This window comes from Xyrauchen texanus, chromosome 2, assembly GCF_025860055.1.
Source record: "Xyrauchen texanus isolate HMW12.3.18 chromosome 2, RBS_HiC_50CHRs, whole genome shotgun sequence".
In the NCBI taxonomy this organism is placed as follows: domain Eukaryota; kingdom Metazoa; phylum Chordata; class Actinopteri; order Cypriniformes; family Catostomidae; genus Xyrauchen; species Xyrauchen texanus.
The window spans coordinates 13877449-13938396 of record NC_068277.1 but is presented as its reverse complement, the minus strand read 5'-3'; the positions used below and the strand labels follow the sequence as shown (position 1 = coordinate 13938396).

Genomic DNA, 60948 nt, shown 5'->3' with positions numbered 1-60948 from the left:
ACTTTCACCCCACGCTTCCTGTTGCATTTGCCATTGTGGACACTCTTTTCCAAATAGCTGCTGTCCAATGTTGCCCAGTTTAACATTTTCTTTTTGTTTTTCTGTTTCAAAAGTGGTGTCTTTGCAATTCTCCCATAAGGTCTGCACCCCTGAGTCTTCTTTATACTCTTGTACATGGAACTGGTGTTGAGTGGGTAGAATTCAATGAAGCTGTCAGCTGAGGACATGTCTCATCTCAAACAAGAGATTCTGATGTACTTATCCTCTTGTTTAGTTGTACATCTGGCCTTCCACATCTCTTTCTGTCCTTGTTAGAGCCAGTTGTTCTTTGTCTTTGAAGACTGTAGTGTACACTTTTGTATGAAATCTTCAGTTTTTGGCAATTTCAAGCATCGTATAGACTTCATTCCTCAAAACAATGATTGACTGATGAATTTCTAGAGAAAGTATTTTTGTATTTGCAATTTTTGACCTAATAATGACCATAAGACATGCCAGTCAAGGTGGCAACTCAACAAAGACAACAATAAGCTTCATTTAACGAACCAAATACCTTTCAACTGTGTTTGATATAATGACAATGATTTTCTAGTACCAAATTAGCAATTTAGCATGATAACTCAAGGATAAGATGTTGGAGTGATGGCTGCTGTTAGTTGGGCCTAGATTTGATCAAAAATGACTTTTTTCAAATAGTGATAGTGGTGTTTTTTACACAAGTAATGTCGTGACTGTACTTTGTGATCAGTTGAATGCAACTTTGGTGAACTAAAGTACCAATTTCCTTCCAAAACAGTCAAATCTGTACATTATTCCAAACATTTTGCTGCCAGTGTAGCTAACTACATTTCCAATCAAATCAAATCCCTTTACAGTCACTCAACACAATAACAGAACACAATATTTAATATACACATTTAATATACAATATACAGTATACACAAAATAAGAAGACTGCATACAAACAAAAATACAATAATATACAGTATACACCAAATTAGAAGACTGTATACAATAATGGAAGTAAATGTGTAGTGTTGTGTTGTGTTGACATTCAGCTGTCGGTTGATAGTCAGTTGCCAGTGTGTTATAAAGTGAAGTATAAAATGAGGGTCCAGTATGTGGCTAATAAAGTGCTGTGCTGATATATGTATCATGAGCGAGTTCAAAAGTCTTATTGCTTGGGGGAAGAAGCTGTCATGAAGTCGGCTGGTGTGAGTCCTGATGCTGCGATACCGCCTACCTGATGGTAGCAGTGCGAGCAGACCATGGCTCGGGTGACTGGAGTCTCTGATGATACTCTGAGCTTTTTTCACTCACCACCTGGTATAGATGTCCTGGAGGGAGGGAAGCTCACCTCCGGTGTTGTTTCTGGCAGTTCGCACAACCCTTTGCAGGGATTTGCGGTTGAGGGCAGAGCTGTTGCCATACCAGACAGTGATGCAGCCAGTCAGGATGCTCTCTACAGTGCTGGTGTAGAACCCTGTGAGGATGTGGTGGTTCATTCCAAACTTCCTCAGCCATATCAGGAAGAAGAGGCACTGGGGAGTCTTCTTAACAATGGCCTCAGTGTGGACGGACCATGTGAGTTCCTCTGTGATGTGGACACCGTGGAACTTGAAGCTGCTGACTCCCTCCACCGGTGCTCCATTGATGGTGATGGGGCTGTGTTCACTGTCTTTTCTCCTGAAGTCCACCACAAACACCTTGGTCTTACTGATGTTGAGGGAGAGGTTGTGCTCCTGACAACAGCATGTCAGAGTGTGCACCTCCTCTCTGTAGGCTTTTTCATCATTGCCAGTGATCAGACCTACCACCATCGTATCATCAGAAAACGTAATGATGTCATTGGAGCTGTGTGTTGCCAACAGACATGTGTGTACAGGGAATACATTAGTGGGCTCAGAACACAGCCCCGTGGGGCTCCAGTGTTGAGGGTCAGTGATGAGGAGATGTTGCTGTCCATTCTAACCACATGGCATCTGCTTGGCAGTAAGTCCAGGATCCAGCTGCACATTGAGCTCTTTATGTCCAGAGCCTGGAGTTTCACATCGAGCTTGGAGGGCATTATGGTGTTGAATGCTGAGCTGTTGTCTACAAACAGCATTCTGACATATGTGTTCCTTTTTTCCAGGTGGGAGAGAGCAGTGTGTAGTGTAGATGCAATGGCATCATCAGTGGAGTGGTTGTTGTGGTATGCAAACTGCAGTGAGTCCAGTGAGGCAGGCAGCACAGAGCAGAAGTAACCTCCACCTAAGGATGCTTTTTATTTAATTTTTATTATAAGATAAAAGTAAGAAAGTTAAATATGATATAAATATAATTTTTTGCAGGTAGTTGTTTTTGTTTCCAAATTCTTTAAGCAAAGAAACTGGTCTATTTGCATTTATTACTGACTTTAAAGCATGCAATCATAGATGTGTTGCTGATAAATAATGGAATTATCCTGCTGAGGGTCAAGAGAATCCCTTGTAGTCATGACCTGGCTTTAATTTTACTACATCACTCACTTTACACTTTGGAAAGCAGCAGGGATGTTCACATCATACAGATAAGATAAGAGCATTGGGAATGCCGCCCCAAACCTCCCTAAAACACATATACATGGAAAGACTCCTTCACTTCTTCATCCATTAGAGAAACTTTTCCACCTGTTTTTCTTCTGAACATTTGTATTTTAAAGACAAAGGATGTGTACTATGTATATGCATTTATATATGTACCAAGTGAAGACTGATATGGAAATAGTGCAAAATAGTTGCCTTTCCCTTGTTGATTTGTGCCAGGCGTGTCTCGTTTCTTGTCTTGTTAACATTAAGATCAAAAAGAAATAGTTTACTGAATCTGGTGTGGAAGAACTTGACTGGCATGCACAAAGCCTAGACCTACTTCACTGAACATCTTTGGGATGAATTGGAACACTGAAAGCGACCCAGGCCCCATTCTTTCAGACACAAATTCATCATGGGTAAGGCACTGATGTTGGGCGATGGGGCCTGGCTTGCAGTCAAAGTTCCAATTCAGCCCAAAGTTTTTCATTGGGATTCCTGTCTGGGTTTTGTGTAGGCCAGTCAAGTTCATTCACAACAGAATTGTGTCTTTTTGGACCTCACTCTGGGCACGTGGCAATTGTCATGCTGGAAAAAAGAAAAAAGGGCCTCACTAAACTGCTGCAATTTGTATTTTTATTTATTTATTTTTTTCACATTTTAGTGGCTGCTTTTATTAATTATTCGGTCCAAGTTATCCATTTCAAAAACGTAATTATTTTTAAATAATATTTTAGTTTTGTAATTAAATAAATTCATATGTTGGCACAATTATATTTTTGTCTACAAAACTAATTTCATACTTTATAATTTCATTTTAAAAGCATACGCCTTCAGATCAAAAGTTTAAGGCCATTTCAGGCAAGTAACCCCAAACTTTTGAACGGTAGTGTATTTTATTGATACGGTTTATTCTCTCCATAGACATAATTCATTTTATACTGTATGAACTATCGATTCTATCCCTTAACCCTAACACTACCCCTAATCCTAGCCCTCGTAAAAAACTTTCTGCATTTTTACATTTTCAATAAAACATTGTTTAGTATGTTTTCTAAGCCATTTACATTATGGGGACACTAGAAATATCCTCATAAACCACATTTATTGCATAATACTCTTGTAATTACCAGTTTGTAACCAAAAAAAAAGTCCTTGTAAACCACTTAAACCTGCCCACACACACACACGCGTTTCACTTGCTAGAACACGTGTGTATATTTCTGTCTAACAGCAATAATTCTTTAGTCCTAGGCTTGCCAAGGACATGCGAGTCTTGAAGCGATGTTGACCACTGGTTGTTAACAGTGACAATCTATAAATGAGTTACTACCGTGGTCTATTTGGCCTGAATGTCCTGCAGTTATAAAATCTTTACAGCGTTTGACCTTATCAGACTAGCAATAGTTATATCTAATGTTAATGAACGTTGCCTAACTTTTGTAATGTAATTTATTTCAAAACATCAATGTTTCCATTAAGTCAAAACAACAGCATAATCCTTTATTGATTTGTACACAGATGCCTCGAACCACATTCATCCACGCAGACGAGCAGAGCCGAACCACGACCAAAACAATGTCCTTCCGCAAGACGCATGTAGTTTTATTTTTTACTGCTAGAGGGCCAAATGTTACATGGTGTAGCTTTAAAAAAATGAGTGGCCTGGCTGAAATCTCAGTCTTTCACAAGTAAAAACAAGCCATTTAAGTAATTTTATAGTTATTATACCAGCCATTACAACTTCGGTGCTACAAACAACACCGGCCAACAAAATACATTTTGCTGAATTCTGAAAGGATAGTCAATATTTTACGTTTTCCCTCTGAAAGAGCAGTTTCAGAGTCTCTTTCCAAGCTCTAAATCCAGAGGTGGGGCACTGATTGTTATTGCATGTAAATGGCTCAGTTTTAAAGCCATTCCCTCTTCCTTTTGCCCTGGTTTTTTGTGCTTTTCCCCTTTAAATTGAATTTTAAACCAATTCACTCTGATTTGGTTTGGAACGTTAAGCTAGATAAGGGCACTTCTAGTCTCCTCTCCCTGTTTCAAGCACCTCCTGCTCACCCTTTAATCTGTAATCAATTTGTTTGCAGTGTGTACTAGGATCTCTGTGTGCACGTGTGAGTTTTACAGAAGTAATTATGCCACTGAGGTCGCCAAGTTCCAGATTAATGCACACTAGAAAGAAACAAACTAGGCTCATGGGCCAAATATGTAGGCAGAAAAAACGAGAGTGGAGCCATAATTTCCATTTGACTCAACATCCACTTTGTCTTCCAACTCCTAGTTGGCCCCTTCCTCCTTATCCCCCCTTTATTTATTTATTATATTTATTCTCACTTTTTCTCCCTTCTCACTTCCATTTGTACACCCACGCATTCATATCACATGAATCCTTTTTGCCATACAGAGAAGGTACAGTACAGAGTGTACCGCAGCATTAGTCCATACCATTCAACAGTTGCACATGCTTTCTGAGAGACGTCTGTGCATTCTGAAAGAGTGAATGACTCACGACCAGCAGTAACCTCCACTCTCTTTTGTCCTCAGAGCAGAGATTTCTCCTTCAGACAGACTCCAATTGAGTTTAATAGCTTTGACAGTTTTGTGATTACACAACTGATGGCTGCTAGTTTGCTATTTATTTGTTTTTGGACATATTGTACCATGGCATTACTGTGCTTTTTTCTGAACACATATCATGTGTTTTTGGACATCTACAATGGTATTCTTTTAAGTACAATGGTGGGCAAATTAGGTACTACGGTGTTACAATATGGTACCATCTAATCATTGTACCATAGTACTGCCATTGTACTTTTTCTTGTAAGGAAAAGCTATTGTTTAATTGATATCTATCTGTCTGTCTAACTTGCTTTTAATATTCATGGAAATCAGTACTGTATCGAAGATTGCATATCAACCCATATTGTGATTATTTTGCACTGTGCTAAAATATAAACTGGTATAATACTGTGTGGTATCAAACTGAGAAAGACTAATGAGGTTTCTCATGCAAACAACAGTTGTAGCACATATGACTTAGTTCAATGAATGTGTTCATGATACTGGGGAGAAACTAAGAAAGAGAAAGAGAAAGAGAGGGAGAGAGGGACAGTACTTGTCAACCATAATTGGATTCTGGATGTCCAAACTTCACATCTCTTCCAGTCTCTGATTAACACTTGACTGTTGTCTAAATTCATACCATCCAGAAAGAGATTGATTGACTCTTTGTCTGCACATACAGCTGCCCCAGAAATGTGTTTGAACACTTAAATCACTTAAAATAAATGACATTTGGTTTGGTATTTTGTGAGCTAATGCAAAGACAGTCAAACATCTTACCACTGTATATTTGACTAAGTGGTGTGTTAGGAGTAGATTATATATGTCTCAGTTTGTTTGGCCAAACTATAATGCAATATTTTCATGTGCTTATTGTTCTTATGTTTTGCTTTTGATGTTTATATATACATATATTGTATCACATCCCTGATTGATTTTATGAAAGGATAATGCTTCTAAAGATGTCTTAGTTTAAGTCTTAAAGGGATAGTTCGAAATTAATTTACTCACCATCCCAGATGTGTATGACTTGTTTCTTCTGCTGAACACAAATTAAGATTTTTAGAAGAATATCTCAGGTCTGTAGGTTCTCTTTAAGTAAATGGTGAGCAGAACTCCAAAAGCTCAAAAAAGGAGATAAAGTTAACATAAAAGTAATCCATAAGACTCCAGTGGTTTAATCAATGTCTTCTGAAGCGACCCATTTGGTTTTGTGTGAGATTAGACCAAAATGTATATCCATTTTCACTTAAAATCTTGTCATTGCTGTGTCCAGGCACAATCGTGATTTCAAGCTTTATTACACTTCCTAGCATTTGAGCGCTAGATTACTTTATATGAAGTGTAATCCAGCTTGAAATCATGATCACCAAGGAGACTGCTGTCAAGATGTACAGTGTTTAGGAGTTTTATTTTGGTATGTTCTCATCCAAAACCAACTGTATTGCTTCAGAAGGCCAGAAGTCTATTAGATTACTTTTATGCTGTCTTTGTGATTTTTGAGTTTTGGTCACCATTCACTTGCATGGACCTACAGAGCTAAGACACTCTACAACAATCTTTGTTTGTGTTCAGGAGAAGAAAGAAAGTCATGCACATCTGTGATGCATGAGGGTGAGTAAATTTGTGAATTCTCATTTTTGGAAGAACGAAGCGTTTGTTTAACCACTTTTCTGTTCACTTTACAAAGATCATTCTATGGTTTGCAGCATTGTAAACCAACAATTTTTTTGAACAAAAATAAACAAAAGAGCTGACCATACTGTGTCAGTTACTCGATATTAGCTTAATGTTTATAGAACTGTTAAAGGAATAGGTCACCCAAAAAACAAAAATTCTTTCATTATGCTGTATATTCACCCTTAGGTCATTTCAAATCTGCAACACATTTTCACTCCCAAGGCATCGAATGCTGATACCCGTGTAAACTTAACATCTTTTATTTTTCATTAAAAGTACGTCACCACGTACGTCCATGCCCCCCTGCTGTAAACAAGAACACGCGAGTTCCCAGGTCAAGAGAGCATTGTAGAGTCACACACCCAATCATCTAAAATAGGCAAAAGCATGTCCCTCTGATATATTGTTAGTGAGCATTGTCATATTACGTGCTCTCCTCCTCCCATTTAACAGGCCTGGCATGAGACCGATCGGCTCACCAGACCAGTGAACCGCCGCAACAGGAAAACAGTCACCACACATGCCCCACTGTAAACAACAAGCACATATAGCACAAGCACAAGCACAAGTTTACAGCATGGTAAAGCTACACACTCAACTAGAATAGGCATGAGCATGCCCCTTTAATTTATAATCAGTGAGTGATGCAATAGTAATGTCTCCTTCCTTTCTTTCTCTCAGTAACAGGAATGGCGTGAGATCAATCAGCTGATCGAACCAGCGAAAACTCTGCATCAGGAAACTGGCACATGTCTGCGTGTCTTCCCACCACCGGTAAGTTGTTTTTATATTGTTCGATAACTTGAGAAAAGTCCTCAATTAGGGTGGGGTCAATTAGTCTTTAGCAAGGACAGGAGTAATAGATTTCAATAGGACAGCAAATACAAATGTAAACAAGCACACATGCCATTCGACACTCCAATAACACAGCAAATATAAAACAGCAAAAATGTGAGCATGCATCAACCATCCCAAAATACACAGATAAACCCCAGTCTCTCATCTTATAGTCTACTATACAGTACATTCTCATTAGCATGTGGATGCCAGAAGCAGACTTCGGTGACTGTTTCCAACTCATCCAACAAGTGAATAGGCTTTTAATGAGAAACCTTTGGTGTCAATAGACTGACCTGAAGAGCATATACATTTTTTTTAATCATGAAATGATATGTTGGGGTATAATTTTTTCATTGTGACATTATATGTTGGGGTGTGATTATTCAAGGTGGTTCAAGTTTATTTGTTCAATCAGCAACATTTATTTTGCAGTGGTTAATGTTTAATCTGTTGTTTTCCGTACACATTCTGCTCTGCTGGAGTGACCTGTTTTGTTCTAGATATATTCAAAATCCAAGTCCAATCACTTCGTATGATAAACAGACCCAAATTCGATTTTTTATTCAATGATCACGGTCAACTGGTGTCCGCCATAACACTTCCCACACTCAATCTAACACACTTTAAAGTATAGATCAAACTAGATAAAGCAATATCAAAAGCCATTAGCTCTTGCATGTCTTGTGACTGACTGCGACAAGCTCAAGTTCAGATATCTTTTGGATGAGATCTGAGTGACAAGTATTTTAGAAATCCTTTTAGAAAATGTATTCTGCAATTAAAACCCTCAGTTTAACTCTGTTCCTCACACATTTGTACGTCTTTTATATTGTTGAGAATTGGTTAGGTTTAGGCAGAGGGGTGGGTTTGGGGTTGAGTGCTCAAAAAATATCTTTATGATAGTGTAATGTAAATTAAATTAAATTATTGTGACTAAATGTACCTGTTTGTCATATGTTTTGTCTTGTTGACCATAGGTTACATTTTTACAACGTGGTGGGGTAATAGTATATAAAATATCAATATGATTGTATAATGTAACTGCACTTGTATTTGTAATATTATAATAATATTTCTATATTATTTTTATATATGTATGTATATATATAATTAAACATATTGCTGGTAAACACACGTGAAAGTATCTAAAGATTATATGTATCTATTGAATGAGATGTGAGTGACCAGTATTTTAGAGATACCTGGATGTTACTGCCTTCGCAGAGGGGGAAGATTTTCTGTGATTAAAACCCTCAGTTTCACTCTGTTCCACACACACAAAGCTATCGTATGGTTTGGAATATTCTTATAGTGCTTTGTAGACTTTTCTTTAACAAATTATTGTGACTGTACTTTTATCTGCATGTTAAGTTTTTTATATTGTTTATAATTAGTTAGGTTTAGGCGTAGGGGTGCGGTTGGTTGCTCAAAAATATCTATACAGTCGTGTAATGTAAATCAAATGATTGTGACTAAATTTACCTCTCTGTTTTATAGTGTAGATAATTGGTTATGTTTTGGAGTAAGGTTGGTTTAGGGAATGTAAAATATCGATATGATTGTATAATGTATCTACACTATTAAATTTACAAGTATAATTAAACATATTGTTGTTAAACACATGCAATAATTTCAGAAGATTAACAATGATTGAATTATAATTAAATAACAACATAGAGATTTAGTTAATTCGATGCCATTTGGCCAAGCAGACTAAGGCACACCTAGCTAGCATACACTCAGTGCACATGGCTCTTCGGAGCAGCAGCAGTACGCAAGTCTTGGCGGTAGATCTGCTTGTCTGGGGGGTTGTGTTTGTGTTTTGTGTTATGCGTTTATGCAGCTTCCCTGGCTTGTTGGGGGATTGTATTTAAGTGTAATTGTCCAGCAGTATGTCATACATGCTTTATGCATCGTTTCTTGTGTTTTCTAAATGTGCAGCAGCAGCAGAATGTCCAATTCTTAACTTAGTATGTCTGTGTATTTTCTAGCAGTAGCAAGTATTCATACTTGATCTGCAGCAGTAGGAGCAGTGTAGTAGATATAGTCCCCCAAGACAAATATCCTATCAATATGTCATACCCACATTTACATGCTAAATCTTTCAGAGTTGTCATTACTGAACAATTTTTATGGTGTTTCTGTTTCCTTTTTTCCATACAACTGGGTTCAGAACAACATGACGGTGAGTAAATAAAAAGTGAATTTTCATTTTTAGGGCAAATATTCCTTTATGTATATAAGCAATACCATACTCGTGATATTGCTCAAATTTAGTATAGACCTTTATAATGGTGAATTCTTTAGACTCTTTCCCCTTTTTCCATGATTTTCCATATTTTCTTTTTTCCATCAAAATAATTTCCATCTGTGCCGAGCCCCAGCAAGACTGCCTCTCAATTGCCACACTCCAGTACACATAGAGAGAGAGAGAGCACTCAACGGCAACATATCAATCTGAAAACACACACACCTGCACAAAGAACGAGAGCGAGAGAGACCCGTCTCATTGATGGATCCGTCCCATCCACCCACACAAACTCTAACAGCACTTGGTCAAATACCACAAAGAGAAAAGAGAGACAGAGGAAAAGATGCAGCATTCCCCCCTCCTGTTTGCAAATTTTTGGACGGATGCAACTCCCCCACACCATCTTCCCCAGAGCTTATGAAAGACGAGGAATGTTTATGCGTCTGACTGTGCTCTCCATTCTTTCAGCAGTCGTTCTTTGCTTTTAAAACGATTAACCCTGCCAGCTAATGTCATGATGGATTTCATAAGCGAACGCACTCACAGCTGCCAGGCCAGACATCAAGCACCCTCTGACAAAAGTTCCTGTAGCCACAGAAAGAAACATAAGAACATAAACACGATCCTTGAAATCCTGCCCATAAAAATTCTTTGCAATGGAAATGTGGAAATGTGGAAATAAGATGCTCTATTGTAGATATAAACATTTAAAGATGTTAATATAACCCTGAAGATATTCTAGCATTCAGTATTTACATTGCACTTTATATTTCTGCTCTCAGATTGTTGACTTTGAGCCTCACATTTCTGCTTCACATCAGTTTTATATCTGTTTGATGTGTCTTAAGTGGACATGGTTATGTAAAATGAAAGAGATTCGACTTTTTTTTATATAGACAGATGTCTGCTGCCTTGTCTCGCATAGCCAGACTTTTGAAAAGCAACAAATCAGAGCTTGATCATTTCTGCAAGCAACATGCATCAGACAGTAAGTGAACAAGGCAGTATAGGCCACTTTGCCAAAATAGACAAACACAGAGTAAGCTCTCACGCTGAATTTCACTGTACACTCTTAAAAAAGGTTCTTGGAAGAACTCTTTTATAAAAAGCCATTTTTCACTATAGGCAATCATGTTAATGTAATATGTATTTTGGTATTTATTTATGGTGTTCTTTTTAAAACTCCATCTACAAAGCAAATGTTCTTACAGGGTATGAAAATTTGATTTGACATCATTTTTGCCACAAATCTATCTGTCACTTGGTAAAAGCTAGCCAAATGAATTATGCTAACATGGACAAGTTGTATGACATGCCCTCATTGTCAAAAAACTATGGTAATACTGCACGTACATTTCAACGTTTGATTTAAAGTTTTGGTTACTGTTGGTTACTTTTGTACAGTAAAATACTTTGGTATCATATGTACCAAAACCTTTCTTTAAAGTACATAGATACATAAATGTTTCAGAAGAACTCAAGACTTAAATTCCTTTGCTGATCTATGCCACTGGCATCACCAACGGTATTTCAAAAATAATGAATAAAGGTTACCTTAATTACCCCTGTCTTCCATTAACAAACTATCAAACAGATAGTCCCGTCCCAAATTATAGCGATTGCTTGAGCGAGTGCTGCTAAGTCAGCTGCTTGGAATGCTAATAGGAACAGAGCAATGTTTTGATACTGTCATAAAGCCACAGTGTTTGCACTTGTAAGGGATATCAACCTACTAATGGCTTACTTATAGTTGTCTCTGCATATTAAGCTGGGATATGACAAAGTATTTTAACATCAAGAAAATTATACACTTCATCTTTAAAAAGTCTCTATGGCATTAGTTCTAATAGAACCTTTGTTTCTAAGAGTGAAGATGGAAGAGTTAAGAGAGAGTGGTAGATGATTGAGAGAAGCGATGGATGTCCGAGAGAGCGGTGCTAATTCCTCTCTCTACTTTCTATATTCTCTACTTTCTGTCTTTGTCTCTTGTTTTCTCTCTTTCATCCCAGTCCAGGCGGTTTTCTTGCCTGTGAGCACTTCATTATGCTGCGAGGTGTTGTTTTGTTGTCGGCAGATATTGATCTGACTGTGACAGAGGAACTTTTTAAAGGGTCGCTTTGACTGCAGAGTCTGTGAGTGACAATTTCATTATGTTTTGTTGCCGTTGGCTTCGAATGCACCAAATGCAGACTTCAACCTCTTACTTTTACAACTATTACAGTAACCTCCAAAGTCTGGCTATGAGTGGGCGTAAAGCAAATACAGAGAGCTTCACATTTGCCAAGTGGATGTTTTTGCCAAACCACCAAACTTTGAAATGTCTCTATGCAAATTACATTAATTGTCTGAACAAGAAATGACAAACTAAGTATTTCAAAATAAACGTTGTCATCTAACAGAGTTTCACATTACTGGATGATTTTAGCCTTCACAGCATGGAAACAAAAACATGGAGCAAGTGCATCTTCTGACATGTCGATAGAACAAAATGAACCCCAGCTTGTCAGATTCTATTGTTCTTACAGTATGTATATTGTTTTGCCACATTTATATTTTTCACAAAAACTTCTTACAATGCTTTTATATTACACTGTTGCAAAGAATTTTTTCCAAACCAACTTACAGTTCATTCAAGTGACACGTTTTTTTACAATACTGCCCAGTTCTACATCGCAGACATAAAATGACTTTTAATTATCAAACCTTGGCCAAATGTTTGCAATGAAATTCAAGTATACTTGACTGTATAGTGCTAACTATTTTATATAGTCTTTAAAACAATATGCAACAATGACATATGTTTGCCACATGACCCCACTATGTTTAATTTACACATTTAATTAAGCAAGTAGTGTCCAGTTATCATATCGGACATAAATACAATTCTTTTGCCTTTTTAATCCAATTTTGGCAGTCCGATCAATTAATGTGTTAGGAGAAAGAGATGTTAAAAATTGTAACTGAAATAACTTCTGGTGCATTTGGCATATTGGAAATGGAAGGTCAAGTCAAGTGATTTGAATTATGAAACAGTGCCCCATAAAGTGTGCTCTGGCTCTGGTCATTCGAATATTCCATACAGAAAGTTTGCATACTGTGCACAACATACATACTGCCTAAATAGTACAAGTAGTATAATATTCCACACATAACCCATGAATTAACTTTAGTAATCTTTGGCCTATGAACTGAATTATGTATTTTGAGCAGCTTTTTTCAAACTGAAAATCAAGCAAATTGGATATATATATATATAAAAACAAAACAAAGCAAAACTGAACCCGTGAGTCCGGGAGATTTTGAAGTATACACAGTGTACTTAAGTATAGTATTGATGTCTTCTTTTTTTTCTTGCTATTTTTGAATGGTGTTGGATTAATGGAAGGCATAAAGATACATTAAGTGCAATAAACAACAAACAATTTTTTGAAATTTTAATTTTACACAAAACAACAGAGGAACCCAATTAATGTGTAGATAAGTTAAGATATACCAGATATGATAAAATTATATACAGAATAACTGTCCTACTTTGTCCAGGTCATCAAGTCTATTTTCATCAAAATGTCAAACAGAACAACTTTGATTGCTTTGCATTACTTTGAATATCTCAGTCAATTTACAGAGTCATTTAACCACTGAGGCATTAGGGCCTATTTCTGACTATTACCTCCATGCTGCCATTTTTTTTTATTATCCTGCTCTAACAACTATAATGATAATAATGTATTATGCCAGTGGAGGTTAGCAGTGAATTGTGACCCTCAAACATTTGTTTCTTGTCTGATTGACAACGTCATTTGTTACAATGTCTGATTCATCTTGAGTACCACTTCAAAGTCCGGCAATTGAAGCGGATATATTGATTCAAAATTGGCCACACACATTGTAGTGCCTGTGCTTCTGATATAAGCAATTGCATGTTCTTCATCACTAAAATAACATGAGTGCTTCTGTATGAAATTATCTGAACTCTAAAGATGCCCACTAATTTGCAATACACTATGCCCTGTGGATGCAAAACATGCAAAAATTAAAGGAATAGTATAGCAAAAAAAAAAAAAAAAAAAAATCTAATTTACTCACCCTCATACCATCACAGATGTGTATGGCTTTCTTTCTTTCTTTCTTTCTTTCTTTCTTTCTTTCTTTCTTTCTTTCTTTCTTTCTTTCTTTCTTTCTTTCACAAACAGATGTTTCGTATATCAGCTCTGTTAGTCCTCACAATGCAAGTGAATGCTTACCAAAAATGTGAAGCTACAAAAGCACATAATTAGGCAGCATAAAAGTAATACATAAGACTTAATTGGTTAAATTCATATCTTCATGAGCGATAAGATTAATGTGGATGAGAGACAGATACATATTTAAATCCTTTTATTTATTTTTAACTATCAATCTCCACTTATACTTTCACTTTGACATTCTTCATCATTATCCAAACAATATCCAAAGTGACTTACAAAAGAGGAATAATACAACAAAAGCGATTCATCTTACGGGGCAGTAGTACAATAAACTGCTGCAATGCTGGGATGGAATGAGTGTGAGGGTGATGAGAGGATTTATATTTTTGGGTGAACTATCCCTATATCAACCCCTGTGACACCTTATTACTTTCCTGTCTGAAAGTTTACAATTGTTAGTAAAGCAGCCTTCTTTGTCGTTACATTTGAGATTAATTTATGGTGTAGAAGTCTCTTCTACAGAGAAATGAGTAGCAGAAAATGTCACTCCTGTCAACACTTGCAGCACACCTCAATAAACACTACTTGGGTTTGAACATTGTTTTTAACATCTAATTTTATAACAAAAAATATAGTTTTCAATGTGTTTGTATTTGATTAAAAAAATGCTTTTTTTTAGAGAGCTTATTTATTTATTTATTTTATAATTTATTTTATTTATTTGTAATTTTAAAGTCATTGTGCAAAAGTATATAAACACACATATATTCCTAGAAAAGACATTTTCAGACAGCTGTGCAATAAATAAATAAATTAATTAATTAAATGCTGTATAATTTCGCTGTTTTCTTGAATTATCAGTTTTATGTAGCATACAAATTCCTTCATATGTGGTTTTAAGCTTTATGCAGAAGAAAATTGGTTGATAACCATCTGAAACCATATAAATTATAAGTTTATGTTTGGAGGATGATACTATGTTGCTATTCTGTCCAACTCGTAACCTCACAGTTCTACAACAGTCAAGCAATAAATATAAATAAAAATCCAATAATGACATTTCATATGTGCTACAGACCTGTAAAGAGACTGTGTGAAATCCTTTTTTAGAAATAAGAAATCACATAGTAAGAGAGTAAGTAGTTATCTAACCCTGCCATATCGTACCATGTTCTCAGACAGCACTCTAGATAATGACCTTCACGGTCTGGCACTGTGGGTGTAGCAACTCATCTGTGACCAGTTTCCCCTGCTTCTTAAATGATGCTGAACACAGTTTGGGCTGACAGAAGAGCAATTCTACACTGATCTGTGCTGGAGTCTTTGTGTGGCAATCACATTGAGCACCCCCTTCTGGTGACTGTGAACACTGCTGTGTTCGCATTCACTACCCATCAGACAGTCCAAAATCTCTTTTAGCAAGACATTTTTTTTGTTTTTTCCTGTCAGTGAGATCAGAGTTAGAATATATATGCATGTGCAAGTGTGTGGGTAATGACTTTCAGACTTGTTTGTCAATGTTAGAATTGACACATAAAAATTATTTTCCATGGACCAGAGCTTTTTTTTTTTTATTTGATTTTAAGTCAGTGTGATATGCTGCTCCCACCCATTTAAGTTCCTTAATTTAATGTATTTCTGAGTAAGACATGATGTTCAGTGAAAATAAAATGTATATATATATATATATATATATATATAGGGTAGGACTTAATTTTATATGAAAACACAATACAGATAGTCAGGAACATACATTAAAAGCTTAAATATGGTATATTTAGATTTCATGTTGACTTTAAAGATCGTCCCTTTACTGAGGTTGCATGGGAGTCGCTTACTCTGTTTGTGATCAGATAGCAGAGCTCTGGAGAAATGACCCACAAGCTGAGAACAGGGCTTGCATTCAGAACAAGCTCTTCCTCTATACAGCGACTCCTGTGCTGGGAGAGCAAGAAAGAGAGAGAGAGAGGCAGTCGGGCTGTACTGCTGTTCCAGCCGCTGCCTCAGGCCTGGCCATCTTCCAAGCGCCAATCAGTGCAGCCTGGAGTCAATGGAACTTCAAATCTAATGCCTCAAGACACTCCCTGAAATCAGTGTAACTTCACTTTACCCAGTTCTTTCACTCCTCAACTGAAGCCAGCTGCCACTAAATTGCAGTTGGTCTGCACCAAGAAAAAATGCAAATTGCATAATTAGAGTGGTTGACCCAGTTCCATGTTGAATAAAAAAAAGAACACATACAACATGCTATTTATTTATACACTAGATTGATTAAGGAGAAAAAGCAAGAAAACATGCCTTGTGACAAATCAAGAAAATATGCCTCTAGGCTGTGGTTACACATATGTAGTCTCTCTTTAAAAAGTAGTCTGGGAAAGTCACTTTGCTGCTCAGTATACAGAAGCAACTGCCGTTGAGATCCAATTGGCATGGATTTGTTTATTATGCGTTTAAAAGGAAAGTTGACAATCCCAAACAAAGCTAGCAGCATGAACTTTGGCCAACTGACTCAAATTACTGTTTACAAAATGAGACTACCAGGTTTTTCCCCAAATCAATGGTGAAAATATACTAAGATGTTTAAAAATAAATGTAAATACACAAATGATTTGTGAATTGACTCTGAAGTGTGACACAAAAGGAGACATTTAGCAGAATATCTGATCTTCTCTCTTCTGTACAATTTAAGTCTATAGGGCGTCACTAATTCTGTGTTCTGTGTGGATTGCCCCATTTAAATCGAGATCACAGATCTTTCTCTACCTGTCAAACAGATGGTGTGCTTGTCTGTGAAGGATGTTGTCTGCATGCCATTTGTCCCCAACTGCCTTACAGTGAGTGATGAAGAGTGTTACATTACTTCCTAGTTCATTTTAAGAGATGCCTCGGGCTACAGTAGTGGTCGCTGTATAGTTGGTATAACATCAACTGAACAAGTCTTGCAGAGTAAATTAGCAGCGCAAGTGTGTCAGAGTTGTTTGAACTTTAGTGGAATCCCCTTGTTCCTCCTGTTGTTTGGGGCTGAGTGGGTGCCTTGTGTCTCCAATCCCATCTCATTCTGGGCGCTGGAAGTTGGCATGGTTCACATCTTAACCAGTGACCTCCCTGCAAAAGCAGCACAGCTTCCCTTTGGTCATTAGTAGCACAATTAACCAGCATGCTACTGGCCATGGTCACTGGACCGCCCTATTTCTCAATTCCATCTACTAATTTGTCCGTTGTCTAACTTACTGTCACTGTATTAATTACCACCACCTATTCTTTGCCAGAACAATGATTTGCCAACAAGATTGTGTACTTACTGAGAACATTATTAGGAATTAATATACACCTACTTATTCATGCAATTATTTTATCAGCCAATCATGTGCCATCAGTGCAATGCATAAAATTATTATCAGGTGCTTCAGTTAATGTTCATATCAACCATCAGAATGGTGGTTTTATGAATTTTTTTCCCCATACAATGTAAGTCAATGGGGTTTCAAGCTCCAAAATAACATAAAGACAGCATAAAAGTAATCCATACGAATCAAGTGATTTAATCCAATGTCTTCTGAACATGGGTGGGAAACAAACCAACATTTTAGGTCTTGTTTACTATCAATCTTGACATCCTTGGCGTGTTCATGAGAGAAACCCATTCACACACTTCCATACGCTTGACACATGTGCAGAGTGCTGTAAATGTACAGAAAAACAGCATACGTCCTTCAAAATATCTTTGTTTGCAGAAGAAAGTCATTTGTCAACAAATTGGGTACACCAGGCTTAAATTATGATAGAATGATAATTTTTGGGTAACAATCTCTATCTTAATAAATGCATGGATTGTTCATTGTTAGTTTGCGTTAACAATTGTGTTACCTAATGTTAACATATACAGCCTTATTGCAAAGTGTTACTCAGGGCAAGATAAAGACTATTGACCCTGAACATAAACACATATCGTGTCACACAAATGTCAACAAGATCTGCAGTATTGCACTGCCAAATTCCCAGATTAGCTAAAGTTGTATAGAAAATTCTGTCACCAATATTTCTGACATTATTTACTCACCTTCATTCTAAACTTCAAATAACTCATGTGATATATTCCATGTCTTCTAAATTCATACGATAGCTGTGATGTTAGCTACTGACTGTGTCTTATGTGGCATAAAGTTTTCTTCCTGCAGGGGGCGCTTGACGGCTCAGAAAACTGAATCTCCCATTATCCACATTTAAATCTCAGAACATCTTATATCTCACTGTAGAAATTTTTATACTAATAGTAATTTTTGCTAAAAACAAAAATGTATTGCAAGGATTCATACATCTGAATGGAAATCCACCTCAGCAGTAAGCTATATATAAAAGCATTTAAATTCTTGTTCATTTATAAAAAATGTGATTACAACATACCACGTAAAAGCGGCATCTATTCGCTGCTTCGGTAGCGGTCCAGACCACTGGACAGTAATTTACACCTGAATACTGATACTGAAAAACTTAATTTAAATAAAAAACAGACCTAAGACAATTTAAAAAATGCTGTCGCATGGTTCCCCTCTGGATGTGGTCCCCCTGGGCACATGCCCAATTGCCCATATGGTTAATCCGGCCCTGGTATTACTGATGTTTCTTATGCAAAATGCCCAAAACTGATGCAGCACCAGTATGGAAAAGGTTCTTTCACAGATCCAGACAGCTAAATATTCACGAGCCAGCACCTTTTGCACTTATTGTGTATTATTTAAGCGATAGGCCTGGGCTTCCCCATTCTCACTGTCTGACATGCTGAGAATAGTCAGAGCGGGTTATTCAGCATGTCAAGGGTTCTTCAGCAGCACTGAAGGCGAGGCTGATCGCAGGAGGGGACGAGTGCGGAGACAGAATGGATTAGGAGGGCCTGGGTGGGATGGGGGGGAGTGGTGCATTGTGGGAGAGCGGCCCCAGCTGTCCTGCCGCTGCGCTCTGCTCTGCTGCATGCTTCTTCTCCAGGCGTCTGGCAGGCAGCCAATAGGAGGAGGAGGATCAGTGGCACTCAAGTTCAGTGTGTCAGTGCGGGTAGCAGTCTGCGAAGGGATGGGCCAATGCACATACACACACACTGCACCACTGCAGCACTGGCCTACTTTACCTTTTCTCCTACACAACCGCATGCAGGCATGATTAACTGATGTGCATTTCAACAAATTGTTTTCGAATTGAATTCTTCACAGAAATGGATGCTAATGGGTCAACTGCAACCCTGTTTGCGTAATAAGATCTAGGCATAACAGTAGAAGCTGTCTATGAGGGGGTTTACTGCAGTCATAATTTACAGTGATGTGGAGCCATAAAAAGCATATTTATTTACTGTAAATAAATATGTCATGTGCCTGTGTTCACTGCACTCATCAGTGCAGACAAAGACAGAGAGAAAGGTGGGTTTTACTGGATATAGACCTCAATTAGTCCAGGGTTGTAAACGGCAGCTCATTTCAGCTTACTGCGGCCCATTCGGCCCATTTCGCGGATGGCCCAATGCTCGCCCGGTTCTCCATATGGCCAGTCCACTCCTGATCTGCCCCAAAGTGCGTAGGCCCACCGGGTAAATGCCTGATATGCCAGATTACCAATCCAGCCCTGTCTGTGACCTCTCTTTTCTGGTACTACTCATATTTCTGTCCATGCCATCCCTCCCTCCCTCTCTTTGTTCCTGCTTTTTTTTTACCACCCAGACGGCAGGGACTGGTGGCTGTTACATTGCTGATGGCAGTGCTGCTCTCAGACAGGTCTGGGTCATGCCAAATTAAGTCCCTCTTCCTCTCATTAAAGAGCAGTTAGGTAATCGCAGCTAAGCAGCTGGTTAACTCCTAATGCAAAACGGCAAAAATCACATGCGTTAAAACGGCCTCTTCACACAGACAAAGGTGGACAAGCGTAAAAACAAAATTCTGTGGTTTATGTTGTTTTCACGGTAGATATCTGTGCTTTGCTCATTTGTGCTGTTCCAAGATGACCCAAAGAATTTGCAGCCTTAAATACACTGATGCGACGCAAACAAAATCCTTAGAAGGAAAACAGGCTATACTTTGAATAGCAAACTGGAAAATCATAGTTAATCCAAACATTTCACCCAGAACAACTTTTTATCAATCAGAAGTTACTCTTTCATTGCAAAAGACTTTCTTAGCTATTTCCTTAAGTATGACTTTTGTCTCAGATGATTCTCCTAAGGAGTAATATGTGGATAGCATAGCACAGATAATTTAATGAATATGATGCAATGTATGTGAGTTGATATTGAGATCTCTGACTTCTGATTGCAGACTTTGGGAAAGATGTGCACAATTTGAGAATTTGTTGAGATCTCTTCTTAAACTCTAGAGGATACAATTTTGAGATTATGGATGTTTTTTTCATGGAAGAACAATTTGACAAAAATCTCCACATGCTCTCCATTTAATCCCATCGCTGTCTAGGAGAAACAATTGAGATATTAATGTGATCTCATTTCTGTTTTTCTTTCCTACTGCATGCAGAAGCTCCAAATGCGGTTTTATGTCCAATATGAAATTAGTTTGAGCATGGAAATGGAAGTGTGTCTGTATTATATTTTACCTTTAGCTAAGAAAGAACAAAGACTGTACCTTGTGTGTGACACGTTCATGCCCTATTCGAGTGACCTTTTTGGCAAGTACAAAAATTGCCAAAGGAGAATTTGGGGATATATAAAAACTAAAGCTATATCCGCTCTGGATACAGTGATGCAATTTTATAAACACAGAGAGAAACCATCACATCTTTTGTTTAATATGTTTCTTATTTCTCGGGATGCTGTGTGAGCTGTCATAAAGAGAGCTTAACAGGAAAAAGATGTCCTTGTAAAAGTTGTGTCATGACAATGATCTTCTGTCTGTCACTCCATTTGGGCAGCAGAGTGTAGATCAATCATACCCACTTTTGAAACAGATCTGGAAAGAAATGCGAAGTGGTGGTTTTTAAACAGACAATTTGACTGCTGAAGCTCTGGACTGCTGGCTCTGAATATATGTGTGTGTGTGTGTGTGTGTGTGTGTGTGTGCGTGCGTGCGTGCGTTTAAAAAGAAATTAAGCCAACACGTACATAGGCTGCTCCACCGTCTTTGTTCTCCTGAGTCTGTGAAAGTGTTCGATCAACAGTGCTCATGCGATGTGAGGAGTGGTCAATTTTATCCTACTGTGTGTGACAGTCCAGTTTTAAATATGTAGACAAAATGATCATGCATTTCAATACTAAATTGTGGTTAAATATAAATGTATACACTTATGTATTGCATTTTTATTTTTTATTTTTTTGCTTGTTGAATTTTAACCCTTTGATGATGCATAACGTCCACTACAGTGGCCATTTTTAACCATTCAGGGTGTGGTGATACATCCAAACCACCTTTGATCCTTACCCCTAATTCTATTTGACTGTTCTCTTATATGTTTTTTTTTATGACAATGTAAATTTTTATGTAAATGGATGAAGAAAATTAACACATGAATGTCCCTCAGAATATTTACTACTATCTTCTATACATTAAGATTTATTTTTCCTTTTGTAATTTAATAATTCATGCATATGGGTTAATTTCACAATGTAGCAAGGAGCAAGGTCTGTAACTATGCAAATCACAAATCAAAGTGACTTATGTAGCTAAAAAGCATAGAAATTAGGCATACATTTGGCCTCTGCAAAATTCCCCCTTCCAGATGTTTCTCAATGCCCCTTTTGAGCTTAGATTGTGAGCTAGCTAGTACTCAACTTAAAAAAAAAAAAAAAAAAAAGAATAGAAAAGGGTGAATATTAACAAAAAAAGCCCCATGCTCACATTCTCAGGTTTGGGGGCAGTTAATATTAGCATACCTATTGTTCCTGAGGAGTGAGGTGACAAAGACAGTGCTTCTCGTTTCAATGCCCCTGAATTGGTTTGAAATTTTCTTTGTGCAGGGAGAAGCAGATCTCCCTGCCCCCATCCCAGACTTCCCGCTCTGGCCACAAAAAAGTGCATTTGCTTGTAGATGCATTTGGATCCATTGGGAGATCACATTAAGCACTTCCATCATGCTCTTTAACATAGTGGCCAATGGCAGAGTGCTTGAGTGTATTGTTATAATAGCTAACCGGTCATTAACAGCATCTATGGCAATATCTGTGGAAGGGATGGGCATATTGATTAGAAATCTACACATACTTACTTGTAGACATCATGATATTGAACTGTGAAGCTAATGCTTGTTTGTTTGAGTATTGATACTGAGTCCTTGTTTGAAAATAGATGATTATAAAGCTTGCTTTATTTTGCATTGATTTTCGAGACACCACAAAACATTTACATTTAGTCATTAAGCACATGCTTTTATCCAAAGTGACTTACAATTGAGGAGCATTGCAAGCAATTTGTCATGCAAAAGTCAACAATATCTGCAGTATATCGCACTTACAAGTTCAATACATACAAGGAAATTGTTTGAATTCTTTTTGTTATTGTAAGTGCATGAGACTAATGTGCCACACGACAGTGGCAGATTTAGGCATGGGCGACATGGGCAGCCTACGAGGCACCCACACAGACAAGTGGGCACCCTGAACCAGCCATCTCATTTCCAAAATGGGCTTACGCCCATGGCGCCATACAAGTTAAAACCGCTACTGCCACAAGATAAAGCTTTACCTGACAATTAAGACAATCTGTTAATTTCTGGGCAAGTAATAAAGTGAAACATTTTGAGTCCACTTAATTTTGTATTTATAAATATATTAGAATAGGTTTGGCCAGCTATTACTGATCAAGGTGTAAACAACATCTCAAGGAAATTAAACATTTTAACACAATTTTACACAATTACCTTCCATTTATTTGAAAGTTGCTTTGTGAGAGGGGAGGAGAGGCTCATGTCTTTTGGATAGGGATTTGTGTCTTTTGAATAAATGCATAACATTTTACAAATCTTGTGGTTCATTTAATGAGTGTGCTGTAACCGAAATGTAAATGAATGCAAATACCTTTCAGAGAGAGAGAGAGAGAGAGAGAGAGAGTTAGAGAGAGAGAGTGCAGAAGACAAAGAGAGAGTGTATGTCTTGGCATGTTCATTGTGGCTTTTGAACTACACGTAAAGTTAACTTACACTGGAGAAATATTATAAATAAAATAGATTATTTTGCAGACCGTAAATTAGTGGTAAGATATGTGAATTTCAGTGGCTGATGCAGATAAAATGCAGATATAGAGGAGACTGGGCAAGTTTTCACATGTGAAATGGCTATATCTCAGTAAATATAAGGGTTTTAGACAAATGTCCAGTTAGACAAATGTGTTTTTGTCTAGTATTGGTTTTGCAGCTAGTTCGTAATAGATTTTTTCAAATGTAAATTCTGTCCTCCAAACTAAAATTTTAATTTCATCATATTTTTGCTATAGCATTTTTTTTTTTTTTTTACTAAAAAAACATACCGGAGAAATATTCACTAGAAATGTTTTTGAAAATATATAAATAAACCTAATACAATCACTGTACATTAAGTCAGTTGTATTAAATACAGTTTAATTAAGTCATTTGAGATGTGCACTTATATGCTGAAATTGAAAAAAAAAAAAAAAACATTCACACAATATTTACTCAATGTACTAGAAAATACATTATTATTGGGAATGAAAATAATGTTAATGGTGGAAAAATAACATAAAGCTTAAAACTGGGCAGTGTATTTGAATGTTATACACTATACAAAGCCTTAACGTGTGGTCATTTAAATTGCTTTGGAAAATTTCTCACCTGAATGTAAAAAAATCAAAGTGGCTTCAAAAAATAGCCACAAAGACCTCAGAGAGAGCACAGTGTGATGACAAACAATAAACTCACGTACTACAATATACCTAACAATAGGCATAGTTACATAAATCAACAACACTATATTAAATGTTTTTCCTACACTGTTGGCTGATGTATCATCGTTTTTTTTTTTTTTTATAATAAACAATAACTTTAATTCACATAAAATGTGTTATGTTGCTTTTTAATGAGACCACAAAAGAAGAAGGCGGGCCGCTGAAAGCTTTGGCTGAAACCGGTCTCCTCCCCTTCCATCTATGATCTGTCCAATCAGCGCGGCGTATGCAAATCTCAACATAGCGCCGCACCGTCCCTGCCCCGACCGACCGAGGGTGACGTCATGCGCACATATTCCCCGGTAGTGCCGTGTCTGGCTGCAGCGAGTCAGACAGCAAACAGAAAAGAGCTGAGTGAGTGCGTGAGTGCATGAGCTGCTGCAAGGGAGGGGTGCGCACTCGAAGGGAATATATCGCCACCGCCGGCATTCAAGTAACTCCAGTCTGCGGGAATAAAGCTCGTTCCGTCCGTGCGGGACGACACATTCGGGATTGCACTGATTTATTATAATTTTTTTTTTATTCTGACCTTAAGGAAAGAAAGACAGAAAGGCAATAATTTTGCACCAGTGTGGCTTTTATAACAAACCCTCCCCTGCTCAATCCTACCCTCTTCCGTAAGTTTTCCCTTCTTTGTTTCGTGACCTATCCAAGATGCCTAGTTCGCTGTTCGCCGACATGGAGCGGAGCGGCGGCCTGGGGGACGCCCTGGACGACCAAAGAGCCTTACAGATCGCGCTGGACCAGCTCTCCCTGCTCCCTGGTCTGGATAATGATGAAATTTCCCTGTATGACAACGAGCCCAGGAAAAAGAGCGTCAACATGACGGAATGCGTTCCCGTGCCCAGCTCCGAGCATGTTGCCGAAATTGTCGGCAGGCAAGGTATTATTTCAACTTGAACTGAAATAATAATGACCCAAGTGTGTAGCCTTGTATGTGTGTTGCTTTAGCCATGCCTTATATTATTATATACAAACACGGGATGCACGTATAGGCAGCGCACATATGCAATGTAGGTTATCATTTTCAACCGCACTGGCTTACAGCACAAAACACAAGATATTATATGATCGTATGATATACAACATTCCCATGTATTTATTATGCAGGGCCGTTTCCTTTATGCAATGCGTGTTTCTTTGTCTGTATGGGTTTTGTTTACACTCCCCATTCCCTATATGTCAGGAATATACTTTTAACCAATAAACAGTAACCATTGTTATCTACATTTAGAAGAAACGTGCGATAGGTTATTTGGCATATACAAAGGGTTAAGTTGTTGAAAGCGTGATTTTGAGTGTATTGGGTCAAACTCATGTTTTGCTATGGAAAATCTTGAACTCAGCATGTGTTTTTTACTTGTGCTATTTTTGACCCTGTTTGTCAAGTAGCCGAGCATGTGGGTTGAATTTATGCCGCACCAAAAAGAAAAAAAGAGACAGTTGTTGTCCCCTGGACTATGTGCTCACACTTGCCTCAAAAGCATCCATCTGCTTGTAGATGAACACATTCCAGCATCATAGGGGAACATGCTTTTGTTATTCAGATTCTAGCATCTGTATTTGTTTGTCTTATTAATTTTTTTTCCCTCGCAATTGTAGGTTGCAAAATTAAAGCCCTGCGAGCAAAGACCAATACGTATATCAAGACTCCGGTGAGGGGAGAGGAGCCGGTCTTTGTTGTGACAGGCAGGCGAGAGGATGTAGCCATGGCTAGGAGGGAGATCATCTCTGCGGCTGAGCACTTCTCCATGATCAGAGCATCGCGGAACAAAAACAGCGCCCTGAACGGGAGCGCAGCGGTGCCCGGTCCTCCCAATCTCCCTGGTCAGACCACCATTCAGGTGCGGGTGCCTTATCGGGTGGTCGGTCTGGTGGTCGGACCCAAGGGGGCCACCATCAAGCGTATCCAGCAGCAGACGCACACTTACATAGTCACACCTAGCCGGGACAAAGAGCCAGTGTTTGAGGTGACGGGAATGCCAGAGAATGTGGACCGGGCTAGAGAGGAGATCGAAGCACACATCGCCATGCGCACAGGTGGCCTCATTGAATTAACAGACGAGAATGACTTCCACGCCAACGGCACAGATGTGGGGTTTGACCTGCATGGAAACGCCAGTCTGTGGAGCAAACCCAACTCCAGTGTCACACCCACCTCTGGTCGCAAGCCTTTCTCCAACTACCGCAATGACAGCTCCAGCTCTCTGGGGAGTGCCTCCACTGATTCTTACTTCGGCAACAACAGCAGTTCCAGGCTGGCTGATTACAGTCCTCCAAGCCCCGCCCTCAGCTACACTGCCTCCAGCAATGGCAACAACAACAATAACAACACAAACCTGAACGGCAACGCCAATGGATTTGTCTACAGCAGTGAGGTCATCTCGCCTGATTGCACTGATCTGACCTTTGATTCCTTACCAGGATTTGACCCCACCCCTACACCGCCGGGCTTGTTGTGGTCACAGTACGAGCGTAGTGTAAACGCCACTAACAGTACCACCACGACCTCCTCAGCCATTTTTCCTGCCAATGCTTCCACTAATGCCAATGGGCTGATGGCCAACCAGCGGAGGGCCAACGGGTTGGGATGCACCAGTCATCCCAGGCTGTCCCCACCCCTGCACCAAGCCAACGGCGCCTTGGAACACCCACTGGCGCGTAGGGTGCGCAGCGACCCAGGTGGGGGCAACCTCAGCTTCCCAGGCTACTCCGCCAACGGACTGTCCAAGGGCATCGCCACGCTTTCAGGATCTCATCATCCCGGTGTACACTCTGACTCATCCATCTCCTCCTCCTCTTCTTCGTCCTCTTCCTCCTCCTCCGGGACGAGCCGCAAGGGTAGCCGGGACTGCTCGGTGTGCTTCGAAAGCGAAGTGATCGCAGCCCTGGTGCCATGCGGCCACAACTTGTTCTGCATGGAGTGTGCCAACCGCATCTGCGAAAGAAATGAGCCCAAATGCCCTGTCTGCCATGCTTCAGTTACTCAGGCTATACGTATATTTTCGTAAAGTGACAACACACCCCCTTGACTACAATAGTAACAAACCATGATGGAACACTCAAAGTCCTCTTATGGCTTTATGAAATCCTAATAACTTTGTTATTATATGTGTATATACATATGTATGTAGCGCTGCAGTATCCAAAAAGGGACACCCATTTCAGGGCTCCGGTGTATTTGTTTATAATGTACTGTAGCTTGGGACAAATATTTTCAACATCTAATGCATGTTTTAAATATTAAAGCCTAGTAATCAATAGTTTTAGGAAACTGTACACAAATGTTAATGAAGTTACAATAAGGACAGCGGTCTTGCCTGAGGTACCTTAGTCAGTTTGTCGACTGTTAGTTTAAATAAGCCTTTTGATTTTGCTGATCGAATGTATTGGTAGCAGACCTTGAGGTTCTGAAATCTAGATGGCTACTTGGCTGACAGGAACAAAGACTTACAGTGGAAAAGATACTGCAGCCTACGATCAAACTTATTTGATGGAGGGAACAGCAACATATCCTGCATATATATGTATAGATAAACAAAAGTTTTAAATATTCATGCCATTAATACAGATTGAAGTATTTTATTCTTTTTTTGACTTGAAAGATTATATTTCGTATTGCAAAGATGTTTACAGATATTTTAATTTAAGTTCAGTGAACTTTTTTGTAGCTGGGTTGAAATATCTTTTTATTTTTTAGTATGGCCTTATGGCAATGAACACTGTATTATTTTAATATCACTCGAAATGTGGATGGCATTTCAGACCACAAAATGTGTACTTGCATTAAACAGTATTCTGTTGGGATGGAGGGTTTATAAGTTCAGCAAAAATGTCTTTTGAATCAGTTTCACCCAGCATATTTTCTATTCAGTAATATAAAGCATATTTTATTCTATATTATTACGAAATGTCGAAATGTATAAAACTTAGTACGTTCAGACAAAAAGGAACCATTTAAGCTTTCTAAAAATTTGTATGAATTAGATTCCAGTGGGTATTACAGTGTTCTGTTGCGCCACTATAGGTTTAGGATTTCTATTTTAATACATTTGTTTACCACTTGTTTATGTATATGTAGGTGAAGTTACTTGAGCGTATATGTACTTTATTGAGCAAAGTTTAAAAACAAAGTATATTTTATTTTATGATAAACGGCCTTTAACCTCGTGGTCAAATACTAATATTATATTTGCTGAAACAAGATTTGAAAGTGTATCAAGAGTTTTATTTTTCTGACATTTGAAGTTCTACATGATAAAGTAAAACTTAAGTAATGGTGCTACTTCATGTTTTTTTTTTTTAAGTATTTCTAAATAAGTCCAATAAAATGGTACATGAACGAGGTGTGTTGCTTCAGTTATTATGTAAAACCGGTGCTGTGTTTACGGTTTACATGGTCTTGTGGCTTTTCTTTGATCAAATTCATTTTTGGTGGAAACTTTCTTGGAAGACCGGTTTTAAAAAAACCCACAAGGCTTGCTTTCATAATGTTGCGTCACACGTGTCTCCCAGCAGCCTGGGGTAATGTTGTGTCTGCTTCACAACACATTATCTGCTTTGAGATCATACGTGGTGCTTTATTAGAGCGTTAAAAACTAAAACACTATTTTTTTAGAACCTCTAAAAACACTACAGTGACGCAGTTTATTTCATTTCTTTTAGGTATAAAGATGATGCCATAAATAGGCCATCAGAAATGTTAGGTAGACATTCAAGTGTTCAAAATGGTTTTGCTTTTTATTTCGTTTTGTATCTGTGCTTTTGTGGTGCACACCTTCAGGTCAGGGGTTATGGTCATGTCAGAGCAATTTAGTTGTTAGAGTAATAGCCTATACATCCAGTCCAACTATGTTTTGCATTGTTTTCTATTCCTGGCCTTTATAATTTATTCCACCCAGAGGCATTTGCAGTGTCATGTGTTTTTTTTTGTGGAAAGACTGACTTAAAATGTTTCCTGGTTCCAGATAATAACTGCAACTGGGCCTTAATGATCAGTTTAAAATGGAAACATCCATATGCTGGCTTCACAAACCAGCCCTCATAAACCAAACTATTAGAAAACAGTTCCAGTGCTCGCAAAAAAAGAGCTGACAAGTGTGAGACCTAAATTCAGAACACATGCCCTTTGTTGGATTCACAGTTTGACTTCTTAAATACAGGAAGCAAATATTTTGTCAGGCCCGCCTTACTTAAAGACAGGTCTTATTGTGGGTATGCTTTTGTGGTATGTATAAATTATTCATCATTCCACAGCATCGACAAGACTTTCTAATGACAAAGTGACAGTATCTTGTAAATATCCAGAATTCCAGGAAAAATCATCCTCTACGAGCATATTCACGTCATATTCTCGGCCCTTTGCTCCCCTAGCTAATCAAACCGCTGGATCCAAGTAGGAAACTGAGATTGGGAGCAAATGTCTGGGGTGTCTGTATCTCCCAGCAGCCTTAGCTAAATGTGACAGTGACGTTTTGTAGGAAGGAGGTCATTCATTATCTAATTTTAAATCGCCAGCATAAGCCATTCGAGTTAAAGCGTGTCTACATGCTCCAGACTGTTGTTTCAGGCAGCAACGCCATGCATCATATCAGACATATGCAACTTAAATAAGCTTCTGATGTAACACTTGTGTTTATTATTCAAGCTCGTGGCCCACAAAGAGGTATGATAGCAAGGGGTTGATCCGTCTTTGCCCCCATTGGTGCTGCTATCTCTCTCCCTCTCTATCTGTCTCCACCCTCTCCTCATGCAGTCATCTTTAATTCATGAGACACAGGGGTTGTCATTGTGTGCTGAAGTGGCTTGGCTCTCATTTGATTTGACTCCTGCCACCTAACAGTGCTCTGCTGCCTGCCAACTAGAATCCTGGATTTCTGTCAGTGTGCACATACCCATGAGAGCGCCAGACACGGCTGTTCCTGCTAACAGCCCTCCGTCGTTAACGTACTTTGCTGATAAGTCTATACATCCACCGACTGCCTACTCTAACAACTTAATTGTCCTGAAATGACCTCGCAAAGCCTTTGGAATCAACAGAGAAATTTGTTACTACTATGGGAGTGATCTGCTGTCAAAAAAAGTATTCAAATGGCTGCAATGGTCCTCTGGGTAACATCTATTACTGGTGAAAAGAAACTTTGGTGATTACCAGTGCTGGGTAGATTGTCTCTGAAATGTAATCCAGTTCTGATTACAAATTACATGATTTAAATTGAAAATTAAAGTGTAATGTAATTTTTTTAAAATAATGTAATGTGATTACATTTGGATTACTTTGATAAAAATCTAATCATCGATTTTAAATTAAGTGCCAATTTAACATACCTTTCATTAAACATAAAACAAAAAAACATTTTTTCCCAAAAATTATTAAATCGAATCATGACTAAATTTAATCTAATCGTAAATAATTGTAATTGACACACTAGATATCGCCTTTGGCAGGTTTGTTAATGTAATCGAGAATGAAATCATGTAATCCATGAAAGTAACTGTAATCAGATTATGCACATTTTAAAATGTAATATAATTCAATTAAAGTACTCACTTTTTGTAATCTGATCCATTCCTTCCCAGCACTGGTGATAACTGCAAAATATAAAAACAATTAAAGATTTGAAAGAGGAAAGCATATCTAGACAATACATTACTTGGTTTGGCTGTTTTTCAGTAATGTGCATAACATACATTTGCTCATATTCATGTGCAACTCTTTAAATAAAGATTAACATTGTCTTTTGTGTTTGTCTTTGAGCTGCCACAGTATGCAATAGACTGGCATATCTTAATGTCAATATTAGGTAAAAATGACAAAAAAAGAAACAGCTTTCTCTGAAACTTGTCAGTCAATCATTGTTTTGAGGAATGAAGGCTTTACAATGCTTCAAATTGCTAAATAAAAACAGAAGATTTCATACAAAGGTGTTAAACACAGTGTTCAAAGACAAAGGACAACTGGCTCTAAGAAGAACAGAAAGAGATGCGGAAGACCATATGTACAACTAAACAAGAGGATAAGTACATCAGAGTCTCAAGTTTGAGAAATAGACGCTTCACATGTCCTCAGCTGACAGCTTCATTGATTTTTACCTGCTCAACATCAGTTTCACCAGACAGCCACATCTATGACAAGTGCTACAGGAAGTGTGGGGGGAAATGTCACCTGAGTATCTGCACTAGAATGCCAAGGATATGCAAAGCTGTCATTGCTACACTTATAGGATGAGAACTCTTTGAAATAGTTTTAGAAGTTCTGAAAAAAGTAATTTTCCACATTATTAATGTTCTGACAATACGTTGTGATCAGTTGAATGCCGCTTTAGTGAATAAAAGTACCCATTTCTTTCCATAAGAGCAAAATCTGTACATTATTCCAAACTTTTGGCCCCCAGTGTAACCTTCCAGAGTTTCTTTGAATATACCTGAAAGACAACTTTTTATCGACAGTCTCTTGCCTCTGAGCCCTATTTTTCTTTTGTAACATTTAAATAGTTACTGAGTTAGCACTCAGCAGTTATGCAGGCACACATACAGCATGTTTGTGTGATTATGTACTTCACAAATTAGAGACAAGAGGGATTGAAGAGTGAATGAGATTATGTGGTACAGGCAAAGTGGATTTTGGTCCTACAAAGAGCACAAAACATAGCTTGTGTTCTCTCTGGAAAGTGTACCAGAAATGCAGGGTTTCTCTGAGTACTTCAATTACTGTTATTGTACAAACTTGGGTTCGTTTTTTTTTTTTTTTTATCAAAATCTTTAACTTGAGACTAAAATGTCTAAATGTAGTGCTAAACATGGGCTGAAAGACTATCTATCTATTTGTCTGTCTGTCTATCTGTCCATCCGTCCAACTGACTGTCTGTGTACCTACCTACCTACATTGAAAGTTTGTCTCGATTAACTTGATTATTCTAGTTTCTTAATAATGGCCTTGTACTAGCTTTTGCAAACAAAGCCAAACCTTCACCACTATTACAGAAAACATCTTTCTTGACTTACTTTAGAAGCCACTGATCCAAAAAGTAGCTTCTGTGATAAATAAATTGTACTGTTATGGTATCAGATGGTGTTACCATTGTATTTACACAGGACTCTGTGTAAATAATTATTATTATTTTCTTTAATTTTTTTTAAAGAATTTCATGGTATTATCAAAGTGCAAAAAAAAAATAAAAACTCTGTGTGATTTAATGGAAAACTAAAAACAGCAAGGATTCCACAGTTGGCTTTCTTGTTTATTGCAGGCACAGGATGAGTGATTATGTATTTATAATTGATTTATCTTAAAGTGCACTACTCAAGTGTATAATGGTGGTATAGCATGACTGTGACCTTACTAATGCTCCAGATGCTGCTCACTCATGCCTCTGAGCATCAGCCATGATGCATTTACCATTGATTTTCCTCAAAGGCAAATATATATGTTGGGTTGTGCAGCAGGCATAGATATGTCTGCTACAACAGATGCTCAGTTTATCTTTACCTTCAAAAAAGTACCTTTTTTTCTTAAAATACACGCATCAGTCATTTATAAAAAGACATTTTAATGGTATAAACTCAGCTAAAAAGATATGTCCCTTTTTCAGGACACTATATTTTAAAGATAATTTTATAAAAATCAGAATAATTTTATAGATCTTTATTGTAAAGGGTTTCAACAAAGTTTTTCATGCTTGTTCAATGAACCATAAACAATTAATGAACATGCACCTGTGGAACGGTCATTAAGACACTAACAGCTTACGGACAGTAGGCAATTTAGGTCACAGTTATAAAAACTTAGGACACTAAAGACACCTTTCTGCTGACTCTGAAAAACACCAAAAGAAAGATGCCCAGGGTCCATGCTCATCTGCATGAACGTGCATTAGGCATGCTGCATGGAGGCATGAGGACTGCAGATATGGCAAGGACAATACATTGCATTGTCTATACTGTGAGACGCTTAAGACAGCACTACAGGGAGACAGGAAGAACAGCTGATTGTCCACGCAGTGGCAGACCACGTGTAACAACACCTGCACAGGATTGGTACATCTGAATATCACACCTGTGGGACAGGTACAGGATGGCAACAACAACTGCCTGAGTTACACCAGGAACGCACAATCCCTCCATCAGTGCTCAGACTATCCACAATAGGCTGAGAGTGGCTGGATTTAGGGCATGTAAGCCTGTTGTAAGGCAGGTCCTTACTAGACATCACTGTCCACAACGTCACCTATGGCACAAACCCACCTTCTCTGGACCAGACAGCAGTACCGCCACTCCCTATAAGCAGACTACGCAGTCTGCGTAGGGCACAATATTACCCTCCGAGGGCACCAGAAAGTCCAACAGCTGCCCTGACTCACAGGTTATACGTTATTCAAGAACCCTAAAGCAGTTGCAAAACATGCAAAAACCTTGGTCGGACTCGCATTTATCATCGAAGGAATGAACGTTACACCGAGGCCTGTACTCTGGAGCGGGATCGATTTGGAGGTGGAGGATCCGTCATGGTCTGGGGCTGCGTGTCACAGCATCATCGGACTGAGCTTGTTGTCAATGCTGGCAATCTCAATGCGGTGCGCTACAGGGAGACATCCTCCTCCCTCATGTGGAACCCTTCCTGCAGGCTCATCCTGATATGACCCTCCAGCATGACAATGTCACCAGCCATTCTGCTTGTTCTGTGTGTGATTTCCTGCAAGACAGGAATGTCAGTGTTCTGCCATGGCCAGCAAAGAGCCTGGATCTCAATCCCATTGAGCACGCCTGGGACCTGTTGGATCGGAGGGTGAGGGCTAGGGAACTTGCAAGTGCATTGGTGGAGAGTGGGGTAACATCTCACAGCAAGAACTGGCAAATCTGGTGCTGTACATAAGGAGGAGATGCACTGAAGTACTAAATGCAGCTGGTGGCCACACCAGATACTGACTGTTACTTTTGATTTCGACCCCCTTTTGTTCAGGGATACATTATTCAATTTCTGTTTGTCACATGTCTGTGAAACTGTCATAAACAGTTTATGTCTTTATGTCAGTTTATTTGTATGTTCATATAAATATTTACCAACGTAAAGTTTGTTGAATATAAAAGCAGTTGAAAGTGAGAGGACATATAATTTTTTTTGCTGAGTTTACATGAATGATGAAACGTGTATATATTAAGTAAAGGAGTTAATTAGCAGGCTTTGCATCAGCTTTATAGCCAGGATTTAAACTAAACTCAGGGTTGACAGGTCTGTGTGACAAAGACCAATTACAACTAGCCAAAATCCTGCCCAATACCAAAACTCAAAATATGCCACAGATTCCATATTATGTATTTTTAGATTTACTTTGTTCCATTTGTAGGCCTACTATATAATGTAAGTGGCAGCATTAATTATTTGCGAATTTCAAAATTCACAAAAAAAAACAATTCAGGCCTGACAAAGTCAACGTCATCATTGAAAAATGTTTTATATTATTTACAAAGTAACAAATCATTGAGTCATAACAGGCTTTAGGAGTGTGCTTGGATGGATAATATAAATTAGGGCTGCACAATTCATCGGAAAACTAATCGCGATTACGATTACGGCTGCCACGATGATGTAATCATGAAAACTGACGATTACAGCGTTCAATTTAAGTCTGCTACTTTTGCGTCAATGGTTTCAATTTACAATGTGATTTTGCAGCAGTTGATTATTCTAACCAATCACTAACATGTCCGTTGAGCAATGAAATGGCAATGGTCAATCAGAGCCGCTTAAATTAGTCCTCCATCCTATCAGTAATGAGAACTCATCCTAATGCGCAATACGTTTTTTAACCATCTGATTGCCCAGATGTTTGCTTTATGTTCCACCTCTGTTCACGGTGGCACACAAGAATTTATACTAAAGAAACATCACCTGACACTCAAAAAGAAGCTGTAGAAGAAGAGCGAAAAGCATATTGCAATGCTCGCTTTGAACATAGATGTTAAATACACTTCAAATAAGCAACACGACAAAACTAAAAGGCTCACGTTCTAATCAAGGCACAGATGCAGTGTAAATAATTGATTTATTATGCTGATTAGACAGCTTTGTTTTTAATGAGAGCATTCACGAAAGTGCAGAACTTTGTGTGGAGCGTCACTGAGCTCGTGCCAAAATGAGTTGTGTTGCTCGAATTTCTGTGTACAATTTAATAAAAATGTAATAACAGTTTTGTTTTGTCATGTCAAGAAGTAGGCCAATATGAATATGATTTGTACAAAGTAACAATAAAGTAATTCGGCTTAACTGTTCTAAGTTTATTTTGTGAGGAGTAGCCAACATAAAGAATATGGTATAAATAGCATATTTCAGGAATCACCATCATTGTTATCACGTTTGCCCTAATAAGACCCATATGCAGCTGGTATTAGTAGATTTAAAATTTTCACATATCGCACAAACTCTGATAGCAAATGACTGATTTTTATTTCCAAAGTGCCACCACTGAGGTCAAAATTGATCTTACATGAACAAGATCACCATTCAAGATCTAACCGGATGAAAGGTCTTACTAAAACCAACAAAGGGCTTACTCAACACAGTAAGTAACTTGGTCAATTTAAATCGGCTGTTAATACGTTTGAATATTGAATATGTTATATTATTTATGGTACATGGACTAATAATTTAAGCAGTCATTTAGCAATAATTGTATTTATTCTATACCATAGATATCCATTTAAACATTAACAAACATAATTACAATATTTAATGATTCTAAGACGCTTAGAAGAAACTGGAGTGCTGCTCAATTCCACCATTGAAATCTGCTACTCTGAAGAACGTCACGGTTACTTACTTTTTGACATCACGGTAATTTAATATTTTAATCAACTTTAATCATCATGATTACAATATCAAGGGCAATAATTGACAATTATGATTTTTGTTATAATTGTGGAGCCCTAATATAAATACTTTATTTATAGTATGGACAATGCAATGTATTGTCCTTGCCATATCTGCAGTCCTCATGCCTCCATGCAGCATGCCTAATGCACGTTCATGCAGATGAGCATGGACCCTGGGCATCTTTCTTTTGGTGTTTTTTATTTTATATTATTGTAGGCCTATTACTTGTTGTTATTTGCGACACACTATTTCACCTGTAAGTTATTTTTCATTATTTCATTATATTTTCGTATCAGAATCTGCCATTGCTGGCTCAAATCAAATGATGCTTCCAAGCCATAGTTAGAAATTCAAAAAGTTCACTTCAGAAATAGTATCACAGCTTGTGCTGTTTCTAACAATTTATTGGATAAACAAGGATGGATGGATAAATGGATAGATGTGTGTGTGTGTGTGTGTAGAGAGAGAGAGAGACGGTGCATGTGTGATCACTTGTTGCCACACCCAAGCAGAGATGCTGTCAGCTTTCTGAAGATCAGCTTTCTCAGTGGAAAATTAGCGTTTCAAGTGGGGGTATTTCTCCCTAATTCGCAGCAGCCTGTGCGCAAGAGTCCTTCACTTGAGAAACCGCAATGTCCTCCATTTTAAACAGTGTGCCCACTCCAATGTGTAAAGTCCAATAAGAGGCAAGCACCTTCAGTTTGTAATTAATCAGACTGTTGTTTCTCTAAGCTGTGATGAGCTGTAATGCTGAAGTTGTTCGTTTAAAGCCATTTAAAGCTATTTCATAGCTTTAGTAGTAGTAATACATGTGATCACAAAGAGCTGTTGTACGTAAGTGGCTGAAGCGGCTTCACTTCACATAACCTAACTGGCTCATATTACACATAAAAATTATCTTTTGCCACTACTTGCTGGTAGATAGATATATGCATCTTTTATGTTATTTTGACCAGTTGTCATTTTCTGTAAATAAATTACAATATTTGTATTTGTATTTTGGGATAAATGTTGACAGTACTATATTATGTTTAATCAAACACATGCCTTTAAATAGTAAATCCAGAAAAAACTGATAATTTTGCAGTGGTCTCTTAATTTTTTCCAGAACTGTATATATATATATATATATATATATATATATATATATATATATATATATATATATATACGGTATATTATAGAAGTCTCAGTTCTCTTTTCTTGACTTAGGAAGTGAAAATTATCAAAATAACGAATCAAATACGGCAACCAATTTTAGGGTTTCTTTGCCAGTTCGTATTTCATAGCTCATTGAGTTAGACATAAAGTGGCTGAAGCTGGTTCTTTAAAGACACTTTGCTCTTAACTGGTCTTTATCAATTAACTCTCGTGCAGTTATTGTGGAATGGCTGTCTGAGAGCTGTCTGGAAAATATTATTATTTTTCCTTGATGTTCTTAATTTTTGGTTACATGTTTGCTGGAGATGCAGTGCGTGCCCTTTGCTTGGCCTAGAGTTTTATAGTCTAGCATAAGTTTAGGCTTGTTCCAGGCCAAAAGTGAGGTTATGCCAATTTTGCTCTTTTGATTAATATGCTTTAGACATGAAAATCAGTGGTTGGGTGCACAGTTTGAATCCTGTAATTTGACGTCTAAGACCTGTCTTTAGGGATGCTAAGGTATACTGTACACCTCCTAGGGAAAGAATTGATGGTGTGTCTCATAGTTTTATGACTGGGGATTTTTCAACTTTAATAAAAAAAAAAAAAAAAAAAACATCTTTCAGATGTTTGTAGAAGCTTAGAGGCCAACAGTTGGTTCAACTTGTTACACAAAGTTTTCATTTGATATTTTCATTTTGCATTTCTTGCAATTGTTGACAGTTTCAAGTGGGTAAACTTTTGGAAATGAGAGGTTTATCCCAAACTGTAACCACTAAAAGTGGAAAGCTAACACAAAGACACACAGGTTCTTTTCTAAAACCTATTGTGCTGTCTCTGTAGGCAGTACATAGACAGGCTTCGATCTTCAAGGTTCTTTTGCCAAATTTTAAGGCTGCATCGCATGTATCCTTTTTGGAGAAGGCGACTGCATAATTCATTGTGTTGAGCTCAGTGAAAAAAACATTCAAAATGGCAGACAATGTAAGAGAAAAGTTTGTTTATAAATATTAACTCAATTAACACTTTATAAGGGACACCTGTACACCTACTTATTCACGCAATTATCTAACCAGCCAATCATGTAGAAGCAGTGCAATGCATAAAATCATGCAGCTATGGTTCAGGAACTTCAGTTAGTTATTAAATATTTTTTTATTTTCTCAGTTATTTTGACCATGGCATGACTGTTGGTTCCAGATGGACTGGTTTGAATATTTCTGTAACTGCTGATCTCCTGGGATTTTCATGCACAAAAGTCTCTAGTGTTTACTCAGAATGATGAAAAAAACGCAAAAAGTCAGCAGTCAGCAGAAGTTCTGAGGATGGAAGCACCTTGTTAATGAGAGAGGTCAAAAGAGAATGGCCAGGGCTGAGTTTCCCAAAAGACTCACAAGCTGAAGTTGATTGTAGAAACCTTGATCGTAGAGACCATTGGCACCAATGGTTTCTATTATCTACTTAGGCTTATGATGCTTTTGGGAAACGCAGCCCAGACTGATTCGAGCTGACAGAAAGGCTACAATAACCACTCTGTACAATTGTAGTGAGCAGACATGTTGAACCTTGAGGTAGATGGGCTACAACAGCAGAAGACCATGTTGGGCGCTTTATTAGGACCTTATTGCTCCTAATCAAATGATCAGTGAGTGTCATTCAGTAACAAAAAATATTGATGAAAATAGTTCCATCTAATAAAAAATTGAATAATTTATCCTATATATCTCTTTGCTCTGTATTTTTATTCTTATTAGAGTATCACATTATTAGTTTAGCAACAGGCTTATGTCAAACGATTGAAATTATTGTGGGTCAAATCTCCCATGTGCTTCACATGGGGAGTGATATTTGTATGACGCACAGAGTACAGTGTTCCAAATTAGTCACTCATGAGGTTCCATTTCAGTCCGGATGCTGCAGACAAGGCAGCTCACTCAGTAGTTTTCAGAATAAAGTAATGAATAGTCCTGCAATTTTACTTTTAAAAAGTCTCATTACTGCAACACTTTAAAAAAGGTCCCTCACTGCATCTCTAATATAGGCCCACCCTGATATTACAATTTAGAATAGGCATTCTTGCCCACTGCTGAGATTTTGATTGCCCTAAATCTACAGGAAAATGAATGTGATTTTGCTAATGTCTTTGTCAGCATGGTCCAACACACTCCAAATTAATTGTGTTTGCTCTGTGGAGGCTGCTCAGGAGAGGATAAGGCTGCTCATATGGTTTTCCTCCTGGTTAGTGGAGCCAGGCGCTTTGAAACAAAAGCGTTTCCACCATGCAGAGTCTGAGTGTGTTTTTTGTTTCTCTTTTTTTGGTGTGTGGTAAAGATTAACTTCAAGGAAATTGGTTGAGGTTACTGCAAGACGGAGAATTGTTCGAGATGAATCATCCATTGCTGAAGAAGAATTGCTGGAGAGAAAACTCTTCCTGAGAGCTTTACAGCTAATGTTTTATCACATAAAAACATGGGTTTATGTATCGAGAAGGGTTATTATAAAACACCCACTTGAACATCCCTCAAAATAAAAACAATACATTTTCTTAAGTTACGGAAAGTTCCAGGATCAATTTTAAAACAGATGAACCCCTCTATTAGGTCACATTAAGCCTTTCAATACCCTACAATTAGTGTGGCGCAATTGTATGACAGAGGGCATTGTGGGTCAATAAAGAAGAAAACTCATCCTATAATCAGTTGAAGCCATGTCTGGGCAGATAAGCCCTTGCACTCCACAGCAAAGTGCTTCCTATGAAATATGATTAGATACAAGCACATGTAGCTTGCAGCACCAAGTTTGCTTTATTTGAGGTCTTATGTAATGCCGTTCGCTCATCAGCTGTGTGTAACAGAGGGGCGTTAATAACTAGGAATGAGATGCAGGAAAAAGGCAAAAGAAGCTAATGAAATATAAGTCTAGCTGCTGGGTACATTTTTCATGGGCAAACCCTTTTGTTTCTTGTGATGAGGAATTTTTATGCAAAAAGTGCAATTAGGTAGGTGTCATAACTCTCTAGATTAGTAATTACTGCCTCATTTCTCCAGAGGACTTGGAAATTAAAGGTGCAAAAATATTTTGTTTGCTACATTTAGCTGAAGGCTACTCAAACTTTTTTAGCTTTTCATCTATGCTAATTACATGCTATATTATCTGTTTTGTACACCATTTTGGACTTTTATTCTGTGCTTATCATATTTATTTGTTCTGGTTTAGGTTTTGATAAACCAGTCCTCTGAGATTACAGATTCTAAAACAGTGACAAAGTCATCATTTTACAAGATTTTGTTACACAATGCACCATAATTAAAATTTGACATTCAACTTCCTAAATACACATTTCTAGTTTAATTGTGCACGATTACATTTTTTTATCAAAATGTAGTAACGCACTCTGCCTCTGAAATGACTTTCCTTTTCTGACAAATCCATGAATCCCTCTTACTTTCATTCAGCATCTCCCCTCCAAACACCTGGCTCTATTCAGATATGTTACAGCCACTTTTATTATTATTATTATTATTATTTTATTTTATTTTTTAATCCCCTAAAATTTGGAATACCTAATACCCACTAATTAGTAGGTCCTCGTGGTGGCGAGATTTCTCACCTCAATCCGGGTGGCGGAGGACAAGTCAATCCGCGCATCTTATCACGGGCTCGTTGTGCATGACACCATGGAGACTCCACATGTGGAGGCTCGTGCTACTCTCCGCGATCCACGCACAACTTACCACACGCCCCATTGAGAGTGAGAAACCCTTATCGTGACTATGAGGAGGTTACCCTATGCCCTCCTAGCAACCAGGCCAATTTGGTTGCCAAGGCGACCTGGCTGGAGTCTCTCAGCACACCCTGGATTCGATCTCGTGACTTAAGGTGTGGTAGTCAGCGTCAATTCTCGCCCTCTGTAAAAGCAATTTTTACAAAAGTAAAAAGTTTTAACATCCATTCTTAACATCATTATCTAGGTCACATGATTCGTCTGACCTTAAGTGGCGCATGCTTTGAACATGACATATATAAATCCTGTGGTAATGCTGTGCTGGGCCAACAATGCCTTGCTGAAACTCTGTATTAACTCATGACAGGTGTCACTGTGTTTGATATCTCACCCTAAATTCTCTTATTAATCCCTATCACAATAATATGATGCTGATTAGTAGCACAGATAAGCCCCCGAGCTTAAGTAATTACTTTCATCCCCAAATGCACACTAATTTCATTAACTCATTGCTTACTGTGTAGCTGCAGTAAACTGTACTCAGTTTTGTTGAAACAATATGACAGTTATACTAAAGAAGCTCTCTGTTCCCAGACCAACACTCCTGTTTGATTGGCTCTCAGATGTGCTATATTGTGGTGGCTTTTTACCTTTTGAATTTAGTGTGGTAATGTTTATTTTTATAAGTAAACGAGGCACGATGAGTGTAAATTTCAACCTAGTCTCATAGAATGAACGTTACCATAACTAAATTTTTCAAAAACTAGACTTTTATGTGTCAAGTTGCACATTTTGCAGCAATTTTCTTGTGAAATTAACTTTATAGCTTTATAAAGTTTATAGCTTCAGAAACTTTTCTTTTCATGTTGCATATGCTTTTCACACATTATCGGTTAGGTTTAGGTACTGGTTTAGGATAAGGATGTCCGTTTGTTTACCTCTCATTTACGTTTAAGACACTATAGACAAGGTTTAGGCATTGGTAAAGGGTAAGTATGTCTTTTTTTGTTCAACTCTCAACTAAAACCCTAAAGTTTTAGGGTTAGGGAGGTATGTTTTACTCATTAAGACCTCCATCTAATATTCACCTTAAAAACCACATCTGATTATAACAGCATTTCACTTGTTTTGGGCACCCCTTGCTGGAAATTTCTCTGGGAAACTGCAGCGAAGCATGTAATGAAGAACATCGTTTTAATTTAATTTCGCTTTGCAAAAATGTGGTCATAATATCATAATGCTCATAAACTCAGGCTGGTAAATGTTTGACCAGTAACCCGGTTTGGGAAGTTACATATTACTTGGAACATACATTTTGTCACTCACAGGATTCAATTGCATAATTAAAGATCCATGATATTGTTCACTCATCATTCTTATTGAAAATGAATTGTGACCATCGATTGAGTTGCCAACGCAACATGGAAACTTCACCATTATTTTCTTTCTAAGAAAAAAAAAAGTGATTGTGTCGATAATTATGCACTGCATTATGATGCACTTCTCGGATGATAAAAGAGTACGCACTTTAGGTATGCAGGTGAGTATGAATATATTCCAGACATACTTCATACATTGTCCTGTGGTCGGAATATAGGACGTAGCGACAACCACGAAAATAATCTGCTTTGGTTTAGTTAAACAAGCACCATTTAACTTCCACTTTCTTTGTATATAGCACTTACAGTTGAAAAGAGCTGTCCAACTCGCAGTTCTCAGCCTTTTTTAAAATGCAGTGATTTTAATGTGACATCTTCTCAGCTGCCGAGGTATTATGGGATTGAAAATGTGTCCAGTTGATTTGCACCTCAGAATCTCACCCAAAATAGTAGGTCATCCAATATATCTGCTAAACACAAATTAAGATTTTAGAAGATTATCTCAGCTCTGTAAAGACAGTGTAAAAGTAATCCATATGACTCCAGTGGTTTAATCTATATATTCAGGAACTGTATGATAGCTGTAGGTGAGAAACAGATAAATATTTACTTACATTTTTACTTTACATTCTCCTCCCTGCCCAGTAGGTGGCGATATGCATGAAGACTGTGAATTGCCAAAAACAAAAGAAAAAGTATGTCAAAGTGGAGATTGATAGTAAAAAAAGGACTTAAATAAGAGTCTGTTTTTTAAACCTCATCATAATCCTGGTGTCATATGGATTAATTTTATACTGTATTTATGTGCTTCTGGAGCTTCAAAGTTTTGGTGTGATAATAAATACTTTGAACTTCATGCTATTACTATTACCCATCTTGTAAAAATAAATTTTGTAGTTATACAAAAATGTCCCTTTTTCAGGACACTGTATTTTAAAGATAATTTTGTAAAAATCCAAATAACTTTACATATCTTTATTGCCCAGGGTCCCTGATCATCTGCATGAACATGCCTTAGGCTATGCTGCATGGAGACATGAGGACTGCAGATGTGGCCAGGGCAATAGCTAAATTGCAATATCTGTACTGTGAGATGCCTAAGACAGTGCTACCGGGAGAGAGGAAGGACAGCTGATTGTCCTCGCAGTGGCAGACCACAAGTAAAAATATCTACATCTGTAACGGTACATCCGAATATCACACCTGTGGGACAGGTACAGGATGGCAACAACAACTGCCTGAGTTACACCAGGATCGCACAATTCCTCCATCATTGCTCATACTGTCTGGAATTGACAGAGAGAGGCTGGACTGAGGGCTTGTAGCCCTGTTGTAAGGCAGGTCCTTACTAGAAATCACTGACAACTTCGCTGGACCAGACTGAACTGGCAAAAAGTGCACTTCACTGACGAGTCGTGGTTTTGTCTCACAAGGGGTAATGGTCACACCGAGGCCTGTACTCTAGAGTGTAGGATCCATCATGGTCTGGGGTGGTGTGTCACAGCATCATTGGACTGAGATTGTTGTCATTGCAGGCAATCTCAATGGTGTGCGTTATAGGGAAGACATCCTCCGCCCTCATGTGGTACCCTTCCTGCAGGCTCATCTTGACATGACCCTCCAGCATGACAATGCCACCAGCCATACTGCTCGTTCTGTGCACGATTTCCTGCAAGACAGGAATGTCAGTGTTCTGCCATGGCCAGCGAAGTGCCCGGATCTCAATCCCACTGAGCACACCTGCTACCTGTTGGATCGGAGGGTGAGGGCTAGGGCCATTCCCCCCAGAAATGTCCGGGAACTTGCCTTGGTGGAAGAGTGGGGTAACATTTCACAGCAAGAACTGGCAAATCTGGTGCTGTACATGAGGAGATGCACTGGAGTACTTAATGCAGCTGGTGACCATACCAGATACTGACTGTTACTTTTGATTTTGACCCCCCTTAGTTCAGGGACACATTATTCCATTTCTGTTTGTCACATGTCTGTGAAACTTGTTCAGTTTATGTCTTAGTTGTTGAATCTTAATATAGATATTTACAAATGTTAAGTTTGCTGTAAATAAAAGCAGTTGAAATTGAGAGGACATTTCTTTTTTTGTTGAGTTTAGATCGTCCCCCAGGTCAGCTTAGAAACTTCTTGGAGAAGCTGGATGTACTACTATCCTCCTTCCCTGAGGTTGGCAGCCCACTTGGTCCTCTGTGATTTCAACATTTACTGTACCTTGACAAACCTCAGGCTTCAGCCTTTCATATTTTGCTTTCCTCATATGACCTCAAATGCCTCACAAGTGCAGCAACACTCAGATCAGGTAACCAGCTGGACCTCATCTACACACATAACTGTACCTATGACCATATTCTTGTTACTCCATACACACTTCCGATGATTTGTTCCTTGAGTTTAACAAATATCTGCCTCCTTGCCTGCCACACAGTTCTCCTCAGGTGTAATTTCGCTTACAGAACACCCACTGGTTCCATGCCCCCTTATCAACACTCACTACTACGTGTCTATTTGCCCTCTAGAAGCTTGCGATTGGCAGGTTAACGGTGCCTCATGTTGCCATCTCACCGTTGCACAAAATTGCTTTCTCAGACTTTCACTTCTACTGTGCCTCGCTGGTGGAATGACCTTCCGAACTTCACCTGAGTAGCTGATTCTCTAACTACTTTTAAGAATGATGCATCTCTTTCATGAGCATTTCTGACCCAGTTCTACTAATGCACTAACTGTCTTCTTGCTTCCTAAAAAAAAAAGAATCTCACTCCATTCTTTCACTACTGGCTTTTACCTTCCTTCCTACTTGTTCAAACTTTGTATTGTAGCATTTCTCATGTTACTGCCTCATGATGAATTGCTTTTGCTGTATTCCTCATTTGCAAGTCTCTTTGGATAAAAGCATCTGCTAACTTACTGTAAATGTAATTGTAATTTTAGAATAAAAAAGGAAACTTCCGAATCACATTCACCATTTTTTATGTCAACCCGATTACATTCTGGTTCTCAGAGGACCTTAACCTGAGTCTCATAGATTGCTTGTGTAACTGTAGCCAGCTGGTAGGTAGCTGTGCAGTGTGTAAACCTCACTTACTTGGCCACAACAGGTGCACTAGCGAATTAAGCTATAGGCTGTAGCCTTTAGCCTCCTCTTTAGCGCGCTCGCCTCCCATGCCAGAGACCCCAGTTTTAATCCAGCTCGGAGCGGGTCGACCAGGACCTGTTACACTTGCGCAATCAGTAGCGCTAGAGGCAAACGTGTTCATGCTTGAATTAATGCAAAAATGTCTGATGGGGATAAAGATTGTGAGTAATTTGGCTGAATTGGGTTGATTTCAGGGTACATGTACTTTTGTAAGTAACCTGCCAATTTCCTGTGTGACAATGTTGGTTTTGTTGGTGCACATCTAGATGATATTGCTTTTGCCTTAATCCAAAAGTAACTGAAACAGTATGTTTAGTCATTTAAATTAATATTTATATTATTATAAATATAAATGTAAATTAATATTTTTAAAGAATCCCTCCCATCTCTGCCAGGATGGTCAATCTACAGTAATTATATACAGACAGAGAAAAAGAGAGAGACAAAAATACTTTGCTAATAACAGACAGACAGGAAATTAAGGTTTGTTAATGTGTGCGTGTGTGTCGTTCACACCTCCAGCTGTCTTCAGCTCGCTGTGGCCTATCAGATCAAAAGTCCGGTTTGTGGCTGCGTATCCCATCGCCTGCTTCATCTGCAGCCTGTCGTATCTCATTGCCGTCTCCCTCTCTCTCCCTTGCTGCTCCTCTGGGCATATGGGTCTTAATCACAGCAGCACTGCCAAACATCCCACAATCCCATGCAATGCTAAGAGATTTACCTAACAGGTGCTCTACTTTCAATTCAGAGTATCACATTATTTCTGTAATGTTTTATTATTGTTGCAGCATTATTAAGTGTGAAAATGTAAATGTTGCTGATGGTCTGTTTTATGTTCCAGCAGTGGAATCAGTTGCATAGGGTCAATTCAAATGAATAAAATCACCCTATTTCCTATATTTTAACAGCTCCTATTGTGTTATTGTGCACAATTTGCTGGTGCATATTCTTCCAAATTTAATATTATATTTATCTTCGTATTCTTTTATCAAAAAATGTAATTCAACACGCGAGGGGACCGGGTTTTGGATCCCTGCTATTCTCCTTTCGGGGATGGCTACAAATCCCTCCCCCGCCCACCATTTGGCAAATCAGACCACTCTTCCGTTCTGCTTCTGCCCGCTTACAGCCAGAAACTGAAACAGGAAGCACCCACCCTCAGAACGATCGAGTGCTGGTCCTGGTTTCATCAGGAAGTGTGTAGAGGATGTTGTTCTGACCAAAACAATACTGATCTACCCCAACCTGAAACCATGGGTTAACGGCGATGTTCGAGCGGCAATTAATGCGCGGACCTCCGCTTTTAATTACGGGAACGCGGATGAGCATAAACAAGCCAGTTCTACCCTCCGTAACACTATCAGAGCAACCAAACGCCAGTACAGGCACAAAATTGAAGGACAGTTCAACATCACCGACTCTAGAAGTATGTGACAGGGAATTATCATCATCACAGACTACAAAGGGAATAAAAACTCCGCCGTGAACACCGCTGTCTCTCTCCCGGATGAGTTTAATACATTTTATGCTCGTTTCGAGGACAATAACACCGCCCTCGTGGAGAGAGCACTCGCGGCCAACGCTACAGTGGATGGTCTCTGTTGCAGATGTAACCCGATCCTTCCGACGGGTGAACATCCGTAAAGCCGCGGGTCCAAACGGCATTCCGGGGCGAGTCATCAGAGCGTGCGTGAACCAACTGGCTGGTGTTTTTACGGACATTTTCAACCTGTCCCTCTCCCTGTCTGTAGTCCCCACATGCTTCAAAACGTCCACCATTGTGCCTGTACAAAAGCAATCAAAAAATCACTTGTTTAAATGACTGTTGCTCTGACCCCCATCATCAGCAAATGCTTTGAGAGGCTAATCAGAGATCACATCTGCTCTGTGCTGCCCGCCTCTCTGGACCCATTGCAGTTTGCTTACCGCAACAACCGCTCCACCGATGATGCCATTGCATCTACAATACACACTGCTCTCTCCCATCTGGAAAAAAGAAACACATATGTGAGAATGCTGTTTGTAGTCTTCAGCTCAGCATTCAACACCATAGTGCCCTCCAAGCTTGATGTGAAACTCCGGGCTCTGGGCTTAAATAGCTCACTGCGCAGCTGGATCCTGGACTTCCTGTCAGGCAGATGTCAGGTGGTTAGACTGGGCAGCAACATCTCCTCATTACTGACCCTCAACACTGGAGCCCTGTAGGGCTGTGTTCTCAGCCCACTCCTGTATTCCCTGTACACACATGACTGTGTGGCAACACATAGCTCCAATGCCAAAAGACGGTGTGTGAAAAAAACTTGGAGGATCATCAGAGACTCCAGCCACCTGAGCTATGGGCTGCTCTCACTGCTACCATCAGGCAGGCGGTATCGTAGCATCAGGACCCGCACCAGCCAACTACAGCTTCTTCCCCCAAGCAATTAGACTTTTGAACACTTGATCTCTCACGATCAATAATCAGCACTGCACTTTATTAATCAATATCTCACACTGGACTGTCATATTTATATTCTCCACAGTACAACTACTGTATATATATATATATTTTATATACTCTTTATTGTATTTTTTTATTGTATGAGTATTCTATATTGTGTGTATTGTTTACTGTACATTGTATATTACTATTGTTTGTGTAAGTATGTGTACATTTGATATGTAAATTGTGTTGTGTAAATATGTTGTTTATTGTAATTGGTATATGTCTCGTCACTGTCGTGACTGCTATGTTGCTCGGAACTGCACACAAGACTTTCACCTACTGTTGCACTTGTGTACATGGTAGTGTGACAATAATGATGTGATTTGATTTGATTCAATTTATACCTTCATCTCCTGATGTAAGCGGCAATTACATCTTCTTCTAGCATTTCTTCATGACAGCTACGAGCGAAATGTGAGTGTTGCCTCCCTGTGGACCCACTAATAACTGCAAATAACTCCAGGCACAAGTTCAATTCTAGAGCACCAGGGCTGGACTGGGAAGAGAAATCGGCCCGAGATTTTACATAGCAACTGGCCCAAAAGTTCGCTGTCTTTTTCTGCATATCACGCCACTGTTTTGTGGTCTGTTCTGGATAACGCGGCGGCTCATTTTAGCTTACCGCAGCCCATGCTCGGAATGCCAGTTTGCCAGTCCAGAACTTGTACATCTGTACTTGGTCCGAAGTATACTTTGGGCTTTCTCAGTTGATGTCACAAATCCCTCTTACTTTTCAACCCCTCCACTCCAACCACCTGGCTCCACTCCGGTCTGTAACATCCACTTTTCATGATCCAATCAATTCCCAATAAATCAAATCTTGTCCAGACCTAATTTTTTTATTTTTGAATATCCTGTTTCACTTCACTAAAATGGGCTGCGACCAGTGTTTCATGTTGACTTTACATTTACATTTACATTTATGCATTTGGCAGACGCTTTTATCCAAAGCGACTTACAGAGCCCTTATTACAGGGACAATCCCCCCTAAGCAACATGGAGTTAAGTGCCTTGCTCAAGGACACAATGGTGGTGGCTGTGGGGATCGAACCAGCGACCTTCTGATTACCAGATTACCAGTTATGTGCTTTAGACCACTAAACCACCACCACTCCACTCTTTTTAAGATTCAAAAGTCAATCACTGAAAACAATTTGAAACTTTTGCAACAAATTTACTTGACATGTAACAACTGATTGGATTGGTTTGAGTTTGATAAGTTGGAGAAACCTTTTACAGATGCTGGAGGGGAAAATATACAATAAATAACCTGATATGCTTTGAATGTCTAATTTTTAAAGATAAAGTTAAAATATTCATTAAAAAAGGTCTCATTTTGATTGGATGGCCTTTATAAGACAAAACGTTTCAAAAATGAGTATATATATATATTTGACATAGAATGAAAGAAGAGACTTGACTTAACACAAAGATTAGTTTGGGAAATTGAGCATTATGTGCTTGGACACTTTAATACTACTCCAGATGATCTATCAAGTCAGTAACAGGCACAGAAAATAAGTACTTAAGTAAATAAAATTAAGTCAAATCGAACAGAAATTGATATGTGAACTGACAGCTGGTACCAGGATGTATTTACTATCAACACATCGTCATGTTGTCTCTAGTAACTGAAGCGTTCAAATCACTTCCTTATCTCTCTGCTCTCCCTCGCTAATTAAAGGATTGTATGCTTTCATAATCTTAAAATGTTAATATGAAAGCCTCTTGCCCGCTCATGTAAGTGTGCATTATTTTTGTTTCAGGCAGAGAAATAACTTTGTTCTTGGAAAAGAGAATGCACAACTGCAGTCTGATCATCATCCCATTGAATCCTAGCTAAAGCTCCAGACCTTCACATTGCTATTACTCTTGAAAGAAGATGAATAACTCAACTCTGAAAATTAGTTTACTATTTTTGCTCCCATTTGAGAGTCTTTCTTTCCGTTTACCATTGAATTAACCACAAAAGAGAATGGTCACCTTTGGCAATGGGGATATTAACTCCTAATATTTTATCTCTTCAATGTTTTTTTGCATACTTAATTTTCAGCAAAGAACCCTGTTCTTATCAGGTGCCCTTTTATAACTGCATGGTGTTGTTGAGTTGGCTTGATGTTTTTTTTTTCATGGTTTTATGTTTTCAAGTTATGAAAATGTTGCACTGGTGTGGCTCATTCTCATGACAAAGTCAATAGTATTTTACTTCAACACAAAAATCTGAAATTGAGCCAGAAAATGAAATAATTGAGCCGATGTGTTATGGTATGGTGTGTTGTGTTGTGGGCCGGTTTTGGTGGGCTGCTCTAGGCCAGAGTGTCCAGGGCCACTTTTTAGTCCCAGCCACCCCTGCCCGGTCGTATGACATACTGTGAATGATGCAATCAAGTCTCCCTACATTCTCAAAATACTTATATTCCTGTACAAATCGGAATATTTTGCAATAAAATATGCTGTTTCTATACTTACAATGAACAACTTAAGACTCGCAATTTTATATTCTCCACCATTTTTTATTTGATTACGTCATTAGCAATGCTTCATGGGATTGTAGTTCATGCACTCAGAAAAGATGGTAAGTTGACAATCTTGTACTTTTGTCTTTTAATCTTTTTTAAGTTTTGCTTAAAATTAAAGTTTGTAATGGCACAAATCAACTCAGGCTGGTTGGTTTGGTCCCTAATAGCACGCTACAGTACATCGCCCAGACACCTATTTGATGTGGATGTCTACATCTGGAAGATGTATTTTTTTATGTTGTTTGCTCTCATCTGCAATATGTCTATAAGATGTACACTACCGTTCAGAAGTTTGGGGTCACTTGCCTGAAAAGTTTCTCATGATCTTAAAAACCTTTTGATCTTAAGGCGTATGCTTAAATGTTTGAAATTAGTTATGTAGAAAATATAATTTTGCCAACATATTGATATATTTAATTGCAAAACAAAAATGTTATTACAAAAATAAAAAGTCTTTGAAATGGATAACTTGGATCAAATACTTATGAAAAGCAGCCACTAAGTGCCAAGCCTATACACTGCATCTCCAATTATTAGGCAAATTGTATTCCTCAGGATTAATTTTATTGTAACAAACAAACAACAATGCTCTTATTCAATAAGAAAAAGTGAGTTTTTTTTTTCTCGGTGGAATATATAAGTGTGCACAATTATTAGGCAAATAATTACTAAAATAATTTACAAAAATATTTTTAGAGTAGGTGCAACAAATAAGTAACAATGACAATTAAATAAAAAATTTTTCCTTTCAAAAATATTCAGTGACCAATATATCCAGCCTTCTCTTCAATAACTGCCATGAGCCTTCCATCCATGGAGTTTGTAAGTTTCTTGTTCTGTTCACGATCAAGTGAATTTTTGCTGAATCAGCAACCACAGCCTCCCAAATGCTATTTAAAGAGGTGTATTGTCTTCCCTCACTGTAAATATCATGTTTGAGAAGGGCCCACAAGTTCTCAGTAGCAGCCTATACCAGTAACCCTCCTTCACCTTGCTGGCACCTGACTTGAAGTGGTGCCCTGTGTCCATTAGTGATCCAGCCACGGGCCCATCCATCTGGTCCATCAAAAGTCACTCTCATTTCATCTGTCCATTAAACCTTTGAAAAATCTGTCTGCATGTATTTCTTTGACCAATCTTGACGCTTCAACTTGTGAATATATTCAGTGGTGGTCGTGTTTCAGCCTTCTTAACCTTGGTCATGTCTCTGAGTACTTAACACCTTGTACGTCTGGACACTCCAGGTAGGGTGCAGTTCTGGAATATGGTAGTATTGCAGGATAATGGGTTCCTGGTATCTTTACGTTTAATTCTTCTCAAGTCTTTTGCAGTTAATGGGCACCTTTTCTTCTCCATGTGTTTTTTTGTGCCCCAGTTGACTATTCGCAAATTTTTTTGGATTTCCGATGGTTACTCCTCAATAGTTTAGTTATTTTAAGAGTGTTGCATCCGTCTGAAATGGATTTGTACAATAGTTTAATTTGCCTAATAATCATGCACACCTTGATATAAGGTGTTAGTCACTTACACCACACCCTCCCTCATTACAATTTAACATATCACCTGAAAATTATTATTAAACATTCCAGTTTATATTGTTTGGAGTTGGAAAATGTGCATGGAAATAATGATGGAATCAGAATACTCACTTGCCTAATAACTGGGCACGCAGTGTAGATGGGAACTCCTTCAATACTGTTTAAAAAGCATCCCAGGTTGATACCTCAAGAAGCTGGTCGAGAAAATGCCAAGAGTACATTTCTGCAAAATCTAGGAAAAGGGTGGCCTCTTTGAAGATGCCAAAATATTTATTTATAGGATTTTTTCATAATTCCCTCAACATAATTCCCATATTTCCATTTATATTATTCCATAGTTGTGATGACTTTACTATTATACTAAAATGTGAAAAATAATAATAATAAATAATGAATAAGTGACCCTATACTTTTGAAAGGTAATGTATGTCAATTACTATGTCTTGGATGTCTATACAAAATTAATCAGATGTCTTTGAGACATTTACGTTTTAGAATGTTAGTAATTCCATCTTTTTAAGATGTATAACATATGTAAATTAGACTGTGATGATTTCCAGATTAAAATATCTAAAACAGATATCTCTGAGATGTACATGTGCTATCTTGGTTTCATGGCTCAGAACTCACTTATGAAGAATTCCATGAAATGCCTATATAAGAAATGAATATGTTAAAAACTTCTGGAACCCATAGAGTTGAAAAAGTGGGCGGGCACTGTCTTTGAAGGTAGCTGTCTATGTAGACAGTTGACTGCAAGAGAGCTCACTAGATTTTTTAACATAGCCTCAGTCCAACTCTGATTGCCTCAAGTTTTGCATGTTCACGTTCTCTTTAGCTGTGACAAATGTTTGGTGATTTTAAACACATTTAAGACATAAAAGCTGTCTCAGATATTCTCTCCATCACCTGCAATTTCTCATCCAACACTAAACAATCTCTCCCTCCCCCCTCGGTGTGTTAAAACATAGCAATTGTTGCTCCTTTGATGTAAAATAGCTATTTGCATGACAATAGTCCTACGGATGAGCCATCTCTCTTTTTTTTTGTTATTAAAATTTTGTATTGATTCCAGCACAGATGAGAATAAACGTAACCACAGAATTATGCATTCTGAATCAACTTCTAACCCTTTATAATATATATATATATATATATATATATATATATATATACATAAAATACATTTTAAAAAGGACACACTGATAAAAAAAAATAGTCTCCCTCACTAGGACCGCTCCAAATTAGACAAATAACTGCCCCATTTTCTGCCATAAATTGCCAGATTCCCCAGCCATCTGGAAGTCATCTCCTCAAAAGCTGCCACTTTACCCAACTCGGAGCATCACTCACAAAATGAGGGCGCATCAGTTGACTTCCTACCCCTAAGGATTAGCTGCGTGCCAATCATCACGCTGGTTAGGACCCAGCTTTTTATGTGTTTATCTCCTATATTCAGGACCCTCCATCACCCAAAATACACAGACTGGGGCAAAATGAAAACTGAGTGTCCAGTACATCACCCACAAAGCGCTGGACCCTCAACAAAAATTCCTGAATCTTAACACAACCCCAAAAAACATGGGTTGTGTCCCCGTCTTCTAACTGGCATTGACAGCATGTGATTGTTTCTTTAAGACCAAGCTCATACAATCTAGAGGGGGTCCAGTAGAACCGATGCAAACCTTACATTTTCTCAGACGGACCCTCGCATCTCTAGATGCAGACTTGATTCTTTCTAGGATTCAAGCCCACACCCCTCCTCCAATACCAAGTTTAAATCTTTCTCCCATAATCTCTTGAGAGCAGATTAAGCTCCATCCTCCAGACTCTGAATTAACAGGGAGTAATACACAGATGCTTCATGACCTTTTCCAAATCAGTAATCACCATTTCCAGAGTATCTGCCACTTTAGGGGTGTAAACTACTCCCAAAAATAATACAGAGCAGGTGGCGCAGCTATAAATACCTAAAGAACTGGGATATTGGAATCTTAAAATGTTGAACCAAATTATCAAAAGATCTCAGTACTGTACTCCACTCTCATATAGGTCACCGAGTGTAGTAACCCCCCTCCCAATCCACTCTGACCAACAGAAAGGAGACTTATTAATATGTAATTTAAGGTTCAGCCATATGCTAGAGGCAACATTTAAATAAATGTTCGAATTAAACACTCGACACTTTTGTACACTTTTGACTTAACTTCTCCGGTTAGTTTGATCGAAAGGCTTTGCCATGGCGAAATAGGGGCAAGGACTTCCTGTTCAATACAAACCAGGGAGGGGCTCTCTCAGGTGGAATTGACCAATGAGCCAAACATCTGAGACGGAATGCATAATAATAAAACAAATTCATAGGTAGGCCTAGCCCACCTTTGTCAATCGGCCTATGTTACTTGTTAAAAATGTTCTGGTGATGTTTACCATTCCAAATAAAGGACTTCACTATGCTATCAAATTATTTGAAATAAGAGAGGGTGACATCTACAGGGAGAGATTGTAGCATGTAGTTAAATTTTGGAATACACTTAATTTTACATTACATATACAATAACATTAACCTTCCTAATCATGTAATGAAGCCCACCTGGCCACATCCCTTGAAAAACTTTTTATTAAAGGGTCAAAATTAACTCTGAATAAATCACATAAATTTGTTGTGAATAAAATACCCAAATACTTAATGCCCTGATTGGGCCATTAAAAGGCACCCGGCTGAATCCCATTCTATTATATCAATCGCCTTTACAGTGTCAAGTGAGATGGCAGCGACCAGTGTCTGATAATTTGCCACTGACAACATGATATTGATGAAACACCTCATATTATCAGAAGAGCTACGGCCCGAATAAATCCCACCTGATCTATATGTATAAGAGATGTCATAACTTATAACCAGAATTTTTGACAAAATGTTTACATCTAGCTGGATCAGAGAAGTTGGACAATTTGGATCTTTGTCCTTTTTAAGAATCAGACTGATCCGGGCTTGTGTCATGGTTGGGATAAGCTTTCCGTTCTTTAATGATTCTGTATAAACTTCTAACAAAATTGGAGCCAATTCTGCAGTATAAGATCTAAAAAATTCAGCGGCAAAACCATCTGGCCCAGGAGCCTTGCCGGGAGGTAAGGACTTAATTACCTTGCCAAACTCCTACAAGGTTATCTCAGAATCAAGAGAATTGTTTTTTTTCAGTTGTCAATTTAGGGAGTTCTGATGGTTCCACAAATATTCTAATATCTTCATCAGTAGATGAAGATGTGGAGCTATAAAGATCAAGATAGAACTCTTTAAAGGCATTATTAATATCAATGGCCGAGGAGACTTCACTGAGGGAATGGTAGAAAAAGACTCTCTGTGCCTTACATATCTATCCAGAAGCTTCCCTGCTTTATCCCCCATCTTCACTGCTTCATCCCCCGACTCAAAGTATGACTGTCTCTGCACTTTTAATATTCCCTTCCAACTCAACAAGTTCTCGTGCTTTGGATTTTTTGGTAAATGAGGCATACTGTATGATCTGACCCCTAAGAACCGTCATAAGTGCCTCCCAAGCCATGCTCACAGAGGATACTGAGGACTAGTTGGTCTCCATATAAACATTGATTTCAGTCTTTAATATTTGTTGGAAATCAGGATTTTGCAAAACGGATACATTAAAGTGGCAACAATATGATTTATTTTCTCTGTTTGTGGCAACATACCCATCAGTGTGTGATCTGAGACTAAAATATTTCCAATTGAGCAATCTACAACAGATGAAATGAGAGACTTAGATATAAAAAAATATATATTCTAAAATATATGAAAAAAACTTATAATCCCTATCAGATGGGTTCAAACGTCTCCAAATGTCTGCGAGACCAAGATTTTTACACATCCTGTGAAGCATCAATGTTGCTTTTGACGAGTCCATCAAAAGATTAAAGTCTCCTCCCAATATTATAAAATGAGAGGTGCCAGCGGCTTGCAACATTCCTTCAAGATCAATTAAAAAGCCCTAATCATCAACGTTAGGCGTGTAAATATTAGCCAAAACCAACCTTTGCCCCTGAAAACAATAATTATTCTACCTAATTTATCTTTAATCTGTTTGAGAGATTTTAATTGTAAATGCTTACTTATCAATATATAGGATCCCATGCTCTCACTTGAGCCAGCACTAAAGAAAACATGCCCACCCCATATCTTCCCAAATTTTTCAGCTTCCTGCGAGGAAAGATTTCTTGAAGAAACACTATATCTAAATAACACTAAATAACCTTCCATCCTTTTATGTGGTGCCCCAACCCATTCACATTCCTTGTGGAGAGAGACAATCCACTCATATTAACATTTGACATTTTTATATAATCAAAAAAATTGTGTCAAAACAAGATTTTACAGGCCACATTCCAACATTAGTGCAACAATCAAACCCCAAAACCCCCAAAAAGAAACAAAAATGGTGCCCATCTTCCTCAGACAGCCGAGAGTAAGTACAGAGAGTTAATCCACTCTGGAGCTACATGAGGAACACCAAATGGCTTACTCACCCATTGTTTCTATGAAGGACAGTGCTTGCTTTGGACATGTAAATACTTTGCGTCCATCGATCGCGTTTCTCTCTTGTCAAATTCACAAAGTCCGGGAACAAGAAAATATTGTGATTCTTTGATCCTTTGCTCCTAGCCTCATGCAACACAAGATCTTTATAGGATGATCTCCGAAATTTGGCCAGAATTGATCTGGGCCTGTCCCCCTCAGCGGATCTGCAAGCTGGGACCCTGTAAGCTTGCTCGATTTCCAGCTTATGGCCTACAATGTCGAACAGACTCAGGAAGAGCTCGTCTAGGAATGTCACCATATAAATTATATTAATATTATAACATGAATATAATTTAAAAACTAGCAAAGTGTGCAGAGCTCGCCGTTTACATGTCTGCTTCTCGCATGGTGTCACGTGATCCCTGATGAGCCATCTCTTGTGTTTATGGCTCTTTTATGTGAATTCCTGCCAACTCCAGCTGATCAGCCCCCGGTTGTGTTTATTATGCACAAATTCTCAGAATCACCCTGTTTGCACATTCATGAACAAAGACATCAGATTATACAGTAAATGAATGAACTGATCAGTGTGTACTTTTCTCCCAATTTCAGAACATACCCTTGAGAATCTTATATCAGTTAAAAAAAGAGCTTAACAAATTGGCTAAATATAGATTTAAAGATGTCTATAAGATTTAGGGTGTAATAATAACAACATATTTTTGCTTTTTCTAAAGAAAATGTGAGTGGTACTTGCTCTTGCAAAACCAAATGACAAAATGAAATGTTTTTTTGCCATTGTTAAGCAGTTATTATCGGTTTTAAGCTCAATACTATGTTTATAGAAGTGCTTTGGGTGGTTGCTTTCTAAGACCAAGTCAAAATAACCCACCCCAAGTCTCTTGTGGGTGATATTCTGGTCCCTAGATATGGACTGGTCCCTCAATGTAAATCTATGGGAATTTTTTGGCCTGTTGTACAATAAGTCCAATCTCTGTTTCAAGCATAGTTCTTCAACAAGCCACACAATTTGAGGGGTCGTTCCTGTGTGTAGCACAAACGGTGCTGGACAATACTAAGGTTAGGTTTTGTTTAAAATGTTAACCCTAAGTTTGAAAATTATGCCTTAGCATGAATGTATTTGTTTATGTGAGTCTGTAAATTTTTTATTTAGGCAGTTCAGGGAGTATTTGCAGTCATATAGGAGAAATTTTAAACACATTTACATTTTGTGCATAAATTACATGTTATACATAACCATAAAGGATGAAATGAGAAGATTAATCAAAAGTGTTGTACTGAGAGCTTGTCAATAAGGAGCCAGTTGTAATCTGCAGGAGTTTGCAATTTTTCTTGTGTATTGGTATTTTTGTGTGCTACAATATGTGAAGACTAGCTTCCCATGCTAAAATAGTCCTTGTATATAGAAGTAGTAGTTGTTACCTTTTGAGCTACTTATAAAAAGTAGTTATCTAAATTGAATCTATTTATGGGGGCAATATCTTTTTAAAAATATTCTTATAAGATTAGTTAATTTACAGTATTTATTTTATAATTTATTCTGGAGTTTTCACTAATATTGCTGAAACATACTATGCTTACCAATCCCACTGTGACATGTGCTCATTGATTTTGCCCTCTTTGCTTTTACATAAGCCAGGCTGACTTGCAGCTCCAGGCAGACTGAATGATGTAAATATTGATCGAAAACTTCCCTGCATCCGAGCCAGGAAAGGCATACCGCTGAGTCCTGACAACAACCTTTTCTGAGTTTTGCTCACTGCACTTATAGAACTGACATCTATGAGTTCATAAACAATCGGTGCCAAGTTGAGCTGCAGTTGGAGGCATGAAAGGTGACATTTGGTGAGAGCCAGCAGCAAGTTTTTAGCTTGGTTAAGGAGTTTGTAGGACTCAGGAGAACTTTAGAGAAGATGGAACCCTTCAGTAGTGCAGGGCAGATGAACCGATGAATGTTCAGAACAGATACTTCTTGATGCCTCATGTGACCTCTCCAGTTCACAAGAGAGCTGTATTGTTTTCTACTCACTGAAACTTTGTTTTAGTTGTATTGACTCAACATTTTCCCTTAAATAGTGTTTTATCAATATATCCATGAAAGTCTACTCTGTCCCTCCTTGTTGTAAATGTACTTGTCTACTGGAACACAAATTATTTCTACAGAACTGAGAAGCATCATAGTCAAAGATTTAGTACCACAGAGTAGTACCATTTTGTTTTAGAGAATATTAAACTCTTAAACTTATGAAAATGTTTCTGTGCTTGAAACAATTTGTCACTGCATATTGTTTTTTCAGTGATTTGCACCCATCATCAATTTACAGTTCTGTAATGTAGGCTACACTCAAATAAACCTTAATAAAATTATCTTAAAGTGTTTACACGCACATTTCCATATTTTATGTAGTATTATGTGCTATAACCGCAAAATATTTACAGATTGAATGGATAAAATTCTCCCTTGTTAATCTAGGTTTTTGTAAAAGTGTTTTGAATTGATCCCACTATGTTGTGAGCAGTGCAATAGTCTGTGTGTTTTCTGGGTTTGTATGTCATTTTAAGCCAGTGTTTCAATGTTTTTAAATGAAATGTTTGATTTTGACATGGAAGTTTGAGGTTTGTACAAACTGTTTGGTTGTGGTTTTGAATTGTGTTTATAGTTTTGAGAAAATTGTGTTTTGTTTCATGACATGTGTCTTAGCAATTGAGAAAAACGGTAAATAACTGGTGTAAATAAAAGAGTAATATCAATACAATGAAATGTACACTGCCTGGTTTAAGGAAGTTGCAGTTTGGATTTAAATGAGCAGATACTTAAGAGCCTATAATTGGATCATTATTGCAGTGAGTAATATTTTTCAGCTGGCAACAATTCTTTTAACCCGAAATTATGCAATGTGTAGGTTCTCATGTTGGAAGACGTATACTGTGGTTGTGGAAAAGATGTTACTGTGTTTCAGAAAGGACAAATCATTGACCTGCATCAAGCAAAGAAAACAAAGGAGAGTGCTGAATTAACGAATTGGGTTAAGAACTGTCCAACGCATTTTTAAAACCCTAAATGGATAGTGATTAATCATCAGCTTCGCTGAAGAAATGTGGTCTGAAAGAAATCTTTAAAGGTCTTGATCAGATATCATTAAAAGGCTAGAAGTCACATCGTAAAAAAATCAACAGTAGGCTAGAACTCTTAGATATGATTAATAGTGAAAGTAAGAGCATTTACACATGCACAATGTGAATACACAAGAAAGCAACTTTTTAGTGAATCTAATCGGAAAAACTACTTAAATTTTCTAGGGAGTATAAAGATTGGACTGTGGAGCAATGGAAAAAGATAATGTAGTCTGATGAGTCCAGATTTACCCTATTCCAAAGCGATGGACATGACAGGGTAAGAAGGGAAGCGCATGAAGTGATGCACCCGTCATGCATAGTGCCCATTGTACAAGCCTCTGGAGGCAGTGTTATGATCTGTGGTTGCTTCAATTGGTCAGGTCTAGGCTCAGCAACATTATGCAGCAATGAAATGAAGTCAGCTGAGTACCTGAATGTTCTGAATGACCAGGTTATCCCATTCTGGCAGGGCGGAGGGTGGGGCCGGGCCATGATTCTGTACACCTGGCCCCTAATTAGGCTGATAAAGACGAGAGGGATAAAGGCGACCGGAGACGGCAGTGTGAAAGAGAGAGAGAGTTATGGCAGCTGCCCGACACCTGTATGTGTGTTTGTCTTATTTGCTTTAGTTTATTATTAAAATATGATTTATATTGTTAAGCCAGATCTCACCACCTCCTTTCCATTGAACTGCGTTACACCCATCAATGGATTTTTTTATTCACTGATGGCACGGGCATATTCCAGGATGACAATACCATTATTCATCGGGCTCTAACTGTGAAAGAGTGGTTCAGGCAGCATGAGGAATAATTTTCACACATGAATTGTCCACCACAGAGTCCTGACCTTAACCCAAGTGAAAGTCTTGGGATGTGCTGAAGAAGACTTTACGAATTGGTTCGACTCTCCCATCATCAATACAAGATCTCAGCCAAAAATGTATGCAACTCTGGATGGAATTAAATGGTCTGACATTGCATAAGGTTGTCGAAAAAATGTCACGATGAATGCACACTGTAATCAAAGCTAAATGTGGTCCAACTAAATATTAGAATATGCAACGTTTTTGGCCAGGCAGTATATATTATTTCGTCTTGGACATGCTCTTTTTAGTGTACACACCTTGCTCAACAAACTAACAATTTTTGAATCTATCATTGCTTTACTAATATTTTGTAAATGTCATTATACCTGAGACTGAGAACAGGCTGTTTTTTTTTTTTTTGGTAGCTCTCCTGTAACTCCAAAATTATATATACAAAATAAAAGAGTGACTGATACCAATAAAGCCTTCCAGTATTTAGGCAAGCAATGTTATGCTGTCCAGTCCTCAGCCTGTTGTCAAAACAGTTTGAAAAGCTCAGTATGTGAAAGCTAATGAGTTCACTGCCAGAGCGGTCTTGATCAATTATTAACAGCACTCCGGCATCGGTGTCATAACTCTACTTAGATTGAACTTCCGTTTCCTACAGAGCACATCTGCTGCCATATGACAGAGCAAAGATTCACCTTTCTTGC

At 38.3% G+C, this 60948-nt stretch overlaps 1 protein-coding gene across 1 annotated transcript; it reads left to right on the top strand.

Moving 5' to 3' along the window:
- Nucleotides 1–24306: 24306 nt before the first annotated feature.
- Nucleotides 24307–28279, top strand: LOC127658507 (RNA-binding protein MEX3B-like). The gene is made up of 2 exons (XM_052147816.1): nucleotides 24307–24842; nucleotides 25562–28279. Exons 1-2 carry the CDS (start codon nucleotides 24614–24616, stop codon nucleotides 26968–26970), a joined length of 1638 nt encoding a protein of 545 aa, XP_052003776.1. The 5' UTR covers nucleotides 24307–24613; the 3' UTR covers nucleotides 26971–28279.
- The last annotated feature ends 32669 nt before the right edge of the window (nucleotides 28280–60948 follow it).

Coding starts and splice junctions, on each gene's coding strand:
- LOC127658507 (XM_052147816.1), top strand. CDS start 24,614: ATGCCTAGTTCGCTGTTCGCCGACATGGAGCGGAGCGGCGGCCTGGGG. Junction 24,843..25,561: donor CGAAATTGTCGGCAGGCAAG/GTATTATTTCAA, acceptor TCGCAATTGTAG/GTTGCAAAATTAAAGCCCTG.